Genomic DNA, 71,855 nt, shown 5'->3' with positions numbered 1-71,855 from the left:
TTGGGAATGCGCAGTGTCTGGTGGTCTGTGTATATTTTACTTTAGGTAGGAGGTAGAAATGGGTCTTGGGCGCCAAGCTGCTCCAAGGAGACAGGGAAACCCTCTCCTAACAAGGGGGACTTCCACAGCATCTCTGAGAAATGAGTGATAAGCGCTTTTCTAGCCAAGAGTTCTCCTTTGGAGAGGTTTCCTCCCTCAACGAGAGAATCCAGAGAACAAGATAAGTTGGTAGGGATGCTGTTAGTTTGAAAAGAGAAAACTAGGGTTACAGGTTTCTTGCCAGATGGCTGAAATGCCTACGAGGCAGGCATGGATGAGTGGATAGATGGATGGGCAAATGGACAGATGGGAATACTAGCTTCTGAAATTGTCCTGGAGAGAGAGGAACTAAGGCCTGTAGAAGCTGTCTGGACACTAATGGAATATTCACAATCCACTCTGCTGTGTTGTTTGCTGACTTAGTGAGTCTTTCAGGCAGTGTTGAAATGTGCTTCAAAGGTTTGCAAGGGATTCCCTGTGAGGAGAAAGAGGAGGATAAGTGTTTGTGGACTTTGTTTTTTTTTTTTTTAAAGATTTTATTTTTTATTACAAAGTCAGATATACAGAGAAGAGGAGAGACAGAGGGGAAGATCTTCTATCCGATGATTCACTCCCCAAGTGAGCTGCAACGGGCCAGTATGCGCCAATCCAATGCCGGGAACCAGGAACCTCTTCCCGGTCTCCCACGCGAGTGCAGGGTCCCAAGGCTTTGGGCCGTCCTCCACTGCTTTCCCAGGCCAAAGCAGGGAGCTGGATGGGAAGTGGAGCTGCCGGGATTAGAACCGGCGCCCATATGGGATCCCGGTGTGTTCAAGGCAAGGACTTTAGCCGCTAGGCCACGTCGCCGGGCCCTGTTTGTGGACTTTGTGAAATGCATCTAAAGACAAGGTCCAATGCTCCATTCTTCAAAGGAGTTGTGGGTAACAAGCTATGTGGTTACTAGGTCCTGGTCATGATGAGGTTGGTGCTGCAGATCAGCCCAGGGTTCCGACTCTAACACTTTTGTCATCAATCAGTGTAGGCATGTGGAGGTGCAGGTCTTCTGTCCCACCTGGTCTGGTCAGTCCCACCTTCAGACCACTCGTATCACCAAAGTCTACGAGTCATGCAGAATGATTGTGGGGTTTGGTTTCCCAAAGAAGGCAGATAGCTTGACAATTACACCCAGGTAGGAGACTACATTTACAACCATCACACATGATGTCACTCAAGCCTGCCGAGACAGAAAAGAAAGCCAGCTTGGCCAACCATTCCTGAGATCCAGATATGCAGACAGCACACAGGGAGGAAAAATCCAGGTTTTTCTGGTGTCAGAGTTCACTGAGCTCCTGGTTGCAAGTAATTAAAAATAATGACTGTCAAATTAAATCAGAGGATAATTCGTGGGAGCTCTCAGAGTTCATGAGTGTTGAGAAGATCATGCTTGGGAATGGTTTACATTCAAAGGCACACTGGATAGTCAAGAAAAGAGCAGACACAACTGTGTGAGTCCTGCTGTGACAGCTGCCACTACAACACTCTAACAGGCCTTGTCTGCCCTATGTGCCACTCCATGCTCACCACCCTTCACCTCCCCTTTTACACTACAAAGCCTTGGCTGACTGGCCAGACAAGTGAATCCATTCCCATGAGGTATGTTATTCCTTTCACCAGTCACCTGGCACTTGACCTTGTACTCATTCAATATGAAAAATAAGTCCTACTTCTGTGTGGAGCCTGGACTCAATAGGAAAAAAGAGATGACAAGAAAGCTTGCCTATTTTCTTTTAGATTTTAAATGAAATACTTTTTTTTCATACTCTTATAACCAATGGTTTGTACTTACACTTTCCTATGGTCCATAGAACCAACCACCAAACAGGATATTAACTGGAGGTAACACATCTGAGAAAACAGAAATTGGTTAGACCATATGCTCTGAAGGCAGGACTTACACAGGAAGACCTGTGCTTGTATGAGTTGAAGGGTCCTTTAGGATGACTGTGAGTCTCCCTTATTCCATTGAAAGGAACAAGAAGAGGAATTCAGTAGGAGATGATAAGGGGTTGGGAACTTCTCTTCAAGCTCTTGTCCTGGTCCAACAAACATTAGGAGTAGAGTTCAGTCTACAAACCAGATTTTGCTAGTCACATCTGATCTTATTGATATTTTCCACTGAATTTTTAATTTGCTCTATTGCATTCTTGATTCCAAATAGTTCGACTTAATTTTGATTCAGTGTTGCCATTTCCTGTGTGAAATACTCCTTAAATTCCTGCATGTGCTTCTTGTTGATAAGAAGCTTTATACCAAGTTTTTTACATTCTTTATCCCCAATTTCTTTGATGTATTCCTCGGTTAACTCTGAGATTGGCAAAGGCTTTTGCAGCTTCGCAGAAGAGTTCTCAGTCATATTCTTTGTGCTTCTGTTTTCTCTTTTGCTCTTTTTCATTATACTTCCGGTTAGCAGATTCTTCTCCTTAGGGCTGTTTTCTAAGCTGTGTCACCCACAAGACTATAGTTCAATTTTATTTGTTACAATTATACCTGGTTTTTTGTTTGCAGTCACTTGTGCCACTTCCTCCAGTGAGTTTCTGGTCTGGGCTCTTGTGTTAGACTTCCACCACAGTCTCTGTAGTGCCAGTTCCTGGGTCACCACTCCCTACCTCTTGTGATCCTGTGCTGTGGCTGTGCTTTTGTCTGTACATCCTTCCTCCCATTTCTGGTTTGAATAGCTCCCAGGGTTAGGAGACACTAGGTGTCCTAAACAACTAGGATGTTGGTGCTACTGATCTTGCTGGAACCTGCCGGCCATTAGGTCTGAGGCCCACCCAGACCTATCTGAAGTTGTAACATATCAAAGTTGGTGCCCTGTGGGATCAGTGTAATTCAGTGACCTCTGATTTTCCTCCCAGCACAAGTACGTGATCAGCTCATTGTTATCCCTCCAGTCTCACAGTCTTTGCCACACTTTACAAAATGGTGCCTGATGCATCACTCATAGGTTCTGGATCTGCCGGCCGTTAAGTCTGGGGGCTAGCTGGACTTAGTTTGGGTGGAACCTGTAGAATGCCACATTGATGCAATGCATTGAAGCAGAAATGAGCTCACACTCAGCTTAATGCATACTCAGTCCTGTCCTGAGGCCTTTGCCTTCCTTAATAAAATGGTGCCTGATGCAACTCTGGTGTGGATCTGGGCTGTGACATCCACCCTGTTCCTGCACTGCCTGTCTGGGGTCGGCTGTTCTCTCTCTGCTCATCAGCAGGATGGACAATTCTTTGCCTGGGTTCATCTGCTGAGCTCCCTATGAACTCCCCTTCCCACCTGGCTGTTGGAAGAGCTCTGGACTCCGCAGGACCTCAGATCTCTGTTTGCTGAATGCCGCTGGGTCATCTTGCCACCGCAACATCACACAGTTGTGTCCACTGCTTTCCTGTGTCAGGTGACCCTCTGCCATCAGTCTGTCCTCTCCTATGTCCTTGAATGTACCCTCTACACGTCACTCTAGCTAATGATTCTCTCTCTGTTTAAATGTGTCCTTACCATGTTCTGCCATTTTGATTCTCTATTTGTTTTAACCATTGATTTTTAAAAGTTCCTGTCAGAGTTGTGTGGCTGGGGACTGCATACCATGTGGGCCTATGGTAGAGATGGGGTGGGTCAGTGAGGAAAACAGGACTGAGAGAGATATATCTGTGGCCTGTTTTTGGGGAGAGTAGGGAGGGGGCACCACATCTGGGTGTCAGACTGCACCAACGGGAAAGGGGTAGGGATGGCCCATGGATGCAGTCGTGTTCTTCTTATGTAGTCAGAGGCAACAGGATGCCTTGGGGGGATTAGGATTGTTATTACAGCATTCAAAGAGAAAGAAATGTCAATAACAAGGATTTTGACAGAAATGGAATCATTACGGAAGTTCAAAGGCCAAAGCTCTGGTACACAGACTTAGAAAAAACAGGCTAGTTGAAGGACCAGTTTTCCTATATAGAATTTGTAGAGCTTGTCACCAAATGGTAGAAAAACGTTGGAATTTAGATCTGAGAGTTGTGGAAACCCTGAGAAAGGAAGGAAGATGGAAATTCCAAGTTAAGGTTGGAAGATCTCAGAGCAAAGGGCTCCAGATCCAGTTCTGTAAACTCTACAGAAATATCCACTTTGAGTGGCGGAGTCGAGCCTAAGAGCCCTGGCCACTGATGAGCAACTTGAAAGCAGGAAGCTAAAAATACATTGCCTTGCACCCTGTGCAGTGGAAGGACAGAGGCTTAGGGTTTCTGTGGCCTACAAGGGAACTTCAGATGTGCTATTCATGAAGCGCTGAACTCAAAGCAATGGGCAGGCCAGTTATGGATCAGAATGCATTCACGAAGCAAAGTAGGGCTCAGCAAGCTTGTGAACATCAGGGAAGCGTGATGGTGTAGGATGGGTGTCAAGCAGTGGTGAACTTTGTCCAGCAGAAGCCAGTGTGGGTAGAGGCCCTTTGTGGAGGTTTTACCCCCACTAATGTGGTACCACACATCCCTCCACAGATCCCATGTACTTTGGAGCATAAAGGAAAGAAGAAGGTAGAGGAAGATCTTAATTTAAAATTTAGGAATTTAATGTTTAGGAATCATATTAAAATTAGCAGTACTATTTCTTGCTGTCATCAATGGAGTAATAGAGAAAGGCAATTTTAAATTTGCATCTTTGCATCTCTCCATTTGAAATTCACAGTCAATAATTATGGTTCTTCGTGCTGAGCCTGCGACAGTGTTAATACTCAGGAAGTGTTGACTTGGGGGAAATAATGAATGAGAACTGGCCCTTCTGATGGTCAGGGGAATCAGTCCTTTTCTAGAAGTCACATCATCACCAGCCCTGCAACCCAGGAGATCCTTCTGATCATCCCTGGAGGCACCTGCTGGCTCTGCCTGGGATGCTTTATGCGTAATGAGAATTTTGCTCAGACAGACTGCTCACAACCCACTATTTCACTGTGAGAGTGGAATGGTAGGCCTTGAAGTTTATATAGGATTTATATTGATGCTCATCATTATCTAACTTGGAATTTATTTTGTTTATAGGAAATTCTTCTTTATACATAGAAAAGGAGCCTGGGTACTAAGGGCCAGGAAGGAAAGTGGAAGATAATTCACATTTATTAATCTTATTGTGTTTTCTGGGGGCACCAGAGTCTCAAGACAAACTTTTAAGTAAGTGCTTATATTACTCTCATTTTGTAATGGCTAAGTTTTAGCTTCCATTAGCACACTTTGGCGTCCAGTTGTTTTTCAAATGTTGGTTGAATGAACTGATGAGCCCAAGTTGCTTCCTGTAGCTAGTACTGCAAGGTCAGGCCATGACAGAGCCTGGAAGCAGCTCTGAAGCCTGTAGATTTCCACACAACTCAGGCACCTGCTACACAGGTAGACTAGCTCCTTGGCGTTTTCTTAATCTATCTATACTCTGGCATAAAAATATGAGACTGAGTAATTTGTAAGTAATAGAAATTTATTTCTTATCACCTTGGGTTTAGCAATGGATGAGTTTTGCAGGGAATGTTAAACTTATGTTTATAATAAGGGTTTGCTGAGAGCTGAGGGGATGTTAAATAATTTGAGAGGAAATTTAGCTAACACAATTATGAGAGCACAAGTTACTGTCAAGTGAGAAAACCAAGAATTTCCTAGGATTTGACCTTGTAAAGGGCATTTTGGATGTACATTCCCTCCTGCAATTGTCCATGCTTTTTTTAACCTCAAGATTCTCAGTTGTTTTATTTATTAATTAATTTTTTAAAAATTTTATTTTAACAATCTTGACATAATTAGGGTAAAAAGGTTCAAGCTCTACAGGAAAATGGGCAAGACAATTAGTTCCGTATTGTTTTTAATTTATAAAAAACATCAACTATGCACTTCTAAAAGCAGATACAGCCAAACACCCCAGACTTAAATTTCTAAGAATAACAAATTCATAATTAACTAAATATATCTTAGCACTGACAGTAAAGTTGATGAATACATTTGTGATTGGAGCTATCTAACCTTTTGAAAACAGAGAAGAATTACAGTGGAATTTTTGAAAGCTCCCAAGCAACTAAGTATGAAGTAAATTATTTAAAGTGTTGAGAGAAAAACAAATGAAAAGTATCCTAGAGTTCTATATACAGTTACCTTTCAAAGGCCATGGAGAAACGACAATTTTCAATATTATCAGCTTGCATTCTGTGAGATGACAAACCAGGGCATGTGTTTCGGTAAAACTGCCGCACATAGAGTTTGGTTCATAATGTGATTTGTTTTGAGAGCACACTTAGTGAAACAAAGAGGTGAACAAGGCAGAAAGAATGGATGAAAGGGAGGTAGGGAGAAACAGAGAGAATGATGGAACATAAATTGTAGTTTCTATTACCAGAAAAGTTCTGTGGTTTCTTTCCTCAGCTTAGTATAGAAAACAAACAAACAACAAAACAAAACAAAGCAAAAAACTGGGAATCGGTTGCAGACAGGGAGGTTTTATTTGCCAAGGGATTAGGAGAATGTGGAAAGAAGAGGGAAGGGAAAAATGCTTCCCAGCAGAGAGCTAGGAGATGGGATGCCTTTTAAAAGGACAGAGGGAGTGATATCAAAGATTTCTGCAAGAGTTTTGAAATGTCGAGTGCTTCCTGACCCCCTTCTTGTCTGGGTGGGAACCTGAGGGGAAGAAGGTCCCCATCGTTGGTCTCTGACCAGTTAGGGAACAGTTAGGCAATTCTTGTGCATCCACTTGAAGGCGTGGCCAGGATTTTAGTGCAATTGCCCATACATTTTAATGGAGATGGCTCTCAATATTTATTTCTCAATGGACTATTTGACAGAAGGCTCATGACTTGAGAGTTGAGATTGCCTTCTTCATCTTCAAGCTTTCATAAGCTGTGAGGGACTGTGCAGCCCCAAGCAGGCTTGCAGAGGGTTTAGGACAACTAGAGGCTAAGCTTGCGATAACACTAAAACGCAGTTTGAGGAGTGGGCATCGTGGAACAGTAGGCTAAGCCAATACTTGGGATATTGATATCCAATATTAGAGTACATGGATAGAGTCCTGCCTCTACTTCTGATCCAGCTTCCTGCTGGGTTCCTCTTTCCAAGGGCTCACATCCATGGATACAACCAGCCACAGATCAAAAATATTCAGGAAAAATTACTTTTGTATTGGGCAGGTATAGACTTTCTTCTTTGTCATTATCCTCTAAACAACACAACAGAACAATTATTAACATAGCATTTAGGATGTATTTGATATTATAAGTAATCTAGGATGATTTAAGATATAGAGGATTATATATATATTACACACAAACAGTATTTTACACAAGGAGCTTGAGCATCTGCATATTTTGGGATCTGTGGGGCATCCTGGAAACAACCCCCCTGCTGTTACCAAGAGAGGACTGAATCCAAGTAGCTTTGGAACCAGCTGATGAGTTCATTTAGAACAGCAGCCAGGAGGGAATAGGGCAGAGTTCCATGTTCTCATGGAAGTATCCTTCATACAGATGGGGCCTCAGGATGCCTAAAACCCTGGCTCCTCAGGATTCTCCTTCTGTCCTGGGAACTGGTGTTTGGGAGGAGACCTTGCTCTTCAGGCTTTGCATGTGTCTCCCTGCATGGTCAAAGATGGAGTGGCAAGCTTTCCTCTTTATGACTCAGCACCCCATGTCCAGATTTGAATATATAATAATTGAAATTAATTATCCATTCATTAGCGGTTTGGTAAAGGGAAACTCCTGGACCTTCACATCTGTTGGAGAGCCACTGGAGTCTAGCCTTGGGGATGGATATGAAGGAGGAGCTGTGTGTGGCTGTGCATGTGTGTGCGATGCTTATGCTTGGCTTCCTGAGAATGTGCGCACAGCCATGCAGGGAGTGTGTGCATTCACCCATGTGTGTGAATGAAGGTGCATGTGGGCCCTGGTCCTGCACAGGTGAGTTACTATAAATCCAACAGCTAGTTCTGGAGAAGGCAGACTCTTCTAGATTCAGAAAATGACCTAAGCCCAATAATTTATCTTGATCTCCCAAAGATACTTCATATACACTGAGTTGACAATTCTGTAGGGCAGGAAGGTTCCTCCTTAGCCTCTTCTCCACCTTGCCAAGGCCATGTCCCTTTCTCTCCTAGCTGCAAGAACCGTGGTGGTCTCATCCACATGCCAGGCAGAGAGGGTCAGGAGAAGGAAGAAAGGCACAGCTGTCCTCTTCTTTGGCTCCATGGATACATCTCATGGAATGCATCAGCGGCTCCCTGACTCTAAAAGTAGGTATGGCCACTTTAGTGGCAAGACTGCTGGGATACATCGTATGTTTGCTTGGGCACAACACAGCCCTTTCTAAACTGGACTTCCATCCTTAAGAGAAAAAGCAAGACTGGAAATAGAGTGGCAATGGGGCAGTGCCTGTTATGTTACATCTTGCTGTTATCCCTTAGCTTAATCCTGCTGTGTCATTTCAGTACCTTGCCTGGTGGATGAGGCTAGGGGTGTCAGCCCATTGACCTGTGAGCTTGCTCTAGGAGGAAGCTGCTACTGGGCTCTTGATCATATTCTTTCAGGTTCTTTTCTTAGTTTGGTATCTGGCATGTCAGCAAATTTAAGATCTCCATTTTATAGGTGAGAGAATGGAGCCAAAGGCAGGTGAGATGGCTTGTGGTGCAGATCCATGACAGAATGGAGGAGAAACCCTGATCCAGGCTACTCATCACCTCACAGCTTTGAGGGGTCCCACGACCCACTGTCTTTTTTCTTTTAGGTTATTGCAGATGTCTCCAGAAAGCGGTCGTTCTAGGACTTGTTCATGTTTCAGATCTCAGAAATATGATCCCATAGCTTGTCTGAGCAGTTATCATTTCAACTGTGAATGATGGAGTTCATTGTGCTAAGAAAGAGCATTTTTCTATGCATGTTTTTCGTCTTTGGCAAGGAATACACAAAGTCATCCAGCACGTGGGTCTTTTCAAAAGCCCTGAAGGAAGCTGTTCCGACTCTGGTTCCGGTCTAGCCTCACTCGCAGATGGGCACCAGCATCCAGCTCTGGCTAAGTTCTTGTTCGCTTTTCTTTTCCTTTTTACCATGCCTGGGCTCAGGGTCACTTCTCGGATTACTTCCTCCTCACTTGGCCGGTAAAGGAGGACCCCTCCGCCTTAAATCGTGTGAGAGGTCTGAATGCAGGATGCTCGGCTCCGGCTGGTAGGAGTTTGCCAGTCATGTGTGCAAGGGCTAGCGTCTCTGGGGAGGAGGGTGCTGTATGCTATGCAGGGCCACATGCTGTGGTGCCCTGAGCAGGTTTTTATGGTGACAAGCAGGTAGCTTACGAGGGGGGGGGGGAGGCAGAATTAGCTTTTTGAGTGGTGTTGTGGCAGGAACCCAAGAGAGGACTGGGTAGGCTGGAGCTGGTCCTGCTATTGGGGGATCGGCCAGGTGGGATTGGGGGTGTACCTGGGAGAGCAGGGAGATTCCTGGCTAAGTCTCTGGAGCCCTGGAGTTGGAGGGCCCTGGAGTTGAAGAGGTCAACATGGCTTACAATGTAGTATCATTGTTTTCCTTGTGTATATTTAGATCTGAGAAACCAAGGTGACACGCTAGTGTGATGTTACATTTGATACCAAAGGCTTTTCCATTTCTCCAAGTTGCTTTGTGTCACACCGTTATCTGTTGCATATTAAGAGACAGAGGGGGCCTGGTGCAACGGATCAGCAGCTAAATCCTCACCTTGCAAGCACCAGGATCCCATATGGGTGCTGGTTTGTGTCCCAGATGTTCCACTTCCCTGCTTATGTTCTGGGAAAGCAGTAGAGGATGGTCCACAGCCTTGGGATCCTGCACCCATGTGAGAAACCTGGAAAAAGCTCCTGGCTCCTGGCTTTGTATCAGCTTAGCTCCAGCCTTTGTAGCCACTTGCAGAGTGAATCAGCAGATGAAAGATCTTGCTGTCTATCCTTCTCTCAGTAAATCTGCCTTTCCAATAAAAATAAACCTAAAGAGACAGAGGGGAAGAGGTGACATGCTCGAAGTCACAAAGCTAAAGGACAGGATGCTGACTGAGTCACTTGTAAAGACAGGTGACTGGTGTTGCCCAGACATCATAAGAGTGATCGTAATCCCAACTGACTCTCAGAGCTCTGGCAGGATGGGGTAGGATACAATCTTGATAATCAGATCAAAGTATCAGTAAGAATTCATTAAGGGCAGGGCAGGAAGCTGGACCAACAATTCAGGTAAGTTTTGGCTTGTGTTACTCTGCGGGGAGATAAGGATTGAGACAATGGTACTATATACATACATACATACATATGGATAGTCAGGGATGATATTCAAAACGATTATGCTACAAGGACCATCAGCCCAGCCACTAATCCTTCTGATATTAGATAATAGGAGAGTGTAGAGAGTGCTGGGACAATTGGTATGGTTCCCAGGAAGCTCAGGGGTGTGGCTATTTATCACACTAATTTGGAGGCATTTCAGCAGTTCCTTACCAGCCCTACCCAGGTTTTATGATCCCCAGTCTCGTTCCTGGGTGTGCACTCCCCCTCCACTTCTCCCCAGGTTAAGGGGAGGCACATCCCAGCATTGCTTGCAGTGGTGGGAACTTGGAGCATTTGGGGAGTGGATGGCAGCAGGTGGATGAGGAATACAGTGAGCCAAAGGAACAGACCAGATGCACGCAGAACAATGGGGATGGAACTGAAAACACTACACCGTGGAGAGCAGAATGCAAGAGAAGATCCAAAGAAAGGACAAATTACCATTTACATGAATTAGAAATGTATGCACTCGGAACAGCCTCATACGCTTTACAGGGACTCACGGATACAAAAGGGTGCTACAAAGTACATTCGGAGCACTGACTATGGAGGGTGGATGGCGATGCAAGTGTGGAATGGGAGAGAGAGAGGAGAAGCCAAGCTTCTGTGTGCTAATGATGGTAACATTCAGGGAAGCATGACTGCACTAACCCTCTGTATCCAAGGGAGCAAAGAAGACGACAAAGGTGAAACCTCTGTTGGGGCAGCTGACACTCGGAGGTAGTGCCGGCCACATTCAAGGAGGAAGAGCAGAGTGCATTTGAACTGGGATGACCTGTCGGTTGCCGTCTGCAGAGAGTAGGCCCTGGCTGCTGCTGTGCTCCTCCAGAAAGATCGTGGAGTCCTTCTCACCAGTGTATTTTGACATGATAGAATTTCCTTCTCACGACTTTGTGATTTTTTTTAACAAATGAATTTTAATAGAAAATGAAAAAGACAAACGATGTGAGTAGAAAGACATTCAGGGAAATAAGTTTAAAGGCTTTTTTTCAATCCTCAGACACATTGGGTGCCTGTTCATGTTCTGGCTGTTCCGCTTCCGATCCAGCTCTCTGCTTGTGGCCTGGAAGGGCAGGGGAGAATGACTCAAGTCCTTGGGTCCCTTCACACATGGGGGAGACCTGGAGGAAACTCTTGGCTTTGGAACTGATTCAATCAGTAAATAGCACATTTCTCTCTGTCTCTTCCTTTCTGTGTTACTCTACCTTTCAACTAAAAATACAGCAAATCTTAAAAAAAGTCCTTGGATTCTAGCATTCTGGTCACTGAACTCGTGGCTGCTCATGTGCTGGGCCTTGGGCCCCCTTCCCTGAGAAGCCTGGTCAGGGCAGGAGTGATGCCGTCAGCCCTTGGTAAGATGGCTCCTGCAGCCTTTTACTTTTTTGCCCAAGACCAGGGTAATTTCCTGCTGTGCAGGATATTTCAGTTTAATTCATGCTTTCTGGAAATGGGTGGCAGGACAGAGCATCTGTGTTACGGGGTAGTGAAGCTCACCAGAGCACACACACATTCCCTTCTCCAACTGGCATCGCAGGAGACCAGCTATTGCTCTTACAGTCGCCAGGGGACGGAATTTGCTAGTTCCTGCAGACAGGACTGAGGGAGAGTCTTTGCCACAGAAGTAGGGGTTCCAGCAATGGGTTCTGAGCATTTTCAGGATCCAAGGGTGCTATGGTTTGGCTGTTTGTCTCACTGAATTCAGAATTTTGACATGAAAAAGTCTCTAGTTCATGGTGCTACAGAGGTGGAAACTTAATCCACTTACTGTGTGTAGACACAAGGCTATCGGGGGAGTGATAGAGATTGGATTAGATTGAATCCTGTGGCTTTATTAGAGATCAGAGCAAGACATGACATCTCTTGTCACTGATGCTCTGCACTGCCATGTGTGCCTTACCCAAGCCTGTCCGCCAGGTCCAGGTGTTCTGTAAGACCTTGGACCATGCTCTAGGGTCCCCAGAGAGGGACTCCAGGGACACCCAGGCCTGGAGACATAACCCACATTTGATCAGAGCATTCTTTTGCAGAGCAGTCTCCTTTTATCTGCAGAATCTGACAAGTTCCTTAAAAATATTACAAAGAGCCTGAATGAAAATTTCGCTGAGCTGTTTAGGGGCAGAGGTGAATTGGAATTCAAGTCATCCGACTTTAACATCATAAATATTTAAGGTCTGTTCAATATAAAAGTCATAGTATAGGCCAGTTAAAGCAAGTGTGAAATAATTTCATGAAAGTAAAGGGATTCTGGTTGCAATAATCTGGAATAAAAGTATGCTAGCTAATTAAGAACTAAATCGAATTTAACATGAATTCAATCTTGAGCTTTGAGGCAGCCAAGCAAAGAGGGGGAGAGACATGATGATTTCTCTATTTTATTTACTTATTTTTTCACCAGCCCAAAGTGGCACAGGAATAATGGGTGAACATTTCCAGCAGAAGCAGAAGTTGAGTAGCCCTGTGGACAGGATTCTATTCATTTATTTACATCTTTAAAAGTGTGTATTTGGGGCATTGAACAACGACCCAGTGGCTAAAGCCTCACCTTGCATATGCTGGGATTCCATATGGGTGCTGGTTCATACCCCGGCTGCTCCACTTTCTTTTCAGCTCCCTGCTTGTGGCCTGGGAAGATGGCAGAGGACAGCAAAAAAGCTTGGGAACCTGCACCCGTGTGGCAGACCCGGAAGAAGCCTCTGGCTTCTGGCTTTGGGTTGGCTTGGCTCTGGCTGTGATAGCTACTTGGGGAAAGAATGGGTGGATGGAAAATCTTTTTGTCTCTCCTCTCTGTAAATCTGACCGTCTAATAAAAATAAAGAAATCTTAATTTGAGGGAAGTGGGAAAGAAAGAGATATGCACACAGTCTATGGGGGCAGAAGCTGGGAGCTAAGTTAGGTCTCACACAGGTGGCAGGAGTTCAATAATTCAGCAGTGTTGCCACCCTAGGTGTTAGCAAATCGCTACTGGCTCCCAGGTTCTGCTTTGGCAGGAAGCAGGAGCTGAGTGTTTAGCGAAGACTTGAACCCTGCCACTCTAACATGGGACTGGAAGTCTCGGTTAATGTCACAACTGCTTGGTAAGTGTGTGTCCCTTGTGACAGGGTCATCAGCAATTCATGTCACAAAAGGTCTTAGACTTCCAGTCTTCTTGGAAGTTCACAGTCCAGTGGAAGACAAACGCTCAAATCCAGTCTGGTAGGTCTTTCAGAAGAGGGGATGCAAGTGCAAAGGGCGCACACAGAGGACAGAGGAGACCCGACCCACCAAGGCAGAGGGGCTTCTCAGGCAGCTGCGATCGCAGGGAGTGCTGAGCAAGGACTCCTCCGTTGGCAATGGCGTTCCAAGCAGAAGGTGCCCGCGTTCCTGGAGATACGGGGTGCTGGGGCACGGCAGGTGATTCGGATGCTCAAATTGGCTGAAGGGACGTTCAGGCAACTGGGGAAAGAGTGGCAAGTAAGAGACACAGACCCAGTAACGTGAGCCATGGTTACTAACAGCCCTTCACTTGACACCTTTCTGCTAGACCCAGCAGCATCTTCAGTTTCACCATTAGGCCAGTTTTTGCTTTAATAACTTAAGAAGCAAAATAGTATTTTCCTTACTTTCAGGCATCCAGTTGCTTTGGATTTCAGCAAGAATAAAAGGTCAAAGACACAGGGCCTGGAACTGTGACAGCCTTGGTCTTGCTAGGCTTTGCCACAGGGCAGTGGTCAGCGGGGTGGGGGTAGGGAGTGTGTGTGTGTGGGGGGGCAGCCAGCAGGGCCTGTGCTGTGGGGCGGGAACCCAGGAACACTGGCCGCCTACAGCTTGGAGCAGCTGGCTCCGAGGAATTACTGCGTGTCTGCACAATTAAAAAATCTGCAGTTTGGGGGCGGGCGGGGGAGTGTGGGGGTGGCCCTTGAGCGTCCCATTTCTCCTCGGGCTGTTGACTGGAGCACTTTGGCTTGGTGCAGAGAGGCCAGTGACGACACTTTTCGGACCACAGGCTGCCCTGGCCCTGGTCCTTGCTAGTTCCTTAACCTTGGCCAAACCATTTTCCTCTGACTCCCTCTTTTGTTTGTCCTTGCAGAAGGAGATCGACTTACCCCTTTGTACCTAGGAGGTGCTTATGCTTGATGCGCGTGTCCAGCCACTTCTGACTCGGTGAGTCCAGGACGCACGGCCATTGAGTTTCCAGGCAGCGGTACGGGTGGCAAAAATTGGCAGGCACTGTTTCCATCTTTGCACTTTGCTTTAACACAAGTTGGGATCTCCGAGATTCCCAAGAAAACCCGGCAAATGTGCTAAAGTGTCCCTTGGGCCTCCACTTTGGAAAAGCGGTACTCTAGCTTACCGGGGCTACTGGGTAGGTCACCCATTGCCACGATGCTCCCAGTTCCGCAGAACGCGCAGGTGGGCTTTCACCCGGACGGGGCCGGCGGCTCTCCGAGTGACTCTGCACTCGGTCCGGGTGGGGGTGCGCGTCTGGCGTCGCAGCGTCTGGGTTCCTCCATCCGTCCGCCCCTCAGGCGGCCAGAGCCCCGCAGTTTGTACGCGCCCGCGCCGGAGCGCCGCGCCCTCGGCTCGGGGTGCACGGGCTGCGGGCCGGACGCGAGACGGTGGGCGGAGCCGGGGCCTGTGGGGCGGCGACTGAGCGGCGGCCCCGCCCGTCCGCCTGCCCGCCCGCCGCTCACAGGCGCTGTGCTCCAGCCCGGAGGGCCCACTGACCGACGGAGCGACGTGGGCGCCCCGCTCTCCTCGCCCCTGCGGCGGCGGGCGCGGGGCCGCGAGGTCAGGCCGGAGCTCTGCAGCGCGGGCAGGCGGGTTGTGCATAGCGGTGCCCAACGAGCCAGCGGCAGCCGCACTCCTGCAGGTACCGACTGGCGTCCCCGGCTCCGCGCGTGCCCCAGAGACACCTGGTACGCCCCCCAACTTTCCTGTGCAGCCCTGTGCCGTTTCCAGGCGTCCAGGGTCGGGGTCGTGGTGCACCGTGGGTCCAAACCTGAAAGCGACTTCCAAGGGTGCTGGGCGCTTGCCCCGCGCCGCGCCCGCCCTCTGGTTCAGGGAGCCTGCCGTCGCTGGCACCCAAAGGCTTTGCCTGTTGCGCGAGCTGCGGCAGCAGGAACCTTGTGCGGAAACCCTTTGAAAGCCGCAGGGACGGTATCTGGGACCTGCTTTCGGAGCGAGGGGTGGGGCGAAGTGGAGGACGACTGGAGGCGGGAGATTCCTGGCGCCGGAGAAAGGCGGCAGCCCGCGTAGGGGCGTCTCCAGGGCGTCCCCGTGGCTGAGGAGTTGTTCCTGCCTTTCCTCTAGAGGAGGCGCTTTCCTGCCAAATATAAGTGTTTCCCTGGCCGCCTGCTCCGCCTTCTCGTCTGCCTTTCCTCGCGTCTCCCTTGCCCCGCGACAGTTGCAGGGCAGAGTGCATCCAGGGCTCTGGCGCGGGCGCAGCGCGGTACCCGGGAACCGCCGGAGCGCCCCGGTTTGGGACGGCTTAGGGCTTGCCGAGCTGGTGTGGAGTCGACCATAGACTCTCCGCGTTTGGATCGGTGCTAGTGGTGCGGGCATATGCCCAAGGTCAGAAACTCCTTTTCCCTGAGCCCCCAAGCGCCCCGGTGACCGCTGGACTTCTGAGGCGCCTAGTCTGGCAAGGGATAGCGACCTGCCTGCAGGGGCCGCCGCGTCAGGCCAGGCGCTTTCGCATTGCAGGGCTCCTCTGCTTTGCTTCCCTCTTCGCTGCAAGCTCCTCTGTGTTGGGGTAGGAGCGCCTTCTGCGCGGGTCTTGGCTGAGGAGAGTTTCACTCGGGCGGCCCGGAGAAGCACCTCCCCCTGTCGAAGTTACCACCGAGCTCTGGGCTGGTGCTGGGGTGTCGAGGGGCGCAGTGGAGGCTCGCGCCTGGGGTCTCTCTGGAGGGGAGGTTGGCGGTTTGCCAGCGTCCTTCAGTCTTTCCTCTGCCCTCTGAGGAGTGGAGCAGGTGAGGAAAAGCTGGTCAGAAACCTGTCCCCTCTCTTCGTCTGTATTTGCTTAAGCGATTTGCATAACCGCGGGGCTTAGAACAGTGTAAGTTAGTCCTCTCTGCCCTCCTTTCGTAGACTGCTTGCAAATACCTGCCCAGGTAAACAGGAAGCGAGCATTTTCCTGAACACCTGCCTTTTGGCTAAAGGCATAAGCCTTGGGGCTTTGTCTTGCCCGCAGATAGGGCCTGAGGGACTGTGGTATTGGCTTTGTGGTTGAACTTGGCTCAGGGTGCAGGGCCTACTCCTCACCTGGCTTGTACTGCCCTTGAGGTCACCAGTTGATTCAGTTCCTCTTTAGCCACCAGCCTACCAGGGGCCTGGCCACTGTGCGCTCTGGGGACGACATGGGAGGAGGGGTCGTCCGGCTCCAGTACTCTCTCTCCGCCAGTTTCCTTCCTTTTCCTGCTGTGGCATTAAGTTCACCATCTGAGAACTAATAATTGTCAATATTGGGGTGGGGAAGGGAGGGTGGAGCGGAAGTGTTGGAGAACTCTGTACCTAGTTGTGTGGTGCATATTGGGGAGGGGATGGGGGTTGTGTCTAAACCATTGCTGAATACTTAAAACCACTGACGAACACAGCCACGCAGAGCTTTTGCTGACCAGGAGAGGAAATTTGGGGGAGGTCAGAAGTCATTTTGTTTTGTTCAGGACTCTGTGTGTGTGTGTGTGTATAATACATATATATATGTAATAAAGACTCAATTTTTTGAAGCTTGGTTATACTAGCAAAGCAAGACTAAATACCTTCTTTTTATTTTTAAGAAGTTTGTTTTTATTATTATTCTTTTTTTGAAGAGCAGAGAGAGAGAGAGATCCTACCTGCTGCTTTGTCCCCTAAATGCCTGAGGTCCCTGGGGCGGTGCCAGGCTGGTGCGTGGAGTAGGAACTCAGTGAGGTCCCCTGTGGGGGTGGCAGGTGCCCTGGACCTGAGCGGTTGCCTGCTGTCTTCTGAGGTGTGCATTTGCAGGAAGCCTGACCAAGGAACACAGCTGTGGCTTGGACCCAGACACTGGCATGAAATGTGGACCCCCCAGTGGCATCTTAACCTCTGGGTAAACTCCCCTTCTTTGTATTTTTTAAGAAAACCAGGGAGAAGTGGAGTCTGCAGCCCCCTCCTCTGTCTTGGGTGGATTTTGCCCTTTGCTGCAATCCCTGCCCGATGCGGCCTCCCTCTGTTCTGCCAGGGCTCCCTGTCTGCTCCGTGTCTGGCATCGGGGGTTGCAGCGTGTGTCAGCTGGGAGAGAGCAGGCACGTCAGGGTTTTCCTCTTCTCTTCCTCCTCCTCCTCCTTTTTTTTTAGTACATTTATTGGCTGTGTACTGCATGCCATATACTCTCTAGGCACTCTTCCAGGCGTTATCTCATTTAATCTTCACAACAACCAAACGAGGAAGTGAAGCTTATGTTCCCTCCTATAGTTTTGCTGGTGATGCCAGCAGGTGCATCCCGAGTTGGATGGCAGGGAGGGGGCGGAGGTGGGAGGCAATGGGACAGGGTGAGCCTGAGGTCTCACTGGCAGAAAAGGTTGGCTCTCCAGGGTGGACTGAGGTAGAAGGGGTGGTGTCTATTCCTCTTGTCCTTGTCAGACACTCTCCAGAGTGCCACTTGTGTGAAACCCCCACAAAGAACTGTTACCAGGAAAGGACCGGCAGGAGATGACCCAAGTTCCAGCCCCGATGTTTGGTCTATGGCTCCTTGAACTAGGCACGAAGCCTGTTACTTCTCGGGGTGTTGTTCTGCTGTGCTATACGAATCCAGAACTCAAATCCATGTTATTAGCATGTGCTAGGTCTGAACAGCTGAAGGTTTTTATATGTTGAATTCATTTCATCTTGATGACACTGTTTGGTTGGCAGGGAGGAGAAGGAGACACATTGGAGTAATGTGTGCCGAGTCACCCCTGCTAGGACCATAGGAAGCCAGCAGTCCATCCGTCCACGGTGATCTGACGGCTGAGCCACTGTGAGTTCAGTCTGCCTAATTTGTGCCTACTGCTGCAGCTCTGGGTCCTGTGCTTAGGAGGTTCCCGGCTTGACTTAGAGTGGTGACAGGTAGAGGTGGTTGGCAGTTTGCAAGTGACTTTCAGGTCCTATGTCTCAACCTTAAAAGAAGGCTGCATCAGAAAAAGGTTTGCTTTCCTATTGCCAAATAAGTCAGCTCTTCAATGGAATCAATCCTGCCTGGCTGAATAGGAAAATGCAGACAGTCCAAAAACAAGATCATGGGCTAGGCAGATATTATGGTTATTTCCAGAAAATGTGTTTATCAATGTGAGAAACCCAGGAAAGTCACAGACCACTTTGGACTCTTTGAATCAAATCCGTTCAGTAAGGGCGATCAGTAATCGCCGGGTGCACAGGATTGATCACGTGGGTTCCCTGTGCACCAGGGGCAGGCAGAATCTAAGACACAGTCTTCAGACTTGAACCTACAGTGAATCTGGGTGTGCAGGATTAAAAAGCACAAATGCTGTGTTTTTTTATGTTACAGGCTCGGCCCCCAGAGTGGGGCTGTTGGGAGGTGGTGGGAATATTAGGAGGGGTTTGGTGAGGCCCTGACTCATTGCAAAGCTGGCTCATCAGGGTGATTCTCACATGAGGGTTGTTTGAAAAGTCTGAGTGGTTGTGAGAACTTGATCTGTGATTGGGACACCATCCCATTATCCAAGTGCCTAGATTCCATTTCTGCCTCTGTTTCCCCACCAGCTTCCTGCTATGTGCCTTCCTGGGCAGGGTTGGGAGGGTAGGCAGTCGGTGAGAGCATTTGTGGCTGTCACCCACATCTGAGAGGTGGAGTTCGGGGCTTCCAGCTGTTTCAAGCAGTTAGTGGAGTGAGGCAGTGGCAAGGAGAGCTCTCTGTCCGTCTCGGCTTTAGTTGGCCCACCCAGTCTACCTCCTAGCTCCTCAGGTGACCTTTTTTCTGTATGATCTCTGCCATCTGCCATCAGCCACGGGCCCTGCACCAGAGCCCAACAGTGCCTTGCCATATGGACTTTGAACTTCCCAAACTGTGAGCTAGATGCACTTCTCATCACTTTGTAGGTAGCCTATTAAAGCTGTCCCATAGAAAAGACAAGGCAATACAAGACACTTAGTATAGGACCAGCACTACTGTATAGCAAGCTAGTCCTCTACCTGTGGTGCTGGCATCCCACATGGGCACTAGTTCAAGTCCCAGCTGCTCTGTCTAATTCCCATCCAGCTCCCTGCTTGTGGCCTGGGAAAATAGTGGAGGATGGCCCAAGGTTTTGGACTCCTGCACCCATGTGGAAGACTTGGGAAAAACTCCTGACTCCTGGCTTCAGACCAGCCCGTCTCTGGATGTTGTAGCTTTTTGGGGGAGTGAACCACTGTGTGGACATCCTTTCTTTTTGCCTCTTCTGTAGCTCAAATAAAAGTAAATGAATCTTAAAAAAAAAAGACACTTGATACTGAAGTCCTGACAAATTTATAATGATTGTGTTATGTTTGTATAACCTAATGCAGTGTGCAGGACTCTAATATGTAGAATGTCACAGCTATGTAGTATTTAATATATAGTATGTAGTGTGAGTGGCTTAGCTTGTTTTAGTCTTCCTAGTGTCTGAGTGGGATAGGCAACAAGGCGTGATCAACAATTTCATATTGCAGATAATGAAAATCAGGAAACATGAGCCATGGACTTGGACAGAGCCAGGGGTGTTCTGACTCCAACTCTAGCATCTTCCCTTATCTCTGGTGCTGCAGGACGAGATAAGAGGGCAGTGGGGTATCAGGAGTCCTTGAAGGGGGCAGACTTTGTGGCACGGCATGTTAAGTCACCCTCTGGAATACCACATCCCGTGTGGAAGTACCTGGGCTTCAGTCCTGCCTTTGTTTCTGACCTAGCATTCCTGCTAACTCAAAAGATGGCTCAAGTATTTGGCTTCCTGCCCCCATCTGGGATATCTGGATGGAGTTCTGCACCCCTAGCATTAGCTTGGCCCAGCCCCAGCTGTTATAAGCAGTTGGAGAATACATCAGTGGATGGAAGCATGCTCTCTCTCTATTGCACTGCCTTTTAAATAAATAAACATTAAAAAAATCTTTGGAAGTGGGTGACATAGAATTTTATCTTGGTGCTGGGTTTTGCTTGCTGATCTTGACCTCTTAAGGTGCTTGCTGATGGTAGGGGAGGGTGGGTAGGTTTAAAAGTAGAGGAAGGGGCCCGGCGGCGTGGCCTAGCGGCTAAAGTCCTCGCCTTGAAAGCCCCGGGATCCCATATGGGTGCTGGTTCTAATCCCGGCAGCTCCACTTCCCATCCAGCTCCCTGCTTGTGGCCTAGGACGACCCAATGCATTGGGACACTGCACCCGCGTGGGAGACCGGGAAGAGGTTCCTGGTTCCCGGCTTCGGATCGGCGCGCACCGGCCGTTGTGGCTCACTTGGGGAGTGAATCATCGGACGGAGGATCTTCCTCTCTATCTCTCCTCCTCTCTGTATATCTGACTTTGTAATAAAATAAATAAATCTTGAAAAAAAAAAGTAGAGGAAGAACAGAAAGATTTTTTTTGTTGTTGATTTGTTTTTAGGGACCTGCCACTTTGCTAAGTATAGAGTAAATATCTGTTTATGATGAACACAGTAACAATAGAATGCAGTGAGGAGCTGATTTAGAATTTCCATCCCTGTCTAGCTTTGTCATTTCTCTACATGGTTTGAAACTTTATATCACATGCATATCTCATAATAAACTATCTTTCAATATGCTAAAATGATTACTAGATTAGGCTATAGTTTTATTCTTCACGGTCAAGGGGATTTTACTCTTTGGAATCCTGCAGTATTGCACCATGATTTGCTAAAAGGAGGCATTCCGTATTTTCTTTATTGCATAACTGTTCAATGATAAAGGCTGCAAAATTTGCCTGTAGCCAGAAGGGTGGAGCTAAACAGGTAATAGTGACATTAACAGCTTCACTAGGCTTGTTGAAGTCTCAATGAAGGAAGTGTCTGTCGGCTGCCCTGTACATCAGGCAGCCCAGCATCTGCCCCGATGACCAGCTTATGCATATGTGTGTATGTGTGTATCTTTAAAAGGTTCATGGAAAATGCATATTATGAAATATTATGCGTAGGTGTCAGAGTTTTGACATTAAAACTTCATTTATGCTTTCCACAAATGTTTAGAAGAGCCACCATGCCTGTGGGTTTTTTGTTTTTGTTGTTATGATTATATTCAAGCATTCATTCCATAAGCATTTCAGTCCTTGCTGGCTCTGTGTACTAGGCACTGGCAGACATGGTAAAGCGAAGAGAATTTTAAGGTAGATAGGCACTGAAGAACGAATGCACAATTTCAGGAGTGGGAAATACTCTGAATTACTTTATGGGAGAGCGACAAATCAGAGAGGGCATTCATTTAGACAGGGGGCAGGGGACAGAAGACCTTTCTGAGCAAGGAAGCCCCGTTTCTGAGGCTGCGTGGTGGCTGTCAGGTGGAGAGGAGCGAGGCAGCTCCAGGCCAAGGAGTCTAGCGGAAGCCTGGGCACTGGGAGGACTTGGGAGGACAAGGGCGAGGGTGGTTGTGGGAAGATGGGTAGGAAGATGGCAGGTGGGTCCTGGCCACCCCTGTTGCATTTTTTAGGCTAAAGTCAGGGTCTTAAGGTTGATCCCGAGGCCCATGGGAAGGAATTAGTGAATTTGCGTTAGGTGCATGTCCCAGGCCAATTTATAGTTGTACGAGATCACCTGGGAACAGTCGGTAGGCGGAGGATAGGCAGGAGCAGGGCAGCGGTGAGTCTGGGAGGCTTGTTGGAATCACCTTGGAGAGGTGAGACCCAGGGCCCTCTCCGTCTGTGATACTACCAGAGGTGAGGCAGTGGGCTGCAGCCGCTGGAAGCCTGGTCCCGAACGGCAGCAGAGACCAGGTTAGAGGGAGGGTGGGCTTATGTCTGTGTTGGAAGGTGGTGTCCACCTAGGTCAGGGCGCTGAAATGAGCTCCTCAGTGAATCAGCGCATGCGTGTCTGTGTCTAGCGTGGCAGGGCGTCAGCGCTTCTGGAGGATTCCGCCTTGTGCAACTTTGTGCATTTCAGCTGTCTTTTGCTGTGTTTATTTTTCCTCAGCCTGGTGATCTTAGGATTGTTTTAAATGAAATTTTCCTACAGATGCTATCTTAATAGCATCATTTGTGTGTATTAACTCGAATCATTTTTATCAACTGAATTAAGAGAACGAAGAGTGGACTGAGAGGAATGTTTGTGGCATAATTCTAAGCTTTTCTTCCGGAGGGATCACTGATTAACTGCCATCAAATTGGATTAAACAGAAGGATTGGTAACCAAGTGCAATGTTGGGGAGACGCCAGTTCTTCAGGGCAGTGGGGGTGAGGGTTGGTGGAGAGCCCCGGCGTGGCTCTAAGCCGCCTTCTGTGTCTCAGCGATTCCTGCTTTACCTGTCTTACAGAGAGAGGTGAGAATGGCCCGTCTGTTCTGACTTCACAGGACCCAGGTGTGTGAATCAGAGTTTGTCCGAGAACAAATCAATGGCATGTGTCTTGTTTGTAGGAGGAGACTTGCTGTTAGGAATTCCAAAAGCTCGCACAATCTTGGAGCTTGACAAACCTCAGATCGGCACATTTGCAGGCTGCAGACTAAGGGAGAGCAGACGCTATAGTGAAGTCTGGAGGAGGTTGCTGGAAAATTCTGTCTGTCTGTAGGAAGCCAGTCTTCTATTTCTTTGCTTTGGTTCTTTCAAAGATTTACTTATTTATTTGAAAGGCAGATTGATAGGGAGGGAGACCGAGGAAGAGAGAGTGGGAGAAAGAACCCGGGGTGGAGAAAAAAAAATTTCCATTAAACTAATTCAGTCCCTAAATTCTGGTACTAGCTGGACCTGGACCAGGCTGAAAACAGAAACTAGGGGTTCCCTCCAGGGGGACAAAAACCGCGAGTAGTTGCACTGTCACTCACTGCTTCCCAATGCATTAGTAGGAAACAGAGTTGGAAATGCAGAGCAGCCCAGACTGAACCAGGCAGGCAACTATGGGATGTGGATGCTCCAAGTAGCAGCTTAACCCGCCGTGCTACAAGGCGTCCCCATTCTCAGGCCTGCAGCTGGTTTGATGAAGGTCATCTACGTAATAGACCAATTTGCCATGCTCAGATCCACTGATCTAGGTGTTCAGTCACTCATACGGCTGATCAAATATCTGGGTATCCTGAGGTTCTGCCAGGTTGGCAAGTAAAATTTGCCATCATACCACGTTTATCAGAAGATGCTGGCCTGAAAATCAGCAATAAACACAGACAGCTGATAGGGTCTTTAAAAAGGACAGAGTACGCAGTGAGCTTGTGTAGCTGTGGGAGTGAGTGTAAATAGGGCTGTAGACATGAAAGTTATTGCAAACACCAGTTAAGCCATTTGTAGTCTCCAGAAGATTTCTTTTGGGAATGCTGACTTAAATCTTGGCAAACAATTAGCGTGTGATGATGAAAGAAAGCCAGCAGACTAAATCTTGGGGCTTGAGTGTGCTTACCTTGTATTCCTTCCAGGCGGCTGGGGATGGATTTGAATTTCCTAGCCATGAGTGTCATGCCGAGATAAACCTAAAAGCATTTCCTATGTGGTGAAAAAAATGTAGCTGGCCCAAGAGATAGGAGAAGTTCATGGTTAAAGACTAGATGGAGAGAAGGTGCCTGGTTCTGCCAAGGGTATTTCAGCATTCCCGTCTTTGAGGTTGATTAATTGTGCTGTCTGGGCAGTGTTTGTTCTTGTGGGCTTCTAAGACTCCATTTTTAAAAGTGTGGCATCTTCATGAAACCACTAAGGCCCCCATCCATCTTCTGTTGGTGGTTAGATACTGCCTGGAAAGATGAGACTGTTTCATGATTGCATTGCTTTAACAGAGCTAAAAGCGTCAACAGAAAGTTCCATTTATAGCCGTGTCTGTGTATCTAGCAGTTTGTATGCCCACCCATCCATCCCCTCCATTCATCCTCTTTTCCTTCTGGCCATGTGTCTCTGTAAAGATACCTTCTCATCATTTCCTTAAATCACAGATCCCGCAAATAGTAGCTTTCTCGAGATGGGAAAGTAGGAATCTTCTGAGAACTCATGGAGTGCATGAAAATTTTGCCCTTACTGAGATCTCACTAGTTAGAAACTTGCATGTTGCTTTGGTGCTTAACACCTTGCTTTCTTTTCCCAGTTCAGACTTAAATTGAGGAAGTTTTTTCATACTTCACCTTCTTATCATTCCCATATGATTTTGAAATAAAGAGTACTGGATGCATAGTTACATAAAGTGACCTGCACTCAGTGGATTTGCTTTCTACTGGTCATCCCCATCATGGAACCAGCAGAGTCCAGAGCACACAAGCCAGCTCTAGACAGTCCTTCGTTCGTGAGTCAGAGCATGCAACTTAGAAATCATCCCCACGCAAGTGTTATTAGCCACTGGGCTCATGTCTCAGAACATTCCACTGTGGCACGATGCAAGGTGCGGGCAGGTGACAGGGAGATGCTTTTGTGTCCTGGAAGCCAGGCACTTGGTGTGCAGGAGAGAGGAGACAGCATTTTCTTTCCTAGTAACAGGATCACACACTTGCTCTGCATGCTGCACACACCAGCGTAAGTGCTAGAGGATGTGGGGGTTCATTGGTGTGGACTTCTGGGCTAACTTTTCATAAGCAGGAAAATTACAGGACTTTGTGATTGTTTTTTCGCCCGCAAAAAGTTTTTCTAGTTTTTCTAGTGATTAACAAACCTTCTGTTTTTACCATTCTATGCAGGACTTCTCAGAAATTCAAATTGATTGAGTTTGAAACTATTTGGATTTTCTCCTGTTAAACTAACTTGACTAGAGAATTCATAGATGTGGAAACTTTTGAGAAAATGAGGGGATGAGAGTTCTGATTCCCTGTGGAACTTGTGTTTCTCAAGCGTCCATTCCTGTTTACGTAGAGAGAGGTCTGTGTTGCAGCATGGGGCATGGCAAGCCTGCACCTGCACAGAACTCCAACACTGTCTTCTGGAGCTCAGAGCCGAGCTGTCACTGCTGGGCTTGCTGGAGGACGAGGGCGCTTTCTTCATTTCCTTCCAGCTCGATTCCCGCTCCACCTTCCATATAGAAAGGACTTGGAAACCCAGAGAGAAGATGGTATATTCAGAAATGGATTGGAGAAAGGAGTGGGATGAGAATTAATGTGATTAAGTCAGTTGAAAACTTTTTACTGTGTTGCCTGGGGACGGCATTGCTTTATGATTTTTTTTTTCCTATTCATGAAGTGTAGAATTAGGCATAGTAGCTAATTCTGGGCAAAACATTTTCAAAATCCTCCCAGGATGGCTTCCAGGAGCTGCATGTGGGTATCTGTGAAACATAAACACATTTTTCTACCTTTTGCATAATGGACTCAATGCCATATAAACTATCTTTATTTTATTATATCTTTAGAAAAGTTAAGTAAAACTTTGAAAATTTATTTTCTACCCCCTGGTATAAATAGTCACTGTGGCAACTTAACCATAGCCGTGGCCCTCTGAGCTTTTTGTTGAAAATATGCGGTGGATTTATGGCTTGGCAAAGGCACTCTGTTTTCTCCTACTGCAATAAACAATTTTCTGAAATCCTTCGGGGATGCCATAACATGTCAGGTGCTCAAGCTGGGCCGTGGAGAAGCAATAGCTGGTTTTGAGATTTGAGCATGCTCCGTGATAGTTCATGTGTCGACATTTGATTGCCATTTGTGACAACAGTAAGAGGGTGAGAACTTTGAATAAGAATTCTTACAATGTTGGCATTTGGAGCTGAGGCCTTTGTGACTAGGGATAGGCAGGGTCCTGAATGTGTGGCCCTGTGATGGCATTGGTGGCCTTCTTGAAAGGAGAAGAAGGGAGATGTGAGCTGGGCTGCTTATTGTGTTCAACATACAATGCTGTTGATGCTGCAGGACCGTCCTCACCAGAGGCCAGCTCCATGCTGTTGGACTTTGCAAGCCTCAATACTGCTGGCTAAATAAACCTCCCCAGTACTGCTAACTCAAACAACTCTGTAGAGGTTGCCTGGCTCAGGTATTTGTTCCAGCATTGGGAAGTGAACCAGGACGGCTTAGTCATGCATTGGGAGCACTGTGCTGTGGAGCTCTGAGGAAGGGCCAAGTGGTACAAGCACCTCCTGTGTAGTCCTCTCTGCTTCATTTTGAGCCAGAAAATCCTTTCACCTTTAAATGGAACATTCATTCAAGTCATACTTTGAGCAGCCATCTCTGCCTTGTGTGCTGTGTATCGGAAGCTGACATTACTGTGTGACACAGATATTGCTGAGAAATGGAGAGGTGCCTACGTAGCATTATAGGGGTGTGTGGGGGGGTGGGGAAGAGGGTACACTCAGACGCATCCAGAAGAAGTGATTTTTTTGAAGACAGAGCTGGAATTGACTGGAGAAGAAGGGGAGCCTTGACATGGTTTGAAGGGGAGAAGGCTCAGTGTGACGGGAGAACAGTCAATGATATGGCTGAGGCAGAGGGGTACGGATTAGATGCTAAGGCCGGGCAGGTGAGTTGTTCTTACCTGCCATCCCGGGCACGTAGCCTGCACCTGAGGCTGCTGGGGAGCTGTGAAGGTTTGCCAGGGTTGTTACAATGCAGTGACTTCTGACCGTGTACAGAGAGGGGATGATGCCTGAAATTCTTCCACCGTCTCCTCCTCTTCCTTCTCCACTTGCTCCTCCTCTTCTTTCTCTCCCTCATTGTCTTCTATCTCTTCTCCTTCTCTCTCTCCTCCCCCTCCTCTTCCTCAATTCTGCATGAAGAGCTGTTTGGGGAAGTTGAGTGGAATTTTTGGCTGCACATCTATTTCCTCTGCTGGATGCCCCCTCATTTTTCTCGCATAATTATCCCTCCTTCTTTGAATATTGTCTTGGTATGGCTATGAGTGCCAACGATGCCCATGGAGGTTCCTTCTGCCAACCTTTTTCTGTCTCAGTGCAGCCATTGTATGGGTAGTTGGCACAGGCTTGGCAAATCAGATGCTCTGCTAGTTGAGTGACTTAAGGATGGAAAACATCCTAGGACAAGCTTCTTCCTGTAAGAATCCTGCCAGGTTTTTCAAAAGGATCCTGGTGCCTGCTCATTCTCTGTGTGGCTGCTCATCCTTTTTCGATTCCAGAAGCTTCCAATCTATTTCTGAGAAAATCATATTTGGTATAAGCTTGTGTGCAAGGAAAATTAATGGGTATAGCACATATCTAAAGATCCCATTTCACCCCAGAACTTGAAGACCCACCTCATCCTCTTTCCTAGGAGTTGAAAGGGATCAGGGAGAGGGTACAGAAGTGTTGCTGCTGAGATGGAGCCAGGGCAGTCCTGAAAGGGTCAGAGGACACTCGGTCCCTGCATCCTGACTGTGGTGGGCTTCCTGTACCCCTGCAGGGCTGTCCTGCCTCCATCTACCTGGAGCAGATCAAATTCACATGAGAGAGGTAGGGATAGTTTTTATGGACTTAGGATTCCAGTCCTTACTCGGATAATGCTGAGGGCTCTGGCAATACTTAGTGCTAAAACAAGTAGCAAATGTTGATGTAGCACTCGAATAATGTGCCAGGTATTCTTATACCTGCGATAGACATTAATCCATCTAATTCCCATAATCTATACTTGGATATAGATGCTGCTATATTAGTATTATACCACGTATGTCTGTCTGTTGATGTATAAGGAGAAGAGGAAACCTCAGGAGAGGTACTGATAGTTCAGCCAAGTCACCCAGTCTGTGGATGGCTGGGTTCTAATCAAGCCAGGCTTTGCTCAGAGTTTGTCTTCCTCATCTAGGATAAGGAAGTATACTAGGGAACTTAAAATACATTCATAAAAATGAAAATAAGACCGTTTATTTTGGTGCAAAATATTTTAAATATACACGGATAGAATATCCATTGTGTGCATTCCTATGAACTTTCAGAGAAACTCTGGCAAGGCGAGGTGCTCTGAGTAGCTCCTGGCACAGTGTCAGCACTCCAAAGGTTATCTAGAGAAAGAGCTCTGTGGTGAAGAACATGGACAGTGTGGGCTTTCATAATGGGAGGGACAGCAAAGATTCTGACCCTTGCTTAGACCCCAGCTGCTCTGTGGGCGTTCTGCAGCTCTTTGCAGAAAGCACAGAGGGTGATGAAAAGTCTTTTGTATTGTCCTCAGGCTCACTTAGGAAGATAAGGCCAAGGGGAAGATGACAGAGTACCACTGATGATGATGATGATGGTGATGACATCTTTTCCCCACAAGGGCTTTCACAGGAGCTGGGTTCAGGATCTGGCCTGACTACTTCTCAATATCCCACCATCTTAGACCTCAATTTTGTCATCTGTAAATGGGGAATCTTTGTCGTGTCTGCCTTGGTGGTTTGATGAGGAGATTAAAGAAAATTGTCCATCCATTCATTATTCCTTGTTGGATATGAAGGATGCAGAGAGTAAGAAAAAGCAGAACCCGCCATTGCAACACTTACACTGCAGTGTGGATCAGCCAGTGAATTGGTCTATTGCAGTTTAATAAGTTAAAAACACTGATGGAGCTGGGCTTTAGTGACTGGGAGTGGGAAGGTTAAAGAATCAGAGGTGATTTCTGGAGAGTGCCCTAGAACTCAGTCTTGAAGGGAATTTGGAGTCTACACTTGATTTAGCTAAAAGGCCAAGAAGCCATGGGAATTTAGACTCTAATGACAAGTGCAGAAGCCTGAAGTTTTAAGGTGAAGCTCGCCTAATGCTTGTGTCAGGTGTGGCTAATGATGATGAATAATAGCATCATTCACGAAACATTTCTTTTTAAACATTTTTTTTCTGAAAGGCAGATTTATAGAGTGGAGACACAGAGAGAAAGATTTTCCACCTGCTGATTCACTCCCCAAATGGCTGCAATGGCCGGAGCTGAGCCATCCCAAAACCAGGAGCCAGGAGCTTCTTCTGGGGCTCTCACCTGGGTGCAGGGCCTTAGGCAAATGGGCTATCCTTTGCAACCTTCCCAGTTATCAGCAGGTAGCTGGATTGGAAATGGAGCAGCCAGCACACAGTACCCATATGGAAAGCCAGTTCTTGAAGGTGGACGATTAGCATGTGAGCCACGGCACTGGCCCAAATAGTAGTATTGCTATTGGTTCATCTTTCGTTGAGCATTTAATCTATCCCAAGCACAAAACACTCTGTATTAGCTTTAATCCTGTTCAATATCTGCGCTTTCCAAATGAGGGAACAGAGACTCAGAGAACTTCAGCAACTTGTCTAAGAACACCCAGCCAGCAAGTGATGATGCTGGTTTCAATTCAAACCTTCCGGATCTGGAGTGCATCCTTAAGGTCCAGGGAATTTCTGGAGTGCTTCAATATTTCTGTGTCTGGGTATAACAAAACTTCATATGAATGTACAAATCAATAGATTTTGTTGATTTGAAAGGGAGAGAGAGAGAATGCAAGCAAGAGCTTTCCTATGAACTGATGAACTCTCTCAATTCCTTAGTGGCTAGGACTGGGTGAGGCCCTGAACCAGGCATCAGGAACTCAAACTAGGTTTTCTGCAGGGTGGCAAGGACCCAGCTGCTTGAATCACTGTCTGCTGCCTCCCAGGGTGCACATTAGCAGGAATGAAGGATGGAGTTTGGAGTTGATTGCAGGCACTGGGATTGACATGTAGGCATATTAAGCTTTCTTTCTTCTTAGAAAAAAAGATTTGTTGATTTATTTGAAACTCAGAGTTGCTGAGAGAGATGGATCATCCTCAGATAGCTTCAATGACCTGGTTGAGCCAGGCCACAGCCAGGAGCTCCAGCAAAGCCTCTTGTGTGGGTAAAGTTGGGTTATTTTCTACTGCTTTTCCCAGGCCATTAGCAGGAAGCTGGATCAGAAGTGGAGCAGTTGGGCCATGATCCAGTGCCCACATGGGATGCTGCTATCACAGGCAATAGCTTTATTTGCTACTCTGCAGTGCTGGTTTTCAGGAAAACTCTTAATTAAGCCAAATGCACACCTCTGACGTGCATTTAAAAAATAACTTTAAATTAATATGAAGGAGAACTTGAGGATAGGGAGTGGGAAGAGGCCTAAGGTGGAGATGCGGTTAGGAGTCTGTTGTGGTCAAAGGGTAGGATATTCTGAGAGTCTGAATTAAAGTGGAGACAAGAGGACCAAGTGTAGGGAGACGGATTTGAGAGAAGCTGGGATGTATCTCTGTCCCTTCTCAGTGCTGGCTGGGCAGCCGGGGCTCATGAGGGGAGGGAAGGGAGGCAGATCTGGACTGATCTTGAAAAGCAGGTGCGATGGGAATAGAGGATGAAGGGAAGGGTTGGTGTGTTTATTTTAAGGTCCCAGCAGAACATTCATATGTAAAGACCAGGAGGCAGCTATAGGATTCCGGACCCTATGAGGGAGACCTGCAGCTTGGCTCTGTGCTTGGCTTGGGGTCAGATGACACCGGCTAGGAGGCAGAATAGAGATACAAGGAGGAACCCGGGGGGGGGGGGGGGGGCGGAGGTGGTGAGGAGCCATGGGGAGATGATGCAATCTGGAGGCCTGGAAATTCATCCAGACTGTGCAATTCTTTGGTTTGGCTTGTAGTATTAAAACACAGAAGCCAGTAGTTGCCAACCTTTGGGAAGTTCCCTTAAAAGGATTTGTGGGTGTTCGTGACAAACTGGGTGATTTGGCCATCTGCTCCTATAGGTAAGGTGCAGCAGTCAGCTGATGTCCCTTTTTGGCAGGGCTGATGATTCAGGCTTGCCACAGTGGCCAGGTGTCCTCCTTCTCGCATTTCAGGCCTTCGCTGGTTATTTTTATTTTGTGGCCCCACCTCTCAGGCTTGGGAAGGGGAGTAGAGCTTCATGGGAAGCCAAGAGCACCTGGACAGGTGATGGAGACAATCAGGGTGAGGAGTGGTTGGCAGACAGATCCTGGGGAGTCATCAGTCCGGCAGACTGGGTTTGGTCACCTGGAGGTGCCTTGGTTAAAACACTTACAGGGGTGTTGGGGTGAGGCTGGCCGAGGAAGATGAGAAGAGGAATGTGAAAATAATGTTAGGAAGCAGAGTTGCAAAAGTTGGGAGACTATGTTTTAATACATGGTGGTTTGATGATTGTATGTGAAGTGTGGACTATAACATAATCTTGTTTGTTCTTGACTCAAGTGATTTAAAAATATAGTGAGTCCAGTCTGGGATTCAGATCTGAAAAGAGGTGGTTATTTGGAATAAAACAAAGCCCTCTGGGTGGTGAATGGGTTGAGGTGCTTGTGTAGGTCTGTGGGGACAGCCACGACTGTAGATCTTGTCTGTGGAAGAGGCATGGTGGCTGGTTTGCCATGGCAAGCAGCTGTGCCTTCATGTGGGCACCTTCACAGTGTAACCTGTGTGGGCTCTGTGCAGTCTTTCTGGGTTTGGCCAGATGCATGCGGCATGATGATTCTATCAGCCACCTTCCCTTCATTGCTGTCTGTGCTTCTGTGGGCTTTGTGCCATAGCCACAATTTGTTTATTTTTTGTATCTTTTTATGACATCACTTACTGTAATAATATATGTGTGTGACTTAAAATTTGCATATCTTGTTATTGATAAAAACTCTCTTTATTGAGGAAAAAATGTATCTGCATCAGTAGTGCCTGATGTGTGAGCTTTGTTTTCTTCTGCGGTGACCACAATTTCAAAAGCAGATTTGCTGAGGGCTTTGTTTTCTTCCTTAGTTAATGGCATGGGCACGAGAGATTTTGTGATGTGACGTGCAATGGGAGTAGCTGTAGTGGAGGTACAGAACCAAAGCCAGCCAATCAATTATGAGCAAAGTCACCAGGTTGTCAAGAACTTACTATGTGTCAGGTGAGATTCTAGGCACTTGAGCTATGGAAGTGTATAAAATAGAAAATTCCTTGTACTTATAGGGCTCCAATTGGAGCAGGCAAACACATAGGATAAATAAATATCTGTAGATTCCAGGGAGTGACAAAAACTAGGAGTCAAAGCAGGAAGGGCCAGGAGTTTGAGGAGGTGATTGTTTTTTTTTTTTTTTTTTTTTTAAAGATTTTATTATTATTGGAAAGCCGGATATACAGAAAGGAGGAGAGACAGAGAGGAAGATCTTCCATCCGATGTTTCACTCCCCAAGTGAGCCGCAAAGGGGCGGGTCGCGCCGATCCGATGCCAGGACCAGGAACCTCTTCCGGGTCTCCCACGCGGGTGCAGGGTCCCAAAGCTTTGGGCCGTCCTCGACTGCTTTCCCAGGCCACAAGCAGGGGGCTGGATGGGAAGTGGAGCTGCCGGGATTAGAACCGGCGCCCATATGGGATCCCGGTGTGTTCAAGGCAAGGACTTTAGCCGCTAGGCCATGCCGCCGGGCCCGTGATTGGGTTTTCAGATTAACTCAGCAAGTTCCTACCAAGAAGGCATTATGGAAGTAAAAATGTGAAGGAAGCAAGCAGCCAAGCCATGCAATCACATGGGGATAGAACATTCTAGGGAGGCAGGGAAATCAGCAGTGCAAAGGCATTGGGACAGGACTGTGTTTCGCTGATGTTATTTGAAGATTGACGGGGAGACCAGAATGCCAGATGGGAGTGACAGGGGAGGACAGGGTGAGATCAGACAAGTGAAGCGGAAGGCTTTGACTTTAAGTGGGAGGCCACTGGAGGGTTGAACCCAGAGGTGGAAAATTTGATTTACTACAGGAATCCTCAAAGTTCTCTGGAAGCCTGGGGAAGCGTGGGGAAGCCTGGGGACTGTTTGTCACAATAGCCTTCTGAAAGGCAAAATGCAAAGCCACAGACAGGATGTAAAGGGAATACGAGTGTACTGAAATGCAGTTATCAAGGTAGTGAAACCAAATGATGATTTAGCCATATACTGGGATGTGCTTCCTTAGGAATCCATCAAATGACATCTAACAGGAGGTCTATAACAACTGTGAATCTAAGGTCATCATGAACATGAGCAGTATTTAGGTTATCGGCAGTGACTCCTGGTATGTTATGGGTGTGAATACATAGGTGCTGCCATACTGCCCTGGCCCAAAGTCCACATCTGAGGTGGAAGGAATTGCTGAATTTAGCTGAAGTTGGTAAAATTAGAGATTTAGTTTTCTCATGGAAGCTCAAGGTCCTCCTGAATTTTCCCTCTGGACATCTCACTGACAGCTAAGTGGTGAACAGGCATAATGGAAGGCCAAAGAGAAGTGGGATGGCTTTCTGAAATGTTGTCAATGCTTCTGTTCCTGTCTGCATTTCCATGGGCTCTGCTGGAGTTCTCTGCTGGCCGTTTCAGATCCCTGCTAATCCTGGTGGGTTGGCGTGCCCACAGGCAGCACCTGCTATTTTAGACATTCTAGGAACAGCAGTGACTCTGATTTTGATGTTTCCCGGTTTCCTTGTGGATAAATATTTTAGGAGGCCTGGGATCCACCTCTTCATCCCAGGGAGTCTCTCTATGGCCACAGGAAGGCGGTCCATCCTCCTTCCTCCCCCGCCCCCGGTGGCATCTCTTGTCCTAGCTCACAAAGATGCGGACAGTACAGACTGCATCCTTTTGTATCTGTTCTAGCAAGAAAGAATCTATATAAATATCTCTGGGTCAGCCGGTGACTTCCCAGCCAAACACTTGCTTTCTGCCCTTTGGCCACACTGTGCCTTTTCTCATCCTCTGTCTTGTGTGTGTTCCTCCTAATCCTTGGGAAAACAGCCTTCTTACCCTTTCTTGTCTCCTGTACCTGTTCCCATGTGACTTGTCCCACGAGACTCAGCTCCAAGACCATGTAATCATGTCACGGCTCCACCTCCTCATCCCAAGGGGATCTGCCTTCCCTGATTGTGTGTGACACCTCGCTGCACTTTGCCTTGTGGTATTGCAGTGATTTCATCACGAGTTTACCGTCCTGAAGCTCTGACAGCAAGCCTTGACTGTCTTCTGTTCTCTGTCTCTTCCAGAATAGGGTCTCCAGTAAGCAGCAAGGGGTAGTGACAGAAGCCAGGCAGGACCCTGAAGTGCCTTGGCTGATTCTGCTACATCCCTATCTGTTCATTTCAGTGATTGTGAATTTGAAATTCCATATTCAAACTCCTTTCCCATACATTAACCAAGGCTGCTTATGATTTTATTTTTCTAAGTGGCACAATAGCTGTTTTCATAAATATTTGATAGTATTGACCCATTCGAAGAAAATCACCCAGTGACAAGAGGCACAGAGCAGAAAGTAAGCATGATTCCCAGTCTGTCATCAGGAGAGCATGCACTTAACACTGGGTGTATATCCTTGTAGATTTCTCTTTTCACTGTGTGAGGCCAGACATGCTGTGAGAGGATCATGCCATCTGCCCTGTGATAGCTAGTCTTTTGTACTTAGCATGCTATGACTACCTTTCACGAATCTGGACTAGGACAGAGTAGTTAAGAGAATGGCTTTAGACCATCAGGGTTTGTTCAAATAATGCAGCCATCACTTACTAGCTACTGACTCTAGGGAGTTAGTTAAGATCTCCACTTGCCATCTGTGAAGTGAATACGATAGAAGCACGACCTTACAAGTGGCAGAAAGATTCAATGGCCTCAGACATGGAGACACTTAGAGCAGAATCAGCTCAGTACATAGGAGCTGTTACTAGGTTCATTTCTGCATTGTGTTTTTTGTTTTTTTTTTAAGTTGGAGAGACTGAAAGACAGAGGAAGTGAGACAGACAGATGGACAGAGCTCTCATCCATTGGACTGGGCTGGGCTGGGCTGAAGCTGGAAGCTGGGAACTCCATGCAGGTCTTGAGCCCAATTCACTGAGTTGTCTCTTGCTTCCTCTAGGGGCTGCTCTGGAAGGAGGCTGCAGTGGGGCCAGAGCCAGAGTTGGGCATCAAACTCTGCTCCTCTGATGTTGGCTGTGAAAGTCTCAACTTACATGTTAACCTCTTGGCCACTCCCAACACTTTCAATGGCTTTAGAGTGTTGCACTGCATGGCTATGCTACCTGCATTCTTATTGACCATCCCCTACTGATGGGCATTTAGGTTTTGACACATTTGACCACCTGTCTGATTTATTCTTGTCCTACACATCGCTGCCACCTCCAGAAAGGTTTGCTTTTGCCAGTTCACATCGCTGTTGGCATTGCTGATAGGGTTCTGCCCCAGGCCTTCCAAAGAGCTTGATTTCAGTCTCTCCTTTGAGTAGTGTGTCCATGAGGCTGTTTGATACCCCAGTCATTCATGACATGGAGACTACTGAGTCTGGGCTGGGATCTCTACCTTCGTGGTAGGCTGGCTGGTTTACTTACTTGGGAGCCTGGGCCAGCACAAAGAGATGACAAGGTCGATGGAGCTAGGACAGTTCTTCCCTGGGGCCAGTGGAGTCCAGTTGATCCGTGACCTGCTGGAGTGAGGGGCTGTGTGGTGCTTAGGAGGGTGCACACCCTTTGCCTGGTGGCTCCTGGCCTGGCTTCCTCTGCTATCCTTTCTGTACGTTGCCTTGGTGGAGGTGACTTGGTAGCATCCCTGCTGCCTCGCTTTGTCTCCCAGGGGAGGTTGTGTAGAAACACAGAACCCAAGGAGGGGAAGGTGGTGTTTAGTTATCTGTGCATTAAGCCATTGGGATTTCTGCGTTCACTCATTCTCAGGCCCAAAAGAAATATCATTTATAGTAACCTTTCAAATGTAATTTAGAAAGCACTTACTGTTTTTTTCATTGAAAACCAGAACTTCTGTAAGTTTAGTTTTAATCCTAACTATATTAGAGCCTGACAAGTTTTCGTTACTTCTTGGGATAGATCAAAATTTTAAAAAATTGTATTATTTCAAGGATTTCTCATGTTAACCTAAGGTATTTCTTGAAATTTATAATTTGGTAAAAATAAGTGGTTCAGAGGTATTCTTGGCAATCCACTGTCTGAATTGACTGAAAAATGTAGTCTTCTGATTGCTTTGGATTATGGGATTTAAATATCAGCCTAATTTTTTTCCTAGCATACTAAATCCACTTATGGCAGAGCCTGATTGTGATATTTTAATTTTATTTCAACTAAACACTGCATGCCAATTCTCATTAGTTATGCAACATAGAGGGAGGATCAAATTTCATCTCCCATTATTATTCCCATAATTGCATTACTCTTAGATCTTATTGAAAATTGATCTGTGATTGATGGATAGTGGCAGGACTACAGGCTTCCTTGCATTTGCATCTTCCTGGGAGCCTTGGGGAGTTTCGTGCAATCAGAGCCTTGTCTGGGGTGAGTGTATTCATCATGAGCCACACAGCCTCCAGGAAGCTGTGACAGGCTTCATGTTGGAAACTGTGTTTGAGGGGACTTTGCAGAAGGTATTGGAATTATAGCTCTCAGAAAATTTTCTTTGGGTGCAAAAATGTGGATTGTCTTATAAGCGGGAGTCATATATATTTTGAAAAAAATATGCACGGGTTGCAGTTTTTTTTTTTTTTACACCAAACTAACCATTGTTAGATTTTTTCCTGTGAAATAAAAAGAAGTATTTGAGAGGGAGAGAGAGAGAATATGCATACTCCCCTGCCCTGGATCACTGTCAAAATATCCAGAGGGCCAAGTCCGGAGCCGAAAGCTGGAACTACAATCCTGATCTCCAGCCGAATGACAGAGACCTAAGCACTTGAGCCATCATGGCTGCTATACAGAACTGCATTGCCTAGAAATCACAGTCAGGTGACAGAGCTAGGATTTGAACCCAGGTGTGGCGATGTGGGACTCCGCTCTTTTAACTGTTACACGCCCTTGTCCTTCTGCAAACTCTGTGAAGTACTCTCGTGTTACTCTGAGACATGAGACTGAAAATGCTAGAAGGGTTAAGACGGACTCTCTTAGAGTCAAATGATGCATGCTTGGAATTTCAGCAAACATTAAACTTGTTTTTGCCTTTTCTCATGTTTAAAATTTTGATTTCTGACTATAGACATGCCACGACTGAATTTCAAAGATTTATTTATTTTTATTGGAAACAGATTTAAGGAGAGAATGAGAGAGAAAGATCTTCCATCCACTGGTTCACTCCCGAAATGCTACAACGGCCAGAGCTCAACCAATCTGAAGCCAAGAGTTAGCGGCTTGCTCTGGGTCTCCCACATGGGTGCAGGGTCCCAAGGCTGTGGACCAATCCCTACTGTTTTCCCAGGCCACAAGCAGGAGCTGGGTGGGAAGTGGAACAGCCATGACATGAACTGACACCTATATGGGGTGCTGGTGCTTTCAAGGTTAGGATTTAGCCATTGAACCATTGAACTGGGCTGTAAGACTGAAATTTGAAAGCACACTTTTTAGGGAAAGTATCCCCAGCCCTTGGCAGCGAATGATGGAGTAGTACAATCTGTTGTTCTAGGCTTTCTGATGCCACAGCTCCCAAGCAGGTGTCTGAGGTCCTTTTCTTCTCCTTGTAGAGCACTGGCCATCATTTGGGGCTGCCTTTTCATTTCAAGGGTCCCTTGGCAGCGTGTGGAGACTCTGGTTGTTCCAGCGTTGGAAAGAGGGCCTGCTGCTGCCATGTGAAAGGTGGAAGCCAGTGGTGTTGCTGAGCATGCTGCACTGCCTCATGAGAAAGGATTACTCAGCCCCACCATGCCAGCGATGCCCAGAAGCCCTGCCGTGGATGTTGGCAAGGTCAGGAGGTCTCCAGGAAAGCTCCCTGGCTGTCCTGAGCATGGGCAAAGGTAACATTCCCTGGTAACCTTGTTATAGATTAGACTCGGCTGTCACTCAGCCTTCCTATTGTCAGAAGGCTGGTTCAACTCTGGGAGTTTGACTTGCATTTGGTGTCACAGGTGATCAACTTCTCCCTGCCTTACGAAGTTCCACGAATGTAAGTAGTGGACGGAGAGCATGCTTATGCTGTCTGCCCAGCTCCTGTGTACCCTGTGGCAAGATGCGTGGGAGCCCGAATCAATATGAGATACCTCAGAGGCCCTAGGGGAGGCCTGCAGTTAGAACAAAGGGAGTTTCAGTGTATATTTAAAGATATCTAAGATTCTGTGCTCTTCCTATTTAATTATTTTCTGGTTAATTTACATGAGAGACTGCAGAGAAGCGGGGGGAACAGGAGAGCAGAGGAGAGGGGGGAGCAAGGCAGTGTCTACCTTGGTTCACTCCCCCAATGCGCACGCTAGTCAGAAGCCTGGAACTCGGTGCGGGTTCCCCATGTGAATGATAGGGAAAGAATGACAAAGGTCAGCACCTGTGCCTTTGTGGATGTGCATGAGCAAGGATCTGGAGTCAGGAGCTGGAGTCAGGAGCTGGAGCCAGGTGTTGAAGTGAGGTACTGAGGTATGGGGTTGCAAGCATCGTAACTGCCAGGGCAGACACCGGCTCTGATCCTGACAGATCTCCACTCTTGCTTAGATGTGCCGAGTGGGTGCTGGGAGGGGCCTTGGCAACCAGCTCTGTTCAGTCTTTCACACTTTCCTGCTTCCTCTGCTTTCAGTACCCATGTTGATTCTTTTCATGAATTTACTCTTAGTCTTGTTGGATAAGGGGAGAGAAATTGGTTCCAAAAATGTGCCACTGTGTTATCTAATTAATGTGAAGATTTATTGGAATGCTGTCTCTAATTGGAGGCTTTCACAGTCTAGTGGGTGACACCAACATTGCTGTGTTACAAAAGAATATAGACACAACTTAGGAGGGGACAGGCAGGAGTCTGTGCAAGTTACCTGGTGTTTCGGCTTGGATCAATCATGAACTGGCTTTCTCCTGTTTGGAGGTAACTCTATTTCTGGGATTCCGAGTCCTGGGAGGAGAGTCATTATCCCTCCTGTGGACTGTCTGCTCTCCGTTTGCTTCTGGCCAGGAACTGTTCTGATATTGGAGGTCAGCTGTCTGAATGTCCCCTTCCGTAGTGGAGGCAGTGACTTTATGCAGTTTGGAATGCCGTAGTCAGCTTACTGGGAGAAAGAGCTAGGTCAGAGTGAAGTGCCAGGATGATGAGGAGAGCTGCTGTGGAATTCTAGAGACCGGAGTGATGCTTGAGTGTGCTTGGTGTCTTGGTCTCTTCTGCCACAATGTGGCTGCATCCCTCAGTGAAGCCATGAACTGACATCAAAAGCAATACTGCCTTCTTTTGAACAGATCAACGCTGATCAGCAGGTTAGGATGGTTAAGCAGGAAGATACTTCGAAAAGTACATGGAAAGAATCTCATTTTAGTGTTGGTGCAAATATTTCTGATATCCACACACAGTTTTTCATAATATTCATTTTTGTAATGTGCATGCTGTACAATAAATGTAAATCCGCACAAGGCGTTGTGTCACATGTATTTTATAAGACATTTTATGTGAATTTTTTGAAAACCTGTCAAACGCTGGATATATATATATATATATTTTAAAGAATTATTCATTTTTTTTTAAAGATTTTATTATTATTGGAAAGCCGGATATACAGAGAGGAGGAGAGACAGAGAGGAAGATCTTCCATCCGATGTTTCACTCCCCAAGTGAGCCGCAACGGGCCGGTGTGCGCCGATCCGAAGCCGGGAACCAGGAACCTCTTCCGGGTCTCCCACGCGGGTGCAGTGTCCCAATGCATTGGGTCGTCCTCGACTGCTTTCCCAGGCCACAAGCAGGGAGCTGGATGGGAAGTGGAGCTGCCGGGATTAGAACCGGCGCCCATATGGGATTCCGGGGCATTCAAGGCGAGGACTTCAGCCGCTAGGCCATGCCGCCGGGCCCAAGAATTATTCATTTTGAAAGTCAAAGGTAAACAGGGTGAGAGAGGGGGAGATAGAAAGAGAGAGGAATAGGGCATGGGATAAAAAGAGAGAGAGAGAGAAAGAAAGAGAGAGAGAGACTCTTTTACCTATTGGTTCATTCTCTAGATAGTCATAATGATAGCCCTGGAGCAGGCCAAAGCCAGGACCTAGGAGGTCACCCACCCACAGGTCACCCACCCACAGGTCACCCACGTGGCTACAGGAGCCCAAATACTAAAGTCATCTTCCAGTGTCGGGAGCACTGCACGTGTGCCCTAAGATGGCGCTGAGACCTCTCCTCCCTCCGGAGCGTGGTGGTACACAGGTTTCAGGAAGTGCCTTCTGATTGGCCCGTAGCTGCATGCTTAGCGCGTGTGCTACGCGTGATCAGAGCCATGATTGGCGTGCCTGCCGCGTGCATCGGTGACCTTTAAGCTGATTGGACTAGGATTGTATTTAGCGGTGGGGGTTTCAGGAAGAAAGGGGGACAGGACAGGAAGACAGAGACGGAGACGGACGGACGGACTGAGACGGAGGACAGAGTACGACTGGGACGGACGGACGGACGGACGGACAGACAGAAGACTAGGGGTGACGAGGAGGTTGGGGAAATGAAGCAGAGACAAACGGGAGGAAAAGGGAGAAGTCGAGTCGACTGGCTGGGAAACGGACTGGTTGGAAGAATAAAGTGCCTCAAGATATAGAACCTGGAGTGTTGGGTGAATTCTTCTGCGGGACGGAAGACCCCGACATTCCAGTGCATGTCTCAGGCCATTAGCAGGGAACTGGACTAGAATTGGAAGAGCCAGAACACAAACTGGCACCGATATGGAATGCTGGAGTTGGCAGCAGCAGCTGTACCTGCCGCTCCACAATGCCAGCCCTGGCTGTGTATGTTTTTGTGCCCTGAAATGTCCTGGTTTGACTTGTGTTCAGTCAACCTGCATAGTGTTCTCTTGACTTTCCCAACCAGAGGGAGGTTGGTTTTCTACACTAATTGAAACCATGCAGACCTACCTGAATCAGAATCCTACAGTGTTTTTTTAGGTGTGGGATGTTGGGCAAATAGTTTCTCAGGGGCTCTATGGCTTACCTACAAAATGGAAGTAATGATATTCCGCACTCACAGTGCTTGAGAATGGAGAGTAGGTTAGCAGTCCTTTGGAGGTGCCTATTGAAGTGATTCAGAACATACTAATTATCAGTCTATATTGAAATTTCTGCTTAGAATTTGAAGGCTCTCAGAGGGATGTGAATTTATATAAATTTGCACTCAGCCAGTGACCTCTGTTAATGTTTTTCTCAAATTCCGGTTCTTGAATGGGGATTCTGATGTTAGAGAATGAGACAAGACACAGGAGGACTTGTGAGTTTTTGGGGAGATGGAGAGAGGTAGAGATGGCTTGGGTGTCATTCATTCGTCAGATGTTGACTGCAGGCTACTTGGGTACCAGTTTCTATGAACAAGACACACATGGCTGGCCTCTCCTAGTCCCTGGACTACTCCTGACCTTTCTGTAGTGAGTCTTAGTGACAAACCTCTAGGAGGGGCTTAGGAACTGTTGAATTTAGTGATATCAGAGGTGTTTGCAGTTATTAATTGTCTCCAAGACAAATTAGTCTTACCTTCCTGTAAGATGTGCTGTAGTTGGAAAAGCATCTGACGTGGGAAGGAAGACTGTGTGTAAGTGTCATTATCTTTTTTAAAGAGGCTTGGCTTTTTCTGACATTTGGGGAATGAATCAGTGGTTGGAAATCTCAGTTTCTCTATTGTTCTAGTAATAACAAATAATAAGAAATCAGTGCATCAATAAGAAAGTGCATCAGAGCGAACACTCGGCTTGGCAGTGAAGATGCTGGGTGGGATGTTTGCATCCCATCTGATAGTGTCTGCACTCCCACCCTGGCTCTAGTCTAGATTAACTCTAGATTCCAGGTTCCAGCTAATGTGTGCCTTGGGGACAGCAGGTTAAGTGACCCAGAAACTTAGATTAATTTCTCAGCAACCAGCTTCTGCATGGGTTAGCCCTTGTGTTTTTGAGCACCAGGGCAGTGAATCAGTAGATAAATGCTCTCTGCCTTCCAAATAAAGTAAAATACAGTTTTAAAAAAAAGTACAACAGAATTGCTGTCTCATTGGGATGCAAATATCTCATGCCGATCCAATAGTGTATTGAGGGCAAAGTAAGAGGACTTTAACTCTGAGTCGATACACTCAGGATTTCTCTGTGTTGAAATATCTCTGCTGCCTCTGCTGAGAGATGCATTTTAGAAGCTCCATTTGGAAGGAGTTGCCTGTTTGGCTTCCAGAGTTTTCTTTGTTGCTATCTCTGTTGGAGGTAAAATTTACCTTTCAGCAAGGCTGGCTTCTGTGGCAGGATTCCTTGCCTCTGGTTTGCAGCTACGTGTAAACTGTGTTCCTGTTTCCCTCCTCTCTGTTGCCCAAGCACAATGCTACGACACGTTCACTTGGGTATCTGGTTTGGGGCCTGCGTCTGGGTGCATAGGCTGAGGGCAGGACGGCCTCTGGTTTATAATTCCAGTCTCAGTTTGTAAGATCTTAAACCCTGATGAATGTTTGTTTAATGACTGAAATAGCCAGAAGCACTTATTTCATGTCTTTTGCTCAGAATCAATATTTTCTTATTCTTCCTTCACTCTCCGTTTTTGTTCCTGATACTGAGTGGAAAACAAGAAAATCCTTGGTTGGATGCTTAGATGTGACTACAAATGTCTGGAAATACAGCAACATGAAGCAAGATTTACCTGTCTGAGATTTGGAAACATGTTTGGCCCTTTTTAGTTTATTCAGAGAGAGAAACTGAAATATGTCTTTATTTTTTCTGGAAATGAGTTGAACAACCCTTACCCCACAAGCCCACATGCCCATCCCACATTAGCCGCAGGATTTTGTTAGCATCTGTAGTCATTTCTGATCTGTGAAATATAATAAAAGGCAAATAAAGCAGCATTGAGTTTGGCCAGCCCTCGAAATCTAGTGATTTCAAATTATAGCAGTGCTGTTAATTCTTTTGAAGTCCCACTGCCCAGAAGTTAGTCTTGAAGCAGATTCTAATGGATTCACTTAGAATTGTATGAGGTATATTCTTGATGAATTAGCTAGGAGACTAGCACTCACATGAGAAACTGCACGGGAAGAAAGTGAGCTTGGCCTTGGTTCTAGTCCTCCTTGCATCTCTGTATATGTCCTCGGGCTGTGGCAGTGGAGGCATCTCAAATACCTGTGGTCAGGACTTAAGAAGGCCTTAACCCCGCTCTGTGTTTCCCAGTCCACGCTTCCAGTTGGAGTGATGGTTTGGAAGGGAGGGAAGACCCCTCCCTCTGCACCCCCTGCCTCGGTTCCTGGGCGTTAGACAAGGTCTTAAGATGGGGTCTGAGCAGTGCAGTCATTGGGTGCTGGGTCTGATGTGTACGGTGTGGGTGTGTCTCATCCCTGGATTTACAATTTGGTGGTTTTCTCTACAGGTGGCAGTGACCTTCCAGCTCGTGCTTTGGCCTCTAGAACCAGAGAACAGAATTCTTGCCTTCGTTTTGGCTTCCCAATGCCTATGTGCACACCACATTCTAGCAGGGGAAGAAGGGCGGAGCTTGTCGGATGACGATGGACTTCCCACTGGGCAGGATGCGGACAGAGTATGTAATATCACCAACGCAAGGGTAAGCCTGGGCTCTTCCATCGCTCTTGTCTGAGTCAGCCTTCTGCATAAATGCAGGCCAGATCCCAGGGAGAGACTGGGGAAACAAGTAGAGGGGGATCCCTCCCCTTTGGATTCTGTTAAGATTTATTTTTTTCGATTTACTTGATTTACACTAAAGGCAGAATGCCAGACGGAAAGGGAGAGACAAAGAGAAAGAGATCTTTGATCTACTAGTTTACTCTCTTAAGTGGCCGTGGCTGGTTGACTCTCCACATGGCCGTGATAGGAGGGCAGAACTCCATTTGAGTCCCCCTGCTTTGATGGCAGAGACCCAAGTATTTGGGCCACCTTTCACTCCATTTCCCAGCTGGATTGGAAGTGGAGTACACAGGCCTGAAATCATTGCTGTGGTATCTGATATGACTCAGGCTTGAAGAGGTATCATGGTTACTGTGACATGACTCTGTTTATGTTTATTGGAGGCAGCTTGGCTTATTGTGGGCACCACGAATCTGAAATTGATGGATCTGGCTCAGGTCACACACTGTGTAGGTGGTATCAAAGTAGTTGCTCCAGTGGCCCATTTTTGTGTAAGCCACACAGTTTAAAACATCCTGGCTCAGCTCTAATTGCACTTGAGATATGCCACCTAATTATCAGCCTTCCCGGGTTCTCCTGGATCACTGGGTTATGCATCTCTCCTGGGCCTCTGCTTCCAGGTAAGACTCGGGCATTGGGGGCCTCTGCCTCTTAGACAAGCATGGAGACTCACCACAGTTCCTAGTCAGACCCTTTCATTTGGTTGTGTTATTTGACCGCTAGAGGCATTACATTCTGCTTTTGCTGCTCTAGATCTTTCTGCTTAACTCTTTGAGAGAAGCAGTGATAGCTTTTGTTAATTTCCTCCAGTTAAGAGTATCTTTTACTAACAGACTAGAGCTAGCACTTAAACCTAGGGGCTGTAGCTGTCAAGGGACTGGTGCGTGTCCCTTCCTTGGAGGAGGGCAGAGGCTGGAGTGAGCCATGGTTAGACCTGTGCGGAGGAGGAGAACTGCAGAACACAGTGGGCTACCTGGTAGTAGGCACTACAGCAAACGTGTGTGACAAGGTGAGCAGAGTAGGGAAAGTAGAAAAGGCCAAGCTATTAATTTGACCCAGTTCTGCGTATAAGCTCAGACTCTATTTCTCTTCATGTACTCTGGCACAGATCATTGCCCGTGACATTCCCCTGCACAGCAGCCAACCAGCTCTGTAACAGCAGACCCTGGCTGGGTGTCTTCTAAAATTTAATCCAGTTCTGACATTGTCTCCCTAGATAGCTTCAGGTCCTGTAGTTGAAGGGTTGGCTGGCGAAGCTGCTGTGGTACCCCCAGTGGATACTTCCCATGAGCCCCATATTGCTTTACCTGTGTTTCTGGCTGCCTGGCTAGAAACTGGGTCCCCACAGCCTCTCCTAGCTTTCTTGAGTGGCTCTCGGAACCCAGGGAAGCACTTTCTGATCTGTTTGAAGGGATATCAAGGAGACTGGTGAAGGAGTGGATAGGGTGAAGGGAGGGGGGGGAGGACTTCCCTTTTCAGTTTTGATGGACTCTTAATTGCATAATGTTCCTAATTGCTCATAAGCTGGGTGGGTGATCAGGCCGGCAGGGCCTGTCTGTTTCATCATTGTTCCTCACTGTTTCCTCCAGGCCATAGGGCAGGGCCTCTCTGGAGGAAGGAGGGTGTTACAGGGCAAGGTTGGGTCAGAGAATTTCTTCATGGCCAGATCTAAGAGATAAAGTTGGAGAAGATTACTTTGTATAACCTGCTTTGAGCAAGGAGTGAGAATTCAGGAACTGTGGACGCAAACCGAACTGTATTCTAACATCATATATGATAGACATAGAACTCTGCCGTGCCAGGCAGTGGGTGGTGGTCTGTGTGTTATGTCATGCAGTGTGACTTGGCAGAGAAGCAATGAAATATCTACCTCAAATCAAGGTCCATTTTTTTTTAAAGATTTATTTTATTTTTTATTGTAAAGTCAGTTATACAGAGAGGAGGAGAGACAGAGAGGAAGATCTTCCGTCCAATGATTCACTTCCCAAGTAGCAGCAACAGCGGGAGCTGAGCTGATCAGAAGCCAGGAGCCAGGAGTTTCTTCCTGGTTTCCCACATGGGGGGCTGGGTCCCAAGGTTTCGGGTCATCCTCTATTGCTTTCCCAGGCCACAATCAGGGAGCTGCATGGGAAGTGAGGCCACCAGGACATGAACTGGCGCCCATATGGATTCTGGCACTTGCAAGGCAAGGACTTTAGCCTCTAGGCTACTGTGCCAGGCCCAGGGTCTATTCTTATGGTGAATCCCATATCTTTTCTGTTTCTGGTTCTAAAGCTATTATCTGTTGTTCTTTGCTTTCTAGGAATAGGGCAGCCTTCTGGCTCACTAGATGCCTCAGCTTTCTGAGCACCCCTTTGGGTGGAGATGAGCTGTGTGAATTTCAGGGGTTCTTGGAGCTTCGAGAGCGGAGCAGTCACCTGAAATGAAGGTCCAGAGGGAAAGTGTACGATTCTCATTGATTGCACCACTGCAGGGAGCAGGAGAGAAGGGGCTGGGGATGAGAAAGGAGGAGGCAGAAGTACTGTCTCATCAGTCTTGGTCTCACTCTTAGGATAAAGCTTTAGATTGTATTTCATGTTTTCCATGACTTTTGCATTTGTTATTTTATCCTCAAGTGTGTTTATTATGTAAAAATGGTTTATTTTTTATCTGAAAAAAATGAGAAAGAGATATCTTCTTTCTGTTAGTTCTGTTAGTCCACACATGGCAACCATGGCTGGGGGCTGGCCAGGCTGAAGCTGGGAGCCAGGAACTCCGTCATGGTCCCTGATTGGTTGGGGCGAGAGACGGGGCTTGGGTGATCATCTACTGTGTTTAGGTGCATTATCAGGCAGTTGAATCAGAGGTGGAGCAGCCAGAGTGTGCAATATTAGCATTGTAGGAGGTGACTTTACCTTCTATGTCACCATGCCAAACCCCTCTCATCTCCTTTTGTACGTCGAGAATCTTCCATTCAAGGTTGTGTGTCTGGGAAGAGGCCGCTCCAACACATGCTGTGGGAGTCCTGACCTTTTGCTCCTTTTGCTCATTGCCTTTGGTAATTCAGCATGAGTAAGATGGCACTGTGTGTTCATTTGGTTTCATCCAACATTTGAAAGTTGGCTTCAGATGATGAAGGCTCTGTAAGCGCCTGGGGTCCCAGAGACCACCCAGTGCTGTGCTGGGCTGAGTCAGCGCTGTGTCAGAGGCAGAACGGACTTGCCTGCTTGACCGGCGAGTCTCGCTCATGGCATGGGCTTCCCTCAGTGGACTTGGAAGGATACTGGAGAAAGGAGCTTTGGGATATGCAGGCTGTCCTGACCCCTGGGAGCAAAGACACAAATCCAGAGGATTTTGAAATTGGTTTGTCCTGTACTGTCGCTCTGGCCATATCATCCCACAAGCTTCAGTATCAACTACGTGTTTCTCAGAACTGCACTGTGCTAGCTGCTATGGAAAGCCTGATTCACGAAGACCCAAATTCAGCATTTTCATTTTCAACTCTGGGCAGAATGATATTGCAACAACAGTAATGAAAACAAACAAACGAAAGATAGCAAAAAAGCTACTATTGCTTAGGAGTGTAAACAAATGCTATACACAATAATCAAATCCCAGGATGTTACCCCCCCACCTGTGGATTAAATTCTTTGTGAAGCCCATGTTAATGCTCACAGATCAGGGGAAATAGGATATTTGGTTTCCAATTGCATCTGTTTTGTTGCAGATGATAAGACTTAACTCTTCGTGGCTGAGTTATAGAGTGTATACCTGCCACATTTTAAAAATTCAGCCATCTGTAGGGGGGCATCTGGATTGATTCTATTTCTCAGCCATTCCAAACTGAGCTACTGTGAACATGGGGGCACTGATAACTCTCTCATATGCTGATTTTGTTTTTCTAGATCAGTTCCCAGAGGTGGAATAGTGGGGTCATATGGTAGAACTTTGAGAATGGTTTCATTAGTTCACATTTCCACAAACAGTGGATTAGAGTACCTTTTTTCCCCACCATATCCTTGACAGAAATGATCACTATTATTATTATTTTGAGTGATAGCCATTCTTTACTGGCAAGGTAAACTTTCGTTGTGGTTTTTATTTACATTTCCCAAATGACTAGTGTACCAAGCATTTTTTTTTTTCATGTTTGTTGGCCATTTGAGTTTAATCCTTTGAGAAATGCCTGTTCATATCCTTTGCTCATTTCTTAACTGGAGTGTTTGTTGTTTTCACTGTTGAATTTCTTGATGTCTTTATCCTGTGTATTAATTCTCTATCAGTTGCATGGCTTTCAAATATTTTCCCATTCTGTTGACTGCCTCGTCACTGTGTGGATGGTTTACTCTGAATTTCCTTTCCCATTTGTTTATTTTTGTTTTCATTGCCTGTTCTTCTGGGGTCTTTTCCAAGAAGTCTTTGTAGCAGGTTAATTCTTTTACAATTTATTTTTATTTGAAAGGCAGAGTTACAGAGAAAGAAACACACACACACACAGACACAAAGAGAGACACAAAGAAAGACAAAGAGAGAGCGAGAGAGAAAGAGAATTTTCTGTTTTTACTGGGTTACTTCTCAAATGACTCAGGTGAAATGGTGTGAGGCCAGGAACCTGGAGCTTTTCCAGATCTCTCATGTGAGTGCAGCGGTCCAAGGACTGGTGGCCTGCACTCTTGCCTTCTCATGCCATTAACAGGGACGTAGATTAGAAGTAGAGATACTGAGACTCAAACCAGTGCCCATATGCAATGTTGGCAACACCTATGGAAGCTTAGCTTACTACACCATGTTGCAAATCCTGCAGATAATTTTGATGTTACAAATGTTCAAATAGCCCTTGGCACATAAAAAATTTCCTACCCCTGTGTTATAATATTGGTGTGGATGATTTAGGATTTTCAATTCTGTTTACATCACTTGGTCTTACTTGATTTTTTTCTCAAATAGCATGGGCAAAAATTGAATTTGTCAGGACATACTCTTTTTAAAGACCTGAATGACTTTTTCTTTTACACTTCACAAAATGAAATAAAACTATGAAGAGTCTGTTTTACAAAATGATGATACTACTGTTGAAAATACCCATTTTTTTCTTTTATGAAAAGAGTAATGTAGATATTTTGACAAGTGGGAAGAGGAAAGGAATCTAGATTTTATGTACTTGTTTGGAATTTATTTTAGAAAGTGATTCTGTCTGGTAAAAAAAAACCCTGGCTTTCATTATTTTAATTTGGTTAGTTTTTTAAAGCACCCAATATTATGAAAGCCATGCACATGTATGTGTGAAGAATAGATCTGAGATTTATAAAGTGAGTTTGAGTGGCATGAAGCGAGAGGAAGAGAAAGGGGACTAGAGAAGAGGTGAACAGGAGGTTAATGGCTTTGAGAGGGTTTATAGGGTGCTACCTGGAGAGAAGTGAATCACTGTAGGTTTTTTTTTTTCCCAGCTTAAATTGCCAGGGGATATTTTGAGCTTTTGACATATTTTTCTTTCTTTTCAATCTTACAAGCACCAAGAGGCACAAGGCAGCACAAAGTATCTATGGTTTTCTCACTGTGAATGATTTGGGTTGATAGAAGGCAGTAAATCAATACAGGGTGCCCAAGCTGTACTTTAGGAAGAGAACAGAAATAGCAGTTGGTTCTTCCACTTTGTGGCCAAGTGCCTTCATATACACAGATGTGTCTGATTTGAGACTCCCTGTGTCCTTCACATACTAATATCAATAACTCCTCAGAAGGGGTAGCATTCTTCAATAAAGGTGGTTAATGAATGTGCATATTAAAACCGCCAGTTTCTACCTTCTTCCACTTTTTAAAAACATTTTTTTAAAGATTTATTTATTTTTATTGGAAAGGCGGATATACAGAGAGGAAGAGAGACAGAGAGGAAGATCTTCCATCCGATGCTTCACTCCCAAAGCAGCCACAACAACTGGAGCTGAGCCAATCTAAAGCCAGGAGCCAGGAGCTCTTCTGGGTCTCCCACGTGGGTGCAGGGTCCCAAGACGTTGGGTCGTCCTCGACTGCTTTCCCTAGCCAGCAGGGAGCTGGATGGGAAGCGGGTCTGCCGAGATTAGAATCTGTGCCCATACGGGATCCCGGCACGTGCAAGGTGAGGACTTTAACCACTATGCTATCGCACTGGGCCCTGCACTTTTTTTTTTCAAAAGCTGAATTCCCATAGTTAGGTGAGTGTGATGAAACACTAAATTCTCATAGTTGAGGCATAATGAGGAGTCTGGGCCATAAAAGTTGGATAAAGTTGGCTATAGTTCAAGCCTTAGTTTTCCTAATATGAGTGTATAACATGTAGCATCTAGGATTATTGGAGAATTAGAAGAAATGATTGACTCATTCATTTGTATTTGTTCCTTGTATAATAATTCCCAGTTGTTGCACTAGTTGCTTCGAACAAAAGAATGAACAATAGTATGTGTGAGGTTAGTGCAGGCCTCAAAGAGCAAATTTTTCTTACTATCTTCTTAATGGAGAATCTTAACTTGTTCACAAAGAATAATACATCAAACTCCTGTGTAGGCATTACCCAAATGCAACAGTTATTAATTCATAACAATCTTATATGATTGCAACCCTATTTTGACCATGTGTTTTTATGAAACAAATCCTAAGCACTGTATGATTTTATCCAAAATACTTTAACATATACTGCTATGATGGGGAAAATATGGGTTATTTGGAGATTTGGGTCCTTATGGAATACTGTGTTTTTAAAAACCAATTGTGTAGGTCAAATAGTTGACGTGGTCTCAAAAGAAATATCAGTTATTTATTGAACTGAATTTGCAGGCAGAGATACTGACAAGAGATTTCCCACCCACTGACTCACTCCTCAAGAGCCCTCCAAGGGCCTGGGGATGGGTCAGGAGGAAGCTGGGTGCTTGGAACTGTCTTCAGCTCTCATGCTGGCAGCAGGAACCCAACGACCTGTGCCATCTCTTGCTGCCTCCCAGGGTATGCATTGGTAGAAAACTGGACCTGGAAGCTGAACCTGGACCTCTGATTTGGGATATGAGCATTCCAGAGTCTTAACCGCTGAGCCAGATGCCTGCCCCCTGAGGACTTCTGATGCAATCAGGAGATGGTAAATACAGCTTGTAGGAGACTGTTGCTGGCAGAACATGGCATAATATTTTTCAGTAAGTCTTCTTTTTTTTCTTTTAAAGATTTATTTATTTTTGTTGCAAAGGCAGATACACAGAAAGAAAGATCTTCTGTCCACTGTTTCACTCCCTAAGTAACCATAATGGCCGGAGCTGAGCTGATCCAAAGTCAGGAGCCAGGAACTTCTTCTGGGTCTCCCATGTGGGTGCTGGGTCCCGAGGCTTTGTGCCATCCTCTACTGCTTTCCCAGGCCTCAAACAGGGAGTTGTAAGGGAAGTGGAGCATCTGGGACATTGACCAGTAACCATATGGGATCCTGGTGTATTCAAGGCAAGGATTTAGCCAGTAGACTATTGCTCTGGGACCAAACCTTCCTTTTTATAAGTAGAGGGAGTACATTGAAAAATAATAAAACATATGCATAGTAAAACCCAGCAACATAATTGTGTGTTTTCATTGTCACACATTATATACTCTATTTAATTGTATGTGCTTTACTTTTCAATGACTGGCAATAGAGCAGGCTTGCTTATACTGGTAACATCGTAAACCGTCAGCAATGTGTTGTGTGATGTAGTGATTGCCCTATCATCACTAGATAGTAGGAAATTTCTGCTCTGTTACAGCCTTCTGGAACCACTGTGACATAGGCAATCCACTGTTGACTAAAATGTTATATAGTACATGGCTGCTTTTCTGAAAAAGGAGGGTTTTTTTGTTTTTATCAAAGACTTATTTATTTTTTGTTAGTAGGTCAGATTTTTACAGAGAAATAAGAAGAGATGGAGAGAGAAGCCTTCTGTCAGGTGGTTCACTCTCCAGTTGATTACGTTGGCAGAGCTGAGCTGCTGCAGTACAAAGGAGCCAGAGCTGGCCCTGGGCTGTCCTCCAGAGCTCCCCTGTAATCAGGACTGGAGCAAAGTTAACAAGAGTGATCCAGGCAGCTGCATCCTTCCACTGGGCTGAACTGCCCTTCCCTTCCAAATATGATCATCCACACTTTCTTTGGTACCCAGGTGGGATTCAACAGCCTCCCATGTGAGTGCAAGGACTCAAGGCCCTCAACCATCCTCTGCTGCTTTCTCAGACCATAAGCAGAGAGCTGAATTGAAAGTGAAGCAAGTAGGGTATGAATTAGCACCCATGGGATGCTGGTGCTTGCAGGTGGAAAATTAGCCTGATATGTCACTGTGCTGTTGCCAACATGTCTTTATTTAAGAACATAATTGTAATACCATTAAGGCAATGAAAAATCAATGATCAATGGTTATTTTATATTATCACATGTATAGTTGGCATTCAGGTGTTCTGGACACACACATATATATATACACACATATGTATATATATTTCATATATATCCCCTCTTTATATATGTATAGATACATATTATATATGTATGTAGATATACATGTATATATGTATGTATATCTATATATATTTTTTTAAAAGATTTATTCATTTTATTACAGCCAGATATACACAGAGGAGGAGAGACAGAGAGGAAGATCTTCTGTCTGATGATTCACTCCCCAAGTGAGCCGCAACGGGCCGATGCGCGCCGACCCGAAGCTGGGAATCTGGAACCTCTTCCTGGTCTCCCACACGGGTGCAGTGTCCCAATGCATTGGGCCATCCTCAACTGCCTTCCCAGGCCACAAGCAGGGAGCTGGATGGGAAGTGGAGCTGCCGGGACCAGAACCGGCACCCATATGGGATCCCCGGGGCTTTCAAGGCGAGGACTTTTAGCCGCTAGGCCACGCCGCCGGGCCCGCATATCTATATGCCGGAGACCAGCTCCAGCTGAGTCCGGAGCTCGAGAAGGGTGCGTGGATGAGGCACGAAGAGAGAAAGAAAGGAGAGACGGACCACTAGGATTCCTTGATCATTGTGGACCCCGCAAGAAAGCTGTCCGCTTTATTTATGCAGAAGCAGTACAAAGTTTTCTTTTAGGGGCATTTTGACGTAGCTTCAGGGGGGCACAATTTACAACTTCTTGAGAAATGATTGAGGAAGGATTCCACATTCCTTCCTTATCTTGGCTTGCCAGTCTTCATCTGCTCTCCTCAGATCTGGGCTATAACCTAGGCGCCACCTGTGTCAACCAGACCCCTACCTTGAATTACGTATGAGTTAAAAGGTCTGGGGCCTTGGTTTATGGGGATTGGTGTTATTGACATTAGTTGGCCATTAGGTCTGTAAGCTCACATAATTTGTTGACCAAACAAGTAAAGCAAGGGTTATAACGGCGGAAAGAATTGCAGTTAGCAATGAGCTAAGTTACTCTATTTAAGTTTCAACTCTGCAATGGATGAGTGAGTGTTTCCAAAGACAGTTCTACAAATTGTTCCAGTATTAAACAAGGCATTATCCATTCCAACGTTGCAACCAAGAGTTTCTCAGTAGACAACACATCTTATGCAGTAATACACTCCTACTACAATTCTTATTCTACAACTTATCTATCACTAAATGGGAGAAATACATCAAGAGAGAAAAAACATGAAGATCTAAGACAAAAAGTTTTAAACATTACATTCCTCTACAACTGCAGGCTCTACAACTTCATAAGTGATCAAACAATAATCAAAAATATATCTTTATGATGTTAGTGAAATCACCCTGTATTTCCTTTAGCTAAAAATTTATGAAAACAACTAAAGCAACTGCATTTTTTATATTCTTTTTTTTTTTTTTTTTTAAAGATTTATTCATTTTATTACAGCCAGATATATACAGAGGAGAGACAGAGAGGAAGATCTTCCGTCCGATGATTCACTCCCCAAGTGAGCCGCAACGGGCCGGTGCGCGCTGATCCGAAGCCGGGAACCTGGAACCTCTTCCGGGTCTCCCACGCGGGTGCAGTGTCCCAATGCATTGGGCCGTCCTCAACTGCTTTCCCAGGCCACAAGCAGGGAGCTGGATGGGAAGTGGAGCTGCCGGGATTAGAACCGGCGCCCATATGGGATCCCGGGGCTTTCAAGGCGAGGACTTTAGCTGCTAGGCCACGCCGCCGGGCCCCATTTTTTATATTCTAAAGAATTGCAAGGACAGGCTAACCTTTAAGACCACAGTAACTATATTTTTTGCCTTAGCAGGATAGGCTTCAGGGTTACAGTAGCTATATTCTTCGTCATAGTAGGATGGCCTTTAGGGTCACAGTAACTATATTCTTTGTCATAGCAGGATGGCCTTTAGGGTCACAGTAACTATATTCTTTGTCATAGCAGAATGACCTTTAGGGTCACAGTAACAAGATAACTTTTAGGGTTCCTCTTATCAAGCCATTTCCCAGAAAGCATGCTAAATATCTGGGCCAGATTTTATGGCAATGGGTAAACAGCACAGACTTAATTATACTCCTGTGTGTAGTTAAAGGCTCACTCACCAGGACATCCTCAGTAACATTAACTCTTAAGCTCACGTTGGTTGTAAAAGCCATCTCACAGGGGCAGACAATGCCTCAATAGATTACATAGTGGGATGGTTGAGTGCCCATGCGAAGGGGGGTGAAAACTGTGTCAAGGTGGTCAGAGATGAATCCACTGAGCCCTGCTAAGCAGCTGGTAGCTCCCCGGGCCCTGCCAGTCAGGGAGCTGTTCTCTTCACACCTTCGTGTTATTCACACCTACTGCATGGACCCCATCATCTATATATCTTAAAAAGCATATATAATATATCTATATATGTATATATGTGTATTTATATATACATATAACTGTGTGCCTTAACATTGACATCTTTTGTTTAATTAATTACATTGCATTATGTGATACAGGTTTATAGGCACTGGGATTTCCCCCACCCCTCCCCCCATGGTGGATTCCTCCACCTTGTTGCATTACCACAGTTCAAATTCAGTTGAGATTCTTTCATTGCAAGCATATACCAAGCATAGAGTCCAGCATCTTATTGTCCAGATAAGTTCAACGGCTTCTTGGGGAGATCATCAACATTGAAATCTATAGGAAGCCCGATGCCTTGGATCCGTCTGCTATGACTCTCTGTTGTCATTTGTCCTGTTTAGTTTTCCATAGTCTGAATTTTGCTGATTGCACCATCCTTGTGCTTTTGGAATGTTCCTTCGAGATACTTGTGTTGCTTTCATTAAATTTGGCAGAGCTGAAAGATCCAGAGGCTCAATCAAATTAAGGTTAGTTTCCAGTTTTGGCTGCGATGCTGTAGAATCGTCAGTTTGTGTGAGTGCTTCTGGAAAGGGCCGTGTGATTTATTGCTGCTGGGATACAATGGGCTTCCTTGAAGGGTCCACGTCTTTATCCTTGTGGTTTCCATGGTACGGCATTTTCCAACAGCTTTTGTTTTTAAAAATTTTTAAAATTATTTTTAAAATAATTAAAAATTTCTACCTATATACATTTTATTCATTCTATATATGTAGTTTAAGAATATGGTCACACTTCGCTTACTCCTTTGCTTCCCACCAATGTCTCTCCCTCTTCCTTCTCTTGAACAATATTTGCAGTATCGTAATTTAAATCATATCCACAAATTTAATGTGCCACTAATCATAATATTCAACAAGCAAAAAGTAAAAAGACCACAAAACTGTATTTCAACCTGTGCATAAACATAGGCTGAAAACAACCATCCTATCCCAAAGTGGCCATTTCACTCCTACATGCTTGTGTGTTCTATTTTAGCTGCCATATATCAGAGAAAATATGATATTTGTGTTTTTGAGACTGACTTATCGTGATAAGCACAACAATTTTCAGTTGCTTCAGTTTTAGTGCAAAAGACAAGCTTTCATTCTTTTTTTTTGTGGCTGAATAGTATTTAACATTTGCTTTACATAGCCATCTGTTGGTGAGCATGTGGGTTGATTCTGTGTCTTAGCTATGGTGAATTGAGCTGCATTAGACGCGGGTGTACAAATAATCCTCTCATGTTCTCATTTCATTTCGTTTGGGTAGATCCTCAGGAGAAGGTTGGTTGGATCATATGGTAGATTTATTTCCACATATTTGAAGAATCTCCAAACTGTCCTCCATAATGATCATACCAGTTTACATTCCCACCAAAAGGGCATTAGAGTGCCTCCCCGCTCCACCACCAATCCTAGCCAGCATTTACTGGTTTTTGAATTTTGGATGGTAACCGTTCTAACTGGGGTGAGGTGAAATCCCACTGTGATTTTCATTTGTATTTACTTGATGGCTAGTGAACCTGAGCATCTTTTACATTTGTTGGCCATTTGTATTTCATCCTTTGAAAATTGCCTATTCATGTATTTTCCCCTTTTCTTTACTGTTTTATTATTGAGTTTCTTGAAGTTTTTTTTTTTTTATATATCCTGGATAGTAATTTGAAAATGTTTTCTTCCGTCTTATTGGCTGCCTCTTCGCTATGTTGTTGGGTTCCTTTGTAGTGCAGAAGTTTCTTAGCTCGATGAAACACCCTTCTGTTGTTTTTGCTTTAATTGCCTATGCTTCTGGGGTCTTTTCCACCAAGGAGTCTTTGCTTTTTTCCATGTCTTGCATAGTTTCTCCTTTGTTTTCCCCTAGTAATTTGATGGTATCTCATAGATTTAGATCCTTGATCTGTTTCAAGTAGTTTTATATGGTGTGAAAGGGGGATCTTGTTCCATATTTCCACACGTGCAGATCCGATTTTACCAGCATAATTTGTTGAAGAGACTGTTCTTTCTCCCTGGATTGATTTCAGTTTGCTTGTCATGAATTAGTTGGTTGAAGACATGTGAGTTAATTTTAGGTTTTCTTTTCCAGTTCGTTGATCTGAACCAGGCTGTTTTGATTGCAGCTGCCCTGTAGTAAGTTTGAAGTCTGGTATTTTGATGTCTCCAGTTTCGTTTTTGTTGTTTAAGGTTGTTGTTAGGATTCCATGTGCATTTTGGCATCTGGTCCTGGGCTTGTGTCTTTGGGAGGGTCTTTCTTACTGATTCGATGTCTCTCTGTGTCAGTTATTTATGTTTTGTTTCCTTTGTCATTATGACTCAATCTAGTATGATTGTATTTGTTGGAAATCTGTCCATTTCTTTTAGATTTTCCGATTTGTGGTGTAAACAGCTTTCATTGGAGGTTTAGGAGCTATGGGGGAATCATAGCTCAGTTCTGTTTTTCATTAAGAATTATAAAATGATGAGATCTTATTTCTGCAATGCTTTCATTTATTGACTATCAACTCATTTAATAATTTTTGATATACTTTATATACAATACAATTTACCTTTAAGGTATTTAATTTCATGGCATTTTGTTTAATCATCAGACTATGTAAGCATCTAATCCTAGAATTTTTATCACTTCTAAAAGAAGCCAGTAGTCATTCGTCATTCCCGTTTCCACTTGACCTAACCCCTGGCAGTCCCTGATCTGCTCTCTGTGTCTCTGGGTTTGCCTTTTCTGGCTGTTTCATATAAATGGAATATATATGGTATTTTCACATATATTGCCTTTTATGGGTGCTGGATTTTTTCATTGGTATAATATTGCAAGGTTGCTCCATTTGAAAGTATGTATCAGTACTTATTTGCTTTTATTGCCAGGTAATAATCTCTTTTATGGACTTACACAGTTAACTTATCGGCTCATCAATCGAGGGGCATTTGGGTTATCTTTTGTTCTGGCTATCATGAGTCACGCTGCCATGAATAGTAACTAAATGTTTTGTTTGAGTACATTGTTACATCTCTTGGAACAATGCTTAGAAGTGGCATTTCCAGGTTATTTGGTACTCTATATTTAAATCTTTGAGAAACTTTTCTAAACCATTTTCCAAAATAGCTACATTGCTTTACATTGCCTCTTAAAATGCACAAGGGCTCCTAATTCATCACACCCTTGCCAGGATTTGTATTATAATATTTGTATTATTATTGCCTTTAGACTATATCCATTATAGTGGTATAAAAATAGCCTCTTACTATGATTTTTATTTATATCTCCTTAATGCTTGATATGGTCACTGCTTTTTCCTTTTTCCTTTTAGCTGTTTCTGTATCTTTCATGAGGTATCTGTCAAAATCATTTGTTCAGTTTCACATTGATTATTTTCCTTTTTATTGTTGAGTTGAAAGAGTTCTCTGTTCTGGATAATGAATCCTTATTACATATGTGATTGGCAAATATTTTCTCCCAGTTTGTGAGTTATTTAATTTTCTTATAATTTTTCTTTGGCTTGATAATGTTCTTGAAGAACAAATATTTTACATTTTGATGGAGTTAATTTATAAAGATTATTGATTTGTAGTGTTCTTGGGTTCAGTTTTTCTGAGCTGGCATCGTATTTTTCAGAATGAGCTGGAAAGCATACTTCTATGTTTTGGAAAAATTTGTGGAGGACAGTGTTAATTCTTCTTTAAATGTGCAATACAGTCACTAGTGAAGCTGTTACAATGGACTTGAGCTTTATGTGGGAAGGTAAAAATATCTTAAATCCTGTATCTTGTTGTAGGTTTATTCAGTTTTCTTTTCCTGTTGCAGCTCTATAGGTTGTGTCTTTCCAGCAATTGGTCTACTTCAAATAGGCTCTTGAGTTGATATAATTATTTTTATAATTATTTTTATTTCTGCAAGGTTAGCAGTAGTATCCTCTTTGTTGCTCCTTATGTTGCTAATGTGGGTCTCCTGTTTAATCTTGGTCACTGTAGCTAAAGATTTGTCAATTTTGTTGACCTTTTTGGGTAAGTGATTTTTGGCTTTTTTGATTTTTTTTGTTTTGTTTTGATTCTTTCCAATTGTATTAATTTCTACTGCATTCTTTTTAATCTCCTGCTTTACTTTGGGTGTAGTGTCATTTATTTTTCTTTTTCCGGTTTGTAAGGGTAGAAGTTTGATCACCAGTTTAAAGTATTTACTTCTCTAATACATGTGTTTTCTGCTATGCAAGTTCTTCCAAGCAGTGCTGTGGCAGCATTTATAACATTGTTCATCTCAAAGTATTTTAAATTTCTCCTTGGAATCTCTGGTTATTTAGGAAACTGAATTCATTTCCACATGTTTTTGAAATTCTAGCTTTCCTCTAGTTGTTTATACCAGCTTTTATATGATTTTGACTGGTGGGCATCCTTGTGCGAGTTCAGTACTCTTAGATTTGTTAGAGACTTTATTTTATGATATAACATAATCTGTGCTGGGGAATTTTTCCTGAGTTTCCAGAAAGATGTGTATTCTGCTCTTACTGTGTGAAGTGTGCTGCAAATGTCTGATTTTTTAGTTCATGATATTGACTCTTCTGATTGTCCCATTGTTGTTGGAAGTGTGATATTGCAGCCTTGAATGGTTATTGTTGATTTGTTTATTCACCTTTGAGCTCTGTTGGTTTCTGTGGCAGACATCGTTGAAGTTCTAATGCTAGGTATATATATCAAATCCTTAAGCATTTTGATGGGCCTTTTTACCACTATAAAACATTCTTTATCTGTAGTAACAACTTTTATGTTAAATTTTATTTTATATGATATCAATATTTAGTTATTATTTCCTAGTTATTGTTTTTATTCTCTTTCTTTTAAAAAGATGGTTATTTATTTTTATCCATTTGAAAGGCACGGTGATGGTCTGTCTGCTTGTTCACTCATCAGATGGTGACATAACCAGGGCTAGATCAGGTCACACTGCAGAGCCAGAGCCTTCTGGCAGGTGTTCCAGGATCCTGGAACCGTCACCTGCTGTCTCCTGGTCTGGTACTAGGATGTTGGAATCTGAAGGTAGGGGTGGGACTTGATCTCAGGCAGAGATTCCAAGTGGTGGCTCAACTCATTGCCCTCAGCTCCTACTCCTATTCTCTTACTTGAGTTTTGAATGTTAGTATTTTGTAGCTTAACCTTTCAATTATGTAATGATACTTTTTAAGTTATTGAAATTTTATTAAAAAACAATGTTCTGTCATTGACTACTCCATAGTTTTACTAGAGCATCATTCATGCAGGAGAGCAGAAAAAATGTTTGAGTTTTTTTCCCACATTGTGCAATAATGAATTAGTGCTATAGCACCCTCCAAAAGACCAGTGTATTTCTTATATAAAATAGTATGAATTCCGACTTCACTTTCAGTTCATTGCAGGCTTCTTTTTCCTCCCAAGTTCATTAGTGAGAAGCTGAGCCTGAACGTTGGAAATCTGGAAGCTGGGGCTTGAACCAGGCACCCCATTATGTGATATGGAATGCTGGTGTCCAAAATACCTGCTTAACCTGTAGCAACATCATGGCTGTCTGGAAGCTGGGTCTTTATTCTCTTTTTCTAGACAAGATACCTGTTGTGGGCTGCCCTGAGAAGGGACTGTGACCTTGACTGAGGGCAATTCCCAAAGAGGGATTCAGCTGAGAGCTTTCAGCTGTTAACACTGCGGGAGGTGTGAGAGCGAGTGTGTTGGTTCGAAGGGTCAATATGGTGCTGCTGCGTGGTGCTGGCTACCTTACACTTCTTCCAGGCCTGTTAAGTGAATGGAGCTGGGTAGTACAATTGCCTTCTAACAAAAGAATTTAGGATTACTGGGTTTTAACTTTTGGTCTTTTTATTGTGTCTTTTCTTTTGCACCCCAAATGTCAGGGTTCTTAATAACAATAATGTATCAGTTTATTTCCTTTATATGTATGTAAGAGTCTCAGAATAATTATACTGTATGATTCTTGAAAATACTTTAAGATTTTTACAGTTTTTTTTTGCCTAAAATATGTACTACTAGGCTTATATAGCCAACTGGTGTTTTTGGGTCCAGCTTGTGTCACAGTGGGTTAAGCCAATATCTGTGATGTTGGTATCTCATGTGGGTATCTGCTTGGTAATTTGCTTTAGCCAATGGCCTCCAATTTGCTTTTTACCTCCTACTTAGCTATCTGAGAAATCTTTTTGATCACACTATATGTGGCTACTCCACACAATTTATGGGAAAATGGGATTAAAAGTTATTTTGATGCAAAAAATGTTAAATTCCATGCAAATTTTTTCATAATAAGCAGTTTTCTCCTCAGGTCTTCAAAAAGTTTATGAAAACAGGGATTATGAGAAAAACTATGCATAGACTGCCAAGTTTCATGTACCAAAATAAGCTTATCTTTTCATTCCATTTTCCATGAATATTTGAAATTAAAAAAAAAAATCATTTAAAATTTAGTTTTTCAAGGTTAGAGCGAGAGATCTCCCATGTGCTGTGCCACTCTCCCTCCCCAGGTGTTTGCAATAGCCAGGGCTGGATCAAGCCCCACCAGGGTTTCCCATGCGGACGACAAGGCTATCACCCGTTGCTCCCAGGATATGCTTGAGGAGGAAGCTGGGACTTGAATCCAGGTACTCCGATATGGGATGTGGGTGTCCCAGATGTCATCTTAACTCTACTGTTTCAAAAGACTGCCCCCTCCAGGAGCATTTCTAAGTATACATACTCCTGTATATATAAACTATAAATATAAAAGCATATGTAGATAGATCTTTGATCCAGGAACTGTTTTGAAAGGTGTAAATGGAAGGATATGAAATAAATGCTTGCTGGAATATAGGAATGTAGAAAATAATAATGTCGGGCATCTTGTCTTCTTTATGTGACTTTGTGTAGGTCAGCTGAATGATGCTGTGGAATGGGGAGTGCAGAGCTTGGCACAGGAGCCAGGCACAGGCCTCTGCCATCCAACTCTTATGTTTGAAATGCCCACTCATCCCTTTAGATCCCTCTTCCTCATCTGCCAGTCCCAGTGTAGGAATGAGGAGCAAATGATACAAGGAATGCTTGCCACTGGCAGGGACTCTGCGTACAGCGATGCCTCCTGCAGTTTGTAAAGGTGGGAGCTCCTTCCTCCTCAGTTCAGCTGGCTGCTGTGGGGCAAACACAGGAAACCATTACTGAGAGGCGGGCCATGCACGAATCTGAGAGGGAGCATAGGATCAGATCCAGACGGGGTGATTTCTATTTCTCTCATCTGAATGCCCACAATGAGAAGTAAGATATTACATGTTGCCTTTATGATTACACTTTATGGAACGCATTGACCTCATAACAGGTTCCCTTCCAGTGCAGAGTGAATTGAATGCAAGCAGGGCAAAGTGAGAGGACTGATGGGCTGGGTGGTAACCATGTTCTACATGGAAGTTACTGCCAAGAAGCTGGGACAGAGGTCACTCACCCCATAATTGTGCGACATCATAGGCAAATGGGTTCATGGAGACAGATGCCGACCTTCTGTCGCTTTAGGTCTGGAGCCTCGCATGGAGATGAACAATAATCCCCCCAGAGAATAACTTCCATTAAAGTCTTAACACAAGCTTAGTTAAACTCATTCCTTGGAACATTCTCCTGCTCTGTTTGCCACAAGCCATGAGCTTGATTGCAGAGATCTGGAATTCCACAGATATTTGGACCAAATTAGAGCTCGGATTTAGGCTCTTCCAAGAAGATATCTACCCCAAAATAGCAAGCCGAGAGGGAAAATCAAGTCCTTTGAAGAGATCAGCTAGTCTGTTAGATGGAACATCAAGCCGTGCTGTGGTCTCTGGTTTCAGGGAATACGGCACATTCAGTTTTGAAGTTTCAGGAGCAGATGTGTATTCTCTATGGTCGCAGATTTCCTCCTGGGGCACGTTGCAGTAGGCTGTGTTTCAAGGCTGTGACCTCTGGTATATTCTTTGCAGAGGCGGAGTCTTTTCTTGCTGACAGTTTTTGGTTTCTGCAGTTCTAAAGGAAAAATGATCTTGCTTTCTATAGGCATTCAGGGGAAAAACACGTTGCTGCCCATCCAATTATGCAGCTTGGAAACACATATTCCTTTGACTTTTCTGTATCCTATCCATTTTTTCCAGTAAGTCACTTGCACTGTGTAAACCTGAGTTTGTCGCTCCCTCTGCCTATTAGGCAGCTCTATGCACTTGAATCATGGCCCGTTTTGTTGCCATCTGCTATCCTTGGCCCTGATTTCTCCCTCCCAAGATCCACCTCCCTCCCCCTGTTGTCAGTGAGGTCTCTCTATCTTTTCTTTTGTAATTTATGAGGGAAAGAAGTTTATTTTGCTGATGATTCTGAAAGCTGTGAAGTCTGAGAGCATGGTAGTGGCAGGTGGGGAGGGCTTCAGGCTGTGCCATTACATGGTGGGAAGATGGAAGAGCAAGTCTCAACAGAGCCTTTCTGTGTCCCAGTCACAATTACAAGTAGGTCCACTTGTTGATAAGAACTTTAATGGCCTTGCCTACTGGGTAAGATGCAGATCCACATGGAAGTATGGAGCTCTTCATAGTGTGCCTGCTGTCAGCTCTCTGACCCCCTCTGTCACTAGGAAAGCCCTTTCATCCTTCTGTTTGAGGGAACTTTGCTTGAGACTTCAGCTTTCTAGTTGTATGCCACTGTGCTGGGAAGCCAGGGGTCACTGCTCTGTTCGCAAGAATCCCAAAGGTGCTTAACTCTCACATAGAATCTCCCTTTCTGCCTTGGATTACTGGATCCCACCAAGGGAGAGAACAAGGGTGGGGAGTAAAGTGTAGAGAACATAGACTTTGGAGATTATTCATCTGAGTTTAAAAGTTGGCTCTGGCATTTGCCTGTTGTGTGTTCTTGGGCACATTCTCTCTGAGTATTCTTTCCTGCGTGCCTGCCTGACAGTGTTGGGGGGATTAAACGATAAAACATGAGCAAGACACTTTAATAGTGCGCAGTGATATCTGAATCTGAGAGTCCTCTGCTCTTTTTGGTGTCTGGGCCCTCTCTCAGAGGAAGTGTCATTGTGTTGGGTGATGGTTGAAGCCTGCTATTTTCACTCTGAGAAATGGATCCAGCACATCCTGGTTAACATGAGAGGGAAAACAGGCTGTGTGCTTGGCTAGGGTAGGTTCTCCATAGAGAGAGAATCATAGAGTAGGGTTATAATGGAGACTGATGGTGAAGGGAGGAAAGAGGTGGGAGAGGAATATGTTTCTGTTGGGAATCTGATAGTGCCATGAAGTTAGAAAGGCTTCCCCAAGCCAGTTTCTTTCCTAGGCAATGTACCTGAAATACCATCCGGTGAGTGTAATACTATCTTTAAGATGTAGGATACTTAAGGACGGGGGTATAATTATAGCATCTGGATTGTCCCTGACCAAACACAGGCAATAGAGTTTTCTCTTCCAGCAGTAGTGCACTGGTGCAGAGGGGAAGCCTTTGTCCTGTGTAAGTGGTGAGCTCAATCAGAAGTGAGAGTGTGTGAGAGAGCTGTTTCTGAGGGTGCCTTGGCAGTCCTGATGACAGGCAGAGCTGAGTGGCAAGACAGAAGCTCCTGGTGTCATGTCTGAGCTATGCATCCCACTCAGGGACAGCCTCACTAGCCAAGGCTCTGGAGATGCTTATGTTGTGTGAGTGATCTGAAATGCATGGTTTTATTGGGCCAGTGCAAAGGTAAGAGGTAAATTTTATATGCTTAATAAACATATAAATAGGAATTTGAGCATCATGATTATTGCAGTCTTTAAAAAAAAAAGCCAGATACATAAGTCCAAATTATTTTTAAACCTATTTTGTGTTGATTTTCTTCTCATCAACATTTTCATATTTATAGCATTTCCTGCTTTCTTTTTCCAAGCCTGTCACCCTGGAAAGAGCAGAATGAAAATAAGCCTGACCCAGCAGGCTGGCACGGAACACTAATAACCGTCTTGTGCTCCCTGCAGGTGCAGTGTGACCTTCCTCACGTCCCATCCCTCTGCCTTCCGGACCCACCATGGTGTTTGGTGAGTTTTTCCATCGTCCTGGATCAGAGGAGGAACTTGTCAACTTGAATGTTGGGGGCTTTAAGCAATCTGTTGACCAGAGCACACTCCTGCGCTTCCCTCACACTCGCCTGGGGAGGCTGCTCATGTGCCACTCCGAAGAGGCCATCCTGGAGCTGTGCGATGACTACAGCGTGGCTGATAAAGAGTACTATTTTGATCGTAACCCCTCACTGTTCAGATATGTGTTGAACTTTTATTACACGGGGAAGCTGCATGTGATGGAGGAGCTGTGCGTGTTCTCCTTCTGCCAGGAGATTGAGTACTGGGGCATCAATGAGCTCTTCATTGATTCATGCTGCAGCAACCGCTACCAAGAGCGCAAGGAGGAGAGCCATGAGAAAGACTGGGACCAGAAAAGCAACGATGTGAGTACCGACACCTCCTTTGAAGAGTCGTCTCTGTTTGAGAAAGAGCTGGAGAAGTTTGACCAGCTGCGATTTGGCCAGCTTCGGAAGAAAATCTGGATCCGAATGGAGAACCCGGCGTACTGTCTGTCTGCCAAGCTGATTGCCATCTCATCTTTGAGCGTGGTGCTGGCCTCCATTGTGGCCATGTGTGTTCACAGCATGTCGGAGTTCCAAAACGAGGACGGGGAGGTGGATGACCCGGTTCTGGAAGGTGTGGAGATTGCTTGTATCGCTTGGTTCACTGGAGAGCTCGCCATCCGGCTGGTTGCTGCTCCCTGTCAGAAGAAATTCTGGAAGAACCCTCTGAACATAATAGACTTTGTCTCCATTATCCCCTTCTATGCCACGTTGGCAGTAGACACCAAGGAGGAAGAGAGCGAAGACATCGAGAACATGGGCAAGGTGGTCCAGATCCTTCGGCTGATGCGGATTTTCCGAATTCTGAAGCTTGCCCGGCACTCTGTAGGCCTGCGATCTCTGGGTGCCACGCTCAGACACAGCTACCATGAAGTGGGGCTGCTGCTTCTCTTCCTGTCCGTGGGCATCTCAATCTTCTCTGTGCTTATCTACTCTGTGGAGAAAGATGACCATTCATCCAGCCTTTCCAGCATCCCCATCTGCTGGTGGTGGGCCACCATCAGCATGACCACCGTGGGCTACGGAGACACCCACCCGGTCACCTTGGCTGGAAAGCTCATTGCCAGCACATGCATCATCTGTGGCATCTTGGTAGTGGCCCTGCCTATCACCATCATCTTCAACAAGTTTTCTAAGTACTACCAGAAGCAGAAGGACATTGATGTGGATCAGTGCAGTGAGGACCCACCAGAGAAGTGTCCAGAACTACCTTACTTTAACATTAGGGATCTTTATGCACAGCGGGTGCACACATTCATCACCAGTCTGTCTTCTGTGGGCATTGTGGTGAGCGATCCTGACTCTACAGACGCTTCAAGCATTGAAGACAATGAGGACATTTACAACACCGCATCCTTGGAGAATTGCACAGCAAAATGAGCAGGGATGTTTGTGCCTGTATCTCTTGTCCCTTCCCAACATTAGGTTAACACAGCTTTATAAACCTTAATGGGTTCATTAAAAATCATTTAATTCTCAGGGTGTACCTTTCAGCCATAGTTGGACATTCATTGCTGAATTCCGAAATGATAGAGTTATCTTTATTTTTCTCAGTGAGATCAATTAAATGCCTTGTGCTGAAATTTATTTTTTACAAGAGAGAGTTGTGATATGATTTTTGGGAAAAAAATGGAACATGCTCTTGGATGGGGTTTGTTGCTGTGGCTTATGTGTCATTCTTTGTTTGTCATTTACTCACATTGAGCTAACTGTAAACTACTGACAGGTAGAGTCAAAGGCCCAGCTGGCAGAAGACTACATGCATGTATGATTCACAAAACGAGACCATGCATGTAAATCCATGTTCAAGTTCTTGACATGGAAATTAGGAACCTAATAAACTTCCTAATTGAGTATGGAGAACGTCTTGGCTGTGTATTTTTATGTTGGTTAAGTCTATTTCAATATATTCATAATTGACTTAGAACGGAAATGTTCCTTTTGGAGTATCAAGAGTTCTGATTTTATGTTGGTTCTTGTATAGTTGTACAGTTTCATGTATACAACTGTGGTAGGCCAGTGCATTTGGTCGGGACTTGGTGGTGGACCTGGCTGGAAATGGAAGGACTTGTACTGTCCAGTATAAGTTGTACTGTCCAGCATAAATGGATGTGTTTAGGGACTTCTAAAAGTTCTTAGAAAATATGTATTATGAAAAACTAGGTGGGATTAAGACTTTTTTTATTAAAGTAAGATTTATTTATTTTTATACAAAAGCCAGATTTAAAGAGAGAAAGAGAGGTAGAGACAGAGAGATCTTTCATCCACTGGTTTATCTCCCAAATGGTCACAGTGACTAGAGCTGAGCTGATCTGAAGCCAGAGACAAGTAGCTTATTCTGGGTCTTCATGGATGCTGGGGTCCAAGGCCTTGGGGCATCCACTGCTATTTCCTGTGTCATATGCAGGGGGCTGAATCAGAAGTGGAGCATCTAGAACACAAACTGATTCCCATGTGGAATGCCATATCACAGGTAAAGGATTAACCTCTTATGATACCATGATTGCCCCAGATTTAAGACTTCTCCTGCCAACATAAATATATTTTTTAAATTTTAGGGATCTCAGGACGGGGCGTCTCATTAATGGATCCCAGACGCCAGCCACCATGTGCACGTGGTGAGCTGTCCCCTGGCCTGCCTGGGCTCCAGGGGCTGCTCCCTTCAGGGTGAGTACACTGAGGGGGGAAGTCTCCGTGACTGGGCAGGTCTGAGGCCCACCTGCTGCCTTCATTGGGTGGTGAATGGGATTGGGGAGGGGCGCGACCTTGGGGCTGGGGGTTTAAACTTCCAGCAGCCTCCTGGCTGCTGGTGGGACTCTGAGGACGTGGCGTCTTATGCCTGGATCCCAGACACCAGCCACAATGTGCACGTGGTGAGCTGTCCCCAGGCGACCAGGGCGCCATTTGGTGCCAGGCTCCGCCTGCTGGCCGCCCAGCCTAGACCCCTGGGGTTTTGGTTCTTTGAATTGCTGCTTAGGTAGCTCCAGGTTGAACCCACTGTGCTTCTGGGACGTGAATCAATCCTAAAGATTCCCAATGACAGTAACTCTTCCTTTGAAGAACTTGTAATCACTGAACAATGCTGAACACCAAACACCTCCATGCAAAAGCTATGGCTCGGGGCTTGTCCAGCGGAATCATATCCTGTTACCTGACATGATGATAGATCAGGAAACAGGTCACATTATGCAGGGCCATTACATTAACTAGCACTCGAGAACCATATCTGGGGGTAGATTCTGTGGAGGATTTGTGGGCCAAACCCTGTGGAAATTCTAGCCCCACTGATTAGCTCAACAGTTGGGTTGGTAATGGACTAAGCTAGGTGTGACCAAGGAGCCTGCCATCAATCACAGGTAAAGGAATCTACAACAGTCTGGACAGGTCAAGGCAGCAGCACCCAAATGTGCATCCTGAATAGGGTGTGGGGTGGGCCGGGCTGCAACAGTCACCAGCTCATACAAGGCCAAATGGAAGGCCAGATTTTGCCGGAACCTGGCCTGAAACCCAGTGGCATGTATGAGAACTGGGTCTGGGAGTGAATTAAGTGGAGGAACTTGGGAAACTCCCCTGGCGAGTCATAGCTCCCGCTGGTGAACATATGGTCCAGACCATGGGGTCGGACAAGCTGGGCATAGTAGCTCCAACGGCTGGCCAATGTGTGAATTGGTAATGGAACAGGGTGTACTGGGCAGGACTGAGCAAACCTTAGCCCACAACCGAAACTAGAAACCAAAATGGAGCACAGGTCATGCCAAGCTAGGCTCTTGCACCTACTGGTCTGTGTGAGCCAGGAATGCTAAGCCACAGTGTCTAAGGCAGAGGTTGGGACAGGTGAAGGGCTGTGCCAAGCTGAGTCAGAGCAACCACTGGCATTCTTATTACGGCTGGGAACAGGCCCGGTTGGGGAGCTAAGGGGACAACCCTAGCTGGGTTGAGGTTCCCACCAAGGAGCACGTGGGCTGGAATGGGGGCTGCATTCTGATCAGGATACGGTTGTAGTCTCCCTTGGCACAAGTGTGGACTGGGATTGGATGCACCGAGCTGGGCCACACTCCAAAACTCTCTGGTGTCCTGGAGGACCAGGGTAGATGTGGGATGAACTAAGCAAGGTCTCAACCCCTACTGAACCATGTGTGAACTGTATGGGGGTATGGACAAGCCGTGGCTGGGCTGAAACATCCAACAGCAAGGACCAGAATGGGTTGAAGGCCAGTCAGGAAAAGCCACTGTTCCTGCTAGGACAGGAGGTGAACTGAGTAGGGCTGGCTCATAGACCCCCTGGTATACGCAAAATCTGGCATTGGGAGAGGTTCTGATGGAGCAGCCTGTGCAACTCCTCTAGCAGGACACAGACCCAGCAGGTAAGCACAAGAAACATGATACGAAACAGCCCAGAACAGGCCATGGAAAGTGTCCCACTGGTATACATTTGGCATGGGTTGGGGGCAGACCAGGCTGAATCAGTTCGCATCATCCACTAGCAAATCCGAGCACTTGCACAGTATGGGTCAAGCCAGGTTCGGTCGTGACAAAAACCAGTGTACAATATGTAATGTCAAGGTGGGGTTGCCTGTACCAGATGTGACCGCAGCACCCAACCAGCACACGTGAGAACCAGGAGGGGAGGGGGCAGAACCGGCAGGGGAATAAGGGGTGGTTCCCTTGCTGGACAGCTACTCCGCCTGGAGAGCGTGAGCTGGAATGGGGGCAGACCAGACTAAGCAGGGCTACAACACCTGTGCACCTCATGTGGACTAAGTTAGGGAAAAGCCAGGCTGGGCTGATTATTCCTACTGGTGCAAACAAAATTAGAGTGGGTGAGGGTTGTTTGGGCTTAGCCACAGCATCAGCTGGCACAAGCTGGCACTGGGGTCTAATTCTGTCAAGTCAAACCACAGAACTACCTGGACAGTGCATAATCCGGGAGTGGGAGAGGCCTGGGAGGGAAATAGTGGGCTCCTCCCTCTTGGGTTGCCACCCCCATGGAAGGGCATGAAAACTAGGACAAGGGCTGGGGTGGCTAGACAGGCACCCAACAGCATCTGTGTGGGTTGCATAGTGGAGCTGGTTAGATGGAACTAAGCTTTAATACCTATTGACATGTATGAAAGCCGAATGGGATGTGGGACAGACTGGACTAGTTTGCTGCACATACTGGCAAACCAAGGTCGGGGGCGGGCCTGGTGGGGGTTATTGTGGGTTGCTCTGACTGGGTTGCAGCTCCGACTGGTTTATGTGAGGGCCGAGTATGTGCTGGGCAGAACCAGGCTGGACTGCAACACCCACTGGTTCCAGTGGAAGTCAGGGCTGAAAACAGAACTAATCCAGCAATTGCAACCACCAGCTGATGGGGCGATGGACTGTGGTGGGCCCTGTACCTGCTAGTACATACAAGAATCTGGTCTGGGAAAACCTTAAAATTTCTTTGGGGATCTCCCCAATCAAAATGGCAGACTCAGAACCCTAACCAAGAAAAGATAGAAGACAGAACAGGTCAAACAACCATCTCAGCTATATGTTGGCAGCGAAATACGGGGCAAACGGAGACTCAAAGATGGAGTATGTCAATCAGTGGATTCTTCAAAGACCTCATCATGCTTGGAGTGGCAAGATTGGTAGCAATTCATAATTGGTGAATCATCAAAACCACTTGAGCAAGACCCTCGGAGCATGCCCTACCTCCGGGACCTGGGTTGGGTGGGAAACTGGGTGGGCCTACTCCCTTAATATTCCCCTTTAAACATGAAGGAAACAATATGGAAAAAAATTAAAGGAAACATCCTTTTATTACAGTTAAAATATAGAGCATATTCAAAAACAAACAAAAAATTGATATAGGTTAACATTGGAACAATTTATTTTTGTAACCTACCTCATAAATGCTGATGTTGTCAATATTTTTTTATTTTTATTATGCCCCATTGTTTCTGTTCAAACCATTAGGACGTGTGTTCTACTAGTTCGTTTTCAAACTGTCTTAGTTTGCAAATGTGTGTCTTTCAATCAGAAAAGTACTTTGAAAAATGTTTCCTCTTAGTTCTGTGTTCTAACAAGCTTCCATCCTCTGTACTAAGACATGTTCTTTCTGGAACAAAGAAATGATCTTCTGTGGCTTGTTTATATTAATTTACAAATAATAGAATGAAATTTCTCAAAAAAATTTATATTTTTTCCTATGAAATTTTTGATGTACTTTCTTTCATATTTTGAATTTTATAATAGTTTCTTCTGAGAGGATATCTTCATCATCTGAAAATTGCACCAAACGAGTCAGCCGGCTTTGCCAGAGAACAGAAGCATGTTCAGTGAATGGAGGAAAGAGCTGCTGTTCAAACCCGGCAGTGTGATTCACTGTGGCCATGGGAGTGAAACTTGTCACCTCCATAGCACTTGAAAATGTTGGCTCATTTTGTAGCTGCTGGCACAGGGTGTTGTGGAGATGGTAATGGCAGTGTCTTATGTGGTAATTCCTTCCAGCGAAGGAAGACATGGATAATCATTTTGGAGCAGTGACAGAGCAGTTCTCTCTCATGTGGAGAGAGCTTAACTCAGCCTTAATTTTGGGGCTGTGGGGGATGGCCTCGTGCTGTCAGGCTGGCTTTGCGGCTGTTCTGCTGTGCTCTTTCAATGGCAGAGCCTCATGGATGGATGACCTGACGTTTTATGCTGATAAGATGCACTTCACTGTCTGCAGGTTGTCAGAGGACGCTGGCTGTGTGGCTCATCAGTCATAATGTTCCTTCAGTCCGAGAGAAAGATGACACAACCGACTGTGTGGTCCCTTACTCATCTGGAGGGTTCATCACATGCATGTGTACGTGTCAGCCCCACCCATGAACTTAGCTTTGCCCGTACTGGGAGTCGCAGCAGGACTGATGCTTAGCGTACCTTTCCTTCCTGAAGCTGACTTCAGACACATTTGTTTAAAGAGGCAGGCTTCCAGAATGTCCTGGAAGCCGGAGCCACTGCCAAGGGCCCTTTCTGGACAAGGCTGACTAGCGTGGCACAAAATAGAAACTGTAGGAAATCAGAAAAGTCTCTTGGCTGGTGGACACTGCAGGGCAGGATCTGTCAGTGCAATTCTGTGGGAATTGCCTACCCACTTGGTTCTCATGTTCATTCCTGGGGAATGGTGTGATGCATGGCCTGAGTGGTGGTGACTTTCCTCTGAGCTTCTTCAGTGTCACGTTTCCCTGACAACCTCTTCTTAGAATTGGGACCATGCCGCTAGG

At 45.6% G+C, this 71,855-nt stretch overlaps 1 protein-coding gene across 1 annotated transcript; it reads left to right on the top strand.

The window, feature by feature from the left end:
* Positions 1 to 15,021: 15,021 nt before the first annotated feature.
* On the top strand, positions 15,022 to 66,480 carry KCNS3 (potassium voltage-gated channel modifier subfamily S member 3). The gene is made up of 3 exons (XM_004582611.3): positions 15,022 to 15,193; positions 43,491 to 43,682; positions 64,475 to 66,480. Exon 3 carries the CDS (start codon positions 64,525 to 64,527, stop codon positions 65,998 to 66,000), a length of 1,476 nt encoding a protein of 491 aa, XP_004582668.2. The 5' UTR covers positions 15,022 to 15,193; positions 43,491 to 43,682; positions 64,475 to 64,524; the 3' UTR covers positions 66,001 to 66,480.
* The last annotated feature ends 5,375 nt before the right edge of the window (positions 66,481 to 71,855 follow it).

Source organism: Ochotona princeps, chromosome 8 (assembly GCF_030435755.1).
Source record: "Ochotona princeps isolate mOchPri1 chromosome 8, mOchPri1.hap1, whole genome shotgun sequence".
NCBI lineage: Eukaryota > Metazoa > Chordata > Mammalia > Lagomorpha > Ochotonidae > Ochotona > Ochotona princeps.
This window is presented reverse-complemented; position numbering and strand designations above follow the sequence as displayed.

What these genes read in the sequence shown, in the direction of transcription:
- KCNS3 (XM_004582611.3), top strand. Translation starts at nt 64,525, where the DNA reads ATGGTGTTTGGTGAGTTTTTCCATCGTCCTGGATCAGAGGAGGAACTT.